Source organism: Gallinula chloropus (genome assembly GCF_964237585.1).
Source record: "Gallinula chloropus genome assembly, chromosome: Z".
NCBI lineage: Eukaryota > Metazoa > Chordata > Aves > Gruiformes > Rallidae > Gallinula > Gallinula chloropus.
In genome coordinates this window covers 67,109,083-67,181,171 of record NC_140089.1, presented here as the reverse complement: position 1 = coordinate 67,181,171, position 72,089 = coordinate 67,109,083, and positions in this window count along the sequence as shown.

Sequence of the window (72,089 nt, the reverse complement as noted above, 5' to 3'; positions counted from 1 at the left end):
TGTTGTTTTATTAAGTTTCTGTTACTTTCAACTTTGTGAGACTGTCTCAGTGAAAGTCCTTTGTGGGCTCTCACAGGCAGACAACAGATGACTCTGGTGTATGGTTATGTGTATAATCCTTTAGACATAAACTGTTGACCAAGTCTGGGACTAAGACTGGACCCAGCCACACCTAGGCTCCTCTCTGAGAAGGAGTTCAGAAAGTAAGGGCATCCTTTCTGAACCTTGTGAGTCAGGGGAGAGCCTCCCTCAGCCTCACATCAGACACTTACACTTTACATGACAGGCCCTCAGCCTGTTGCTTGGAGATGTGCTGGGTACACTACAGCAGAAAGCAGAAAGGCATGGAGCTGTTGGAGAGAGTCTGGACGTGGGCCACAAAGATGATTTGACAGGTGGAATATCTCTGCTATGAAGACAGACTCAGAGAGTTGGGCTTGTTCTGCCTGAAGAAGAGAAGGTTCTGCGGAGATCTTATAGGAGTGTTCAAGTATCTGAAGGGGCCTGCAAGAAAGCTGGAGAAGGACTGTTTACAAGGGCATGGAGTGGTAGGGCAAGGGACAGTGGTTTCAAGCTGAAGGAGGAGAGATTTAGATTAGACATTAGGAAGAAATAATTCACTGTGAGGGTGGTGAGGCACTGGAAAAAGTCACCCAGAGAGGTTGTGGCTGTTCCATCCCTGGAAATGTTCCAGGTTGAAGGGTGCTTTAGGCAATCTGGTCTAATGGAGGGTGTCCCTGCCCATGGCAGGGGGGGTGGAACTAGGTGATCATTAAGCTCCCTTCTAAGCCAAACCATTCTACAATTCTATAATTCTATAAGGTCAGCATATTACAAAATTGTAAGATCCCAATCCTTTCTACCATGAATGCCAAGTTTTTAATACAGCTCTGAATTATTTTTTCCCCCCTCTACTTACCTAATTACTTACCTAATTTTCAATATAAACTCTTGGGATCAGATATTACCTGCAGTACTGTGACAGTACAATAAGGTATGATGGATTGTTTCGCACACTGTGAAAATAAAACCCCAGAGATGTTATATAAAATGATATTAAGTCTGTGGAAATGGTGGAAGCTGCATTTCACCATGTTAGTGAGAACTATCACAGACTCATTGTAATCCACAAGCCAAGTTGTGATACAGGAAAATCTGTGCATGTTAATGTAAATGAGAGCTCTGTCTCAAATGATAAACTGACTTGACACTGAGAAGTGATTTTGATGCCTGTTTGCAAAGTGTACACCCTTTTTGTAAGAAAAGCCTTTAACCTCTGTAATGGTCCACCATCACCTAGTGTAACTTCCTTTTTCTTAAACCGAGATGTAAAAAGATCTGGCACAGTGTTTCCTTGTGCTGTGCCTGGAATCTGCAGAGGATCAGAGTAGCTTGACTATATACAGAATTAAAATGAAGCTGTGTCAAAGACAGAAGCTCCCCACTTCATGTGAAACCAGGCTGAGCAGGTGACTTCAGTGCCAGTCACTGGCATGATTTATAAATCACCCAGGAGCTGCATGTATTTTATGCTACTTACCTTATTTTACACTTTTCCCCTGTCTTGGATGGAAGTTAATCTGCCCACTATTGCCATTGTTCCAAAAAATAAAATAAAAGCTCTTTTCCAGCCATTTTCAGATGGAGTTAATAATGTGGATCAGATGGCCATGATTGCCAAGACACTTTATCAAGAAACTAAATATGTCAAAGTAGTCTGGCTGACCAAGGCCTGATGATTTGCACTGCTTGTCATCTTGGGTCTCTGTCTCATCATTTTTACTCGCTGCTTGTTGTGAGCCCATAATGCTTTGTGGATCAGTTGGGTAAGCAGTGAAGTTAAACCATGTGGACCTGCCAGTGTGACCTGCAGTGGGGTAAATCAAGTGCCTCATGATCTGAAATTGTCATACTTGTCACTCTTTCATATTGCTGTTTCATTGTTAGATCAATCAGCACTAGGTTGGAATCAGTTGAAGAATACTGAAATACATTACAACCCAGGGAGAGTTTCTAATGTGTTGACTTTGGCCTCAGAGGCATAGTCTCAGGGGTCTTTCTGGTAATCACAAGGAGGACTCTGAGTAAAGTTGGCAGGAAATCAATTCTGAAGTAAGCAGAAGAGGAGCAAAAGAAATCACAGAGTAATTGCTTGAGGACCAAAAGGTAAATAAATGTGGAATCAGCTATAAAGCAACTGGTGCAATAGCAGGGAAAAAAGGAAGGCAAGATAGCTCATGAAAATACTATTACTTTCTAATCTCTTTCTAATACTTTACTCTACACTGCAATGAGTATTAACAGAAGGAGCCAAGAATTTTATTTTTCACTGCTTCACATATTTCTTTCTCAGCCATAGGTTCTTCCTCTCCATCTCTTTCTTTCATTCTCTCATGTCTTGTTCTCTGTCTCATTTCATTTCCTTTGTGTCAAGCTTTGACATGCACTAAACATAAGCAACTTCCATTGGTCTCGTTGGATTTGTCTAGTATTCAGCAAGGAGCTGATCAGAAGTACAGTGTCATTACTAATCGGTTCAGCATGGGGCTGGCTCCTACCAAGCACTCAGCAGTTTTCAGACCCTGTGATCCATTGTTGCAGTTGTGCTAACACTGTGGACAGACATACCTATTTCCATGTCTTATTCAAACATTATCAACGATACTTTTTCATAGCTTTCTGTTTGTCGTTCTCACACGTGGTACTCACACGTGGACTTGCTGGTTCATTCATTGGTTGATATAAACATCTAAGAGTCTCCTAAAGCATTAACTGAGGAAGGTTTCATAGAAGTCGTGGCTGTTAACGTACAGTCTATGTAAGAGCATGCTGGTCTGGGGAAATGGTATGAGATATAAAAACCTATGAAGAGAGTGTAAGGAAGATGCATTTAATGATTATAAGGCAGACTTGTGGCGTCTGATAGGGATGGGGTATGAATACCCTAAATATGTATAACAGGGAAATGCATCTCCGTGTTTTCTAAAGTGACATGAATTTAGAACCAAGCTTCTTCATAGCCATTAATGTGTTAACACTTTGTTGAAGCAAATATGTTAGAGTATGTCTTGCAAACTAGACTGTGATCATGCTTTCTGAGAGAACATTTGCACTGGAGGTTCTGGAGAGCAGATACATCACCTCTGAGGTTTTTGGGATCACAGTGCTGCCAATGTATGTTTGCTATCAGAAGACGGCAGCAGAAACTATGAGAATAGATATGTGCCTCATCTATATATAAATACATAAGGATTTTCTGAGAGCCAAAAAAAGCCCAGAAAAGTGCTGCTGAAAATACAGAAGATATTTGAAATTTGATTCCAAGCATTGTTTTCACAGTAGTTTTCCCTTGAGATAATGAGGAATATTGGAAAATAGCATTAAATGCCTGTATTCTTTTGTTTCCAATATTATGTAAATATAATATATAACCCTGACTGAGTAATTAAGGTCATATTGTTGCTATGGGGGTGGCTTGTAAATGCAGTCCTGGTTTCTTTTCACAGATCTGCTGTAATTGAAGCTAATGCTTGTAGTTATCCCACTCCCCTTGGCATCCCACTCAAAAAACACTTTCTTCAACATTAACCCCTAGCACTGCCATGATCAGCTGGCATGTGGATCACCCTGTGGCAACCAGGGAAAGTCAAATAGAGGGGAAAAAAAAAGAAAAGACTGGAGAAGCCTATCTTCTAGGAAGCAGAGGATCAGGAGGAAAGTTTGTGGAGTGTTGAAAATGATAAGCTTATGGTATGACAAGATGTGTGCGCAGACCTGCGCTATAGTAGCATTTCCAGTAGCTGTGATGTTATGCATAAAGGCTCACTCTTGTTGTCTCTATGCATTCAAAAAACATTTGCAGCTCCTGATGGGATGTCTGGGAGAGAAGTGAAATCCAGCCAGACCAGCCTGGCAAATGCAGTCTCCAAGCTCAGGACTGCAGTCTGGTGAGCCAGCCCACAGGCGGGGGAAATTGCAGAGCTCAGCTTGAAAACAGCAGGTTTGACACACAGCAAGATGGAGAGGCACTGGAATGGTTTAGTGGGACACCTTGCCAGTCCTCCTGACAAACCAATTTTGCCAGTGTCTCTTATTCTTCCATTTCCTATCTATATCCATTTCAATGTCTAAATGTATCTAGTCCATTTATTTCCCAGAAGGATATAGCCATTCTGACAAAGCAATTCCTATCCCAATTTCTGCCAGGTCTCGCTTTATTTTCTTTCACAAAATAAAAATTGAGTTTTAGCTGGAAAATGTCTTTCAGGGTATTGCTAGTTAGAGTACAAAATTTGGCAAAATGGAAAAAAGTCTGGAGCTTATTGGTTTAGTGAGGGTTGTTAGGAAAAACAGAAACTCAGATAAGACAATTTTGTACAATAACCTCTCATTTTAAACTTCACTTTGAATTGCAAACAGTAACCTATATGCACTACTTCCAATTCAAATACTTTATCCCATGCATCAAGGAACTTGAAGGGCCCAGATGTTTCTGTAACAAATGAGTTGTGTGGAAACGACCTTATCTGATTTCCTCAGGGAAAATTGATAGAAAGAACACTGAATATTTGTTATGAAAGTGTTGAAAATAAATTGCAAGAGATTTTTGGGTAGTTTTAAGTAAGAAGCAATCCAACATCAAAGGCATGAAATAGTTTGCCTAATGCATATATGCAAATAGTAACTTTGAATATAGATATACTCCCATTAACTTTTTACTACGAAGTAGAAATATTTTACAAATGCATAGAGTATTTTAAAAACATTAAATGTATAAAATTTTAGAGAAGCCTACAAATAATTTTAGTTGAATAATAGTCTTGATATCTGATAACATTTAGCACATTCCATTCAAGAATCTCAACACCTCTATGAGCATAGATTTAAGAGCTCCATTTTATTTGCTGACCTAAATTGCCATATTAACTATTCGAGCCTCAGAGAGACCATGACCAAATGTTGTTCTCACCTGCCTGGGATGATGTTATTGTCTGTGTTCAAGACTATTTAAGACTGTACTAGAAAAAACCCAACTCATTTGGACTGGCGTGATCAGTTTGCCCACAGGAATCCCTTTGCAGTGTTTCATCACCAACTCCTGATCACTATAAGAGGAGAATTTGATCTTTATTTTGCTCAGGGTCACATACAAACTCCGTGGAAGACCTTGGCATGAAGGTGTCAGCAGGTTTTAGTTCTCCATTAGCATACTCAGTTGCAGTACAGCTGATGTTGCAGTGGCATTAAAAGCCTGAGATATATTGTAAGCTCAGAGTGAGTGGCAGGCTTGGGATATCTCTAACAGTGACATGTACATTCGAAAAATAATTCAATCCTAAAATTAATAAGTCCTCAGTGATATTTAATGTGAGGCCTCTAGGCACCTAAAATGATGGGAACATAAATTTGTTTTACATCCTGGAATCCTCTCTCCGTGTTTGTAGAAAAGATGTGAAAGTTGCTAATGAAAACTAAAATATTTAACTGAAAATACGCTGTCAAGACAAACATCAGAGTTTTAAAGGATTTGTGCAAGATGCATTACCAAAAATGAACATCATAACGGAAAGAAACTGGTGTTGATCAAGTTGACCTGCCACTATAACTGACATGTAAGTCACCCCTGCCACCAAAGGACCATTGTCTTTTATTATTCAGGATCTACATCAGGGCAAATAACAATAAATCTTATTTTAGGGTAGTAGGCGATGCTTCAGTCCAATCTTTTTACCTCCCACTATCAGGATGTAAAAGAGACAAGGAGGTAAGGAAGCATTGATTAGAGGTTCATTAATCAAATGGGAGAAGTACATACTGTACTCACAACATTGCTAAGTACAGATAAAGGCAAGATTTTTAGCCTCCTGACCTACTATACAGATAGGTATTCCATAGCATTTATTCTGTTCTTATCAGTCCTTTCTGTTCATGCTGTATTTGAGCTGTTTTGGTTGCTTCTGAGAATGGATATTTCATTTTGCTTTATAACATCCCAAATGAACAAGGGGTGTAGATAACAGACAGTGACAGGAAAAAACTGAATGCAAGCAGGCTGTGAAAAGACAGTCAGCAGAATCTTTCTCTCCTTAGCACCTGGGGCACCTCTTCCCACCCACTTCCCCGGCCTTGGTGTCTGCACAGCTCCATACATCTTCTCACTCCTGTAACCGGTGGCAAAAAGCGGCTGTTATCAGGTTTTCTTTCTCCTAAATGTGATTCCTAGAGGCGTTGTGACCATCGCCGATTGGCTCTGCCTTGGTCAGCAACCACTCCAGCCTTGAGATGGCTGGTGTTTGCTCTGTTGGGCCTGCAGAGAGCTTCTAGCTGCTTCTTCAGAAGCCACCCCTGCATCCCCGTCCACCAGCAGAACCCAGCCATGCAAAACTACAACACATCACCTCACCATATCCATGAAGCTGTAAGACAGCCCACGGGGTTGGTACTGAATGAGCAGAATGTCTTTGTGTCTTTAACATATGCTAAATTAAAAATCACTTATGGCAGAGAGGAAGTCTGCTCCCTAGCCACTACGGTGTCCTGCAGTCTTAGCTCAGTTTAAATGTGGACTGCATCTCACTAGCTTCCTCCACCAACTACAGAAATATTCCAGTGATTCAAACTTCCTGGCTTTTCCTTTCTTCACCAGTCTTCCAAGCATTTCCTTTCTTCACCAATCACCAAGCATAAGCTTCTTACTAATCCTGGGCAAGGAGAGAAAAGGAGGTGGAGGGCAGGCGGAGGGGAAAACCTGACTCAGTATCTCTCTCCCTGACTCCCACACCCCACTGGAGAGATAATGGAATGAAGGCACTGGAAAGAGCAGGATGATGTTTTCTTGTGGAGAAGTGAAATTTATCTCAACATCTGGGGAGCACAGAGGCTCATGAACACATCAGGATTGCTAATTCTTCTGTGGCCAGCCCTGATACGGACTTGAACTTTGCTGATTGTCCCCAGCCTTCCCAAAGCCACTGCAGCTACTCAAGCATTTTGCAATTCCTCAGACCTCCTCCCCAGCTCTATTGCAGAGCTGCTTTGCAAAACTCCATCTTGCCTTCGGTGCTGGGGCTGCCTCTGACAACCTGTGGTGTATGGAGGCTTGAAGCAATGTGAGAGAGAATGCAATAGGTGTAAAAAAACACCTGAAAGGCAGCCAGAATATCTGTTTTCATAAAAGCTAAGGAAGCACATTTGAAATTATTTTTTTTAGATTTAGTGGGCTATGCTTTAAACGCTTGTTGTAACATCAGAAGTGAAATGTTGAAAGTGAGCATGTACTTGATAACCTCCTGCTGTTCTCTCAGAAGTTATATTGAAAAGACACGCACCAAATTTTACTGTATAAGTTGCACTTTATGGGAGCAGTTATTCTTGTTTTCTTGAAGTGTAAATGAAAGAAAGATCAGATGTGTAGTTACCTGAAGAAGTTGAAAATAGTAGAGATATTGTGAATGTACCAAAAAAAATAAGTACTTTATAAAACAGGGGCAGGTGGACAAACGTCCTTTATTTGTTTTTATCAGATAGATGGAATAAATGCCTTTTTTTTCCCCTCAAAACAGATATTTTTGAGCAGTATGTATCAACAAGCTTCACTGTAAGGGATGAAAGTTCATGATCTTCAATATTTTCCATTGTGTGATATGAGGGACGTCAAAATCGCCACACTGTTATGGGAGCGGTCTATAAACTGGGAATGAACAGAATACAAAATGACTAGGAGATTGGATATGGAATGGCTTTATCCACTTGGAATAAAGCCACAGATTCCCAGCATCTTTATTGGCGAGAAAGAGTCTTTTATCAGTGCTGGAAACAAAACCTTCCTATTAAACATGAGGATATCACAAAAGAAATTTGGGGATTAGAAGAAAGTAATGGAGAAAAAAATAAGTAGTCAAGAAATTGTGCTTACAAGAGTTTCAGTATAGTTATTGGTTTGTTTTGTTGTAAATTCCTGGCCATTTCAGCTGAAAATCTCCATCTGCCATTGATGTGAAGGAGGGGCTGCAGTGGTTGAGGGTCAGCCAATCTCCCAAACTAGAGTTCACATGTTGCTCACTTGGGAAGCAATGGCCAGAGACTCTATGCACATTAGTGGAGAATCTGTCCTGCTAAATTTAAACTCCACAAGGAACTTGCTGTTTATGCTGTTAGGTCTATGCTCACTATGACTCTAGTGAGAAAAGTTACAGATGTAGTTGATGCTTTGCATTTCGTGCTCCCTATCCATGTTGTCTGTGTCCAGTAATTGAGGGGGGGCTGCAGTGGTTGAGGGTCAGCCAATCTCCCAAACTAGAGTTCACATGTTGCTCACTTGGGAAGCAATGGCCAGAGACTCTATGCACATTAGTGGAGAATCTGTCCTGCTAAATTTAAACTCCACAAGGAACTTGCTGTTTATGCTGTTAGGTCTATGCTCACTATGACTCTAGTGAGAAAAGTTACAGATGTAGTTGATGCTTTGCATTTCGTGCTCCCTATCCATGTTGTCTGTGTCCAGTAATTGATACTTTCATGCAAATGGGATGAGGTTCTTCCATCCACGTCTCTCTGAGATGACAATAAGGATGCATTTCCCTATCTGAACAGCTGCTGTAGGTCCACCTGTTACTGTAGTAATGGACACTACAATGTTTTCCAAATCTATAGGGAGGTTATCTGAGCAATCTAAGAGAAACACAATTTTAAAGTTAGCTGGCAGAGGTCAAGATAAGACCTGGAGAGCTGACAAGGGGCTAGCTGGAATCAATTCATTCTTTTTCTGGATGAGAGTTTAGCAAAAGAGATACAGATGGGGGAACAGCCCTGGGATGCTATGCACAGGTTGGATGGCTGTTCAAGCTCAGGGAAGGGCTGATGAGTCTAAGCACAGAAGACTACGTTTGCCAGGTCACCCCAAAGCACTTCCTAGATTCCTGCTTCTCCCAGCTGCATCCTGACTTCAAGCTGGAGTGACACACGCATGTCTGCTTTTCCTCTCTCCCTAGTTCCCATGGGAAAGAAACACAGTTATGTGGGTAACCAAACCCCAACAGATCCCAAAAGGCCACAGATTTGACTAGTGCAGAGACCAGAGCTGTGGTGTGTCTTGGGTACGGCTAAGCCACAAAGGGTAGTGGGAGAATGACCAGCTGGGCCCAGGGAAAGTGGGGTGGGTGCTTAACCAACAGACAAGAACCCTAAAATCAATGTAGCACTAGCCATGAAAAGTGAGCAGATATTAATGTATAACTTTGTAGCAGTTTGTGCAAAGTCATTCAGTACATTTATTTTTACTATATTTTAATTTTGAATATTTGTCTACCCAATCCCTGCTTTAATCTTGTTACAGAGGCGAGTGGTGTTGTCCTAGTACTTGCTCTAGCAAACTGCTTTCGAATATAGTCCTTTTACCAATTGACAGACTAGCTGCAAGGCTGCCCAACTTCTTGTAGGGGTTAAGAGGGGCAGGGATGCATAACTAACAGCTTGGGAGCAAACCCTATGGATAGCATGATCCAGTTAGGAACTGGTTCAGCATTATGCTTGTACTGCCACTTCCCTAGTATTATTGTGAAAAAAACATGATATTGCCTTGAATTTTGTTAAGCCTGTATTTCTTTGGGAGACCTAGAAATTTTAGACATTTTTAGGCCAACTAAGTTTATAACGAAAAATTGCTGCGTATTTTGTTTTCTTTGTCAGTTTTGCAAATTCTCATCTCAAAAAATGAATTTGAGACTAGTTTAGTATGAAAAGACATCCATCAGACACCAGTACTATTTTAACCGCCGCTGTTGTCATGTGACAAATGCAAAACCTGCAGTTTTCTCTAGCACTGGTTTCTCATCATCACTTAATTAGCAGATGATATTTAGGGAGTTGTCTGTCACGTTTCTGCTGCTCAACCTGCCATTGGTAATTTAGCAAAAAAGCTGAAAATGAAGGATAAAAAACTGACATAAACTTAGTATTTCTTAACATATTCTAATTTCATTTGCTAAAAAAAGTAAATTCTGTCATACCATTGCCATAGTGTCTTCCTTTCCTGGACTGATGACAGTGGAAAATTCCTTTGCTGCACAAATACTAGCAGGAGGAAGACTTTCTGCCTGTTGCAGAGCTATCAGCATCCCAAGGGGGGAATTGCCAACATCAGTAACTTCCCAGTCTTGTCTCTTTCTGATCTTCCATGGCACACACCAGTATAACTCACACCACGCCACTACCACACCTCACCTGGTCAGGGAATTGGGTTCAGCCTCAGGCTTGCAAAGCCATTGGGAGGATGTGCAAATCTATCCATGTCCCTCTGACACACCAATGAACACAAATACCAATTTTGCTCTTTTTAACAATCAATGCTTATTTTAATTGAATATTAAAATAAATAATATTTTATAAACAATAAATTATAATAATAAACATTAAAATGCTGACCACCACTGTAAAATTTAGAGCAAAGCTGCCTGAGAGCAGTCTGAGTTAACATCGATGTCCTAATGCACAAAAGTTCCCCTTATATCCTCCAAAACCTTTTCAGAGATTTGCAAGCACTGGGCTACTTCTGGGCTGCTAGAAAACAACTGGAGCTACATTGTTTTGTACTTTGTTAGGAAAAAAAAAACAACTATTGTCATCTATTCTAGAGAAGACTCTTGGGTTTTGGTGAATTTTTAAAGCAACCAGTGAAGGATGATACTACTGCTAATCATGTAATGTACGGAGGGAAAAGGTATGGACTTGAAAACATTGTGAATTCAGGAAGCTGAAAGGTTTTGCTTGGCTCTATTTATTTCAGATGTTCATTAGACAAGGGGAAGAGTCCAGCACATCCACATTTTTCCACTTTTAGTGGGCTGTTACTCAGAGCTGGGCACTGAATGAGGCACTGCTTAATCTCGGAGGGGGGTAACACAGAAACCACATCGCCACACTCTTTCAGGGACCATCTGAAGGTCAGCAAAAATATATTCTATGAATAAGGACCCTTGTTTTGGTTTGATCAGAAATGCTGTGACCATGCATAACATGTGAGCATGCATAACATGCAAGCTAATAACCGTTGTGAAAGGCAGAGTAAATTGATTTGGGATTAAAGTAGTGCTCACACAGTTATTGAGCTTGCAATTGACTTCAAGTGCGGACGTGAGCTGCAAAAGACAACAGAACTTGTACCCGTTACCTGCACTGCATGTATATCTGTCTCCATGCCCCTGAGTCTGCTTCCATCAGCCTTGAAACTTTGGTGCCTCTGAAAAATGGCTCCTTCAAACTTTGACAAGTAAACAAAAATGTGACATTTTAAATGAAGTTGTACTCTGGTAACATTCTTCCAGTTTCTCCGAAATGTGATACACAGCCTTGTGGAGAGAAGCAGCTGCATCTCTGTAAAGAGACATGAATAATGTATTTTTTGTTTTGTTTACAGAAGCACCTTTTCCAGTTTTCCCTACACACAAGGTGAGGAAATTTGTACTGACTCCAAGAACTGCTATAGAACTTAGCCAGCTGAAAAAACATGGAGTACTAGTAATAGCCAACAAATTGGATGGACTTTAAGGAGTATCAAAGCATAGTTAACTGTAGAAGATGCACATTCACACACTCTTCAAAGTCTTCATCTTCTTCTCATGTGTCTGCACTTTTTTCTGCTGGCATAGGCTGAAAAAATGTGATTTCAGTTTCATGACTGTAGATTGGACTGCAAAAGCCAGAATTTTTGAACACTTCTTGAAATTAAATGAGGTCTCAGAGCTTATGGTTGGGGATTTTGCCTAAAAGAAACAGCCCCTCTTTAAAAGAGGAATCCCAAAGAAATTACATCAAAGCACCCATCCAGCGGGCTTGGGTGAGTGACCCAGGCACTCTTCAGTGGAGGACCAGCGATTGCAGTGGTAACACATTGGGGGTCCTGGATGGGTTTGGTTTGCTTTTGCAAGTAAAGTGTCAGTCAGTACATATACTTGTCACTCACATTGAGCATGGGCTATTTGTGTACACACATGCACGCAAATATGCGCCTGCATATATATATATATACACACACATATACATACATATAATGGTATCTGTGTTTGTTTTTCATGCCTTTGTAACTCCCTTTTCTCACAGATTTTCAAACTTCCTGCAGATAGGTGATTTGATGCTAATGTAAAATGTAGATGGAATTGCATGCGAGTTAGACCTGCAATCACAGTGGTACACCAGTTAACACTAAGGTTAATTTCTTCTTCTTGTGGAATTGAAATCGTTAAATGTAAATTCTCCACTGGGTCTCTAGAAATACTTTTGTGTCTGTTATTTGTCTCTGTCTGCAAACTTTTCGATCTTAACTATTTTATGACAAAGTATTGAAGTAGTGGATATTAAACTGGAAATGCTTTAGGTTTAACCACCATCTCCATCCTGATTTATAATAGTGTTGCCTGCCTTCTGCCATATCTTTTACTTTTCAAGCAGCAGATATTTAAATTGGCATATATCCTAACACTGGTAAAACAAATGAAGCTATATTCAATTACACACAGGGGTTTTCCAATAAGCTTTTCTGACTATAAACACCACCAGATGCACTAGAAGGAGGTGTAAAATGTTAAGTATAAATAGTTGTATAATATCTTGCTTTTTAGGAAAGTTTCTTTCCAAATTGAAGCAGTTTTCCAACTCACAGATTATTTTTATTTTTATTTTGTTGGCTGTAGATGCATATATAATTATCCATTCAGGAACTTACTTCTTTTTCTAATCCTACTATGTGTTGGCCTTGATAATACCTGATGGCAGCGGGGTGAGCAGATTCATGCTTTAATCTGGTTTTGAATCTGAATTCAGGAGTATGTCCATATGCCATGCTGCATTCAAACCCACTATACCTACACTTGTAAACTCACAGGGTTAAGCTTATGGCACATACCTACATCTCATTCCTATTTACTTTCCTAGGACATGACCATGCGCTCAGCTGCTTTTTTAAATCAGAAAGATAGTTATGCAGTTATGACTGGCTGAAATTCATGTTCCTACTGGCCACCAGAGCTTCAGGTAGATCAAATCACTCTGAATTTTGGAGAAGCAGTCGTATATAATTTTCTTTTCTCCATATCTCAGCTTAGGTACTATAATATTAGCAAGATTTGCACTTCATTAGCGCTGCTAAGTTGAAGATTTCACCTCCTACTGTAGCTATTTCATTTTACATTCACAGGCTGCCTGCCAGTGATCAAGCTGTGACTTCAGTGACCCATTAGAGTATTGATTTATGTGTTCGCATGACTCTCTGATTATCTTGTTTTGATTTTTATATCTGTTCTAAATTATTTCTGAGGCTATTTCAACTGCCAGCTGACCCAGGAACTGAAAAGTCACTTTGTTCTGCTTTCTTTTCTCTCCTGCTGGCGCAGCTGGCTCAGACACAAAGGGACTGCAGAGGAGCCAGGCAGGACTGAAGCACGTGTATGGGGTGGGTTATTGAGTAAATACCTGAATAGGTACAACTGTGCAAGAGTCATGAATAGGTTGAAATGCAAGGATCAAAGGAGATAATCAAAATAGAAGGGATAAAAGGAGCAGGAAAGGAGCTAATTTTCTTTAAGACTGTGAGATGAGGCAGGTTCATACCGGTCTAAAAAGCAGGGGGTTTGGTCTGGAATTATAATGTGAAACCAGATGGAAACCAGTGTAAGGGTATTTGAAGATCATGGTGATGCTATCCTGCTGCCTGAAGGAACAGAGTAATCACTCCGCAGCAGCATGGACCCCCTGAATGTGTGCTAAAAGCTGTGATTAAAAGGTGGAATGTATCAATGAAGACAAGCTGCTTGGTAGCTGCAATGTAGTAGTGCAGTAAGAAAAAAAGGAGTTGTAAAAAGACAAGGTTAATCTGGTTAAAAATGCTAGTGGCTTCAGCAAAAGTTGTGGTCAGGATCTCATGTCTTTTCCTTTTCCTTTCTGATTTACCGTAATGTATGTCAGAAACATGCAATGTGCCCTGAAATTGGCTACTGCAAAGAGAAACTGTTTTCTTGTTCCAGTTTTTAAATTTTGAGTATTCCCTCAGATCTCAGGTCTTCACAGAATTACATTCCTGATCTGTGCAGTATCCATAGGTATTTTTCACTTTGAAGTGAGAGACAGAATCTATGAATTGTTCAAGGAAATGAATAACACAATCATAGAATGTGTTAGGTTGGAAGGGACCTTTGAAGGTCATCCAGCCCAAGCCCCCCCCTGCAGTAAGCAAGGACATCTTTACTTGATGAGGTTGCTCAGAGCCCCATCAAGCCTGACCTTGAATATCTCCAGGGATGGGACCTCCACCACCTCTCTGGGCAACCTGTTCCAGTGATCCATGTAAGGATCATCTGGCTCAGAGTTCCACAAACTGGTTTCGACAATGTCTAGGTCATCAGGAGACTCATGGGAGGTTGTAAAGGCGACATCAGGTGACTCAGCCTTGAATTGCTTTGAGGCCTCATCTCAGCAGAGACAGCCCATGGGGAGCTGTGTAGATAACTCAGACATGAGTTGTCCTGCAAATAGAGACTAAATGGTGAACCGAAACCTGTGTTGAGCCTTGGAATTACAGACTCACAGAATCACAAGGTTGGAAAAGACCTTTAAGATCATCAAATACAACTATTCCCGTCCTATGCTAAACCATATCCCTAAGTACCTCATCTACCCTTTTTTTAAACACATCCAGGGAAGGTGACTCAGCTACCTCCCTGGGCAGCCTGTTCCAGGCCCTGACAGCACTTTCAGTAAAAATTTTTTTTTCTAACATCTAATCTGAACCTGAAATTCCTTCATCTGAACCTGAAATTCCTTCCTGAATTCCTTCAACAAATATGCCCTGAGTCCCAATCAAGCCACTATTCAGCTGTCTGGCAGTGAGATAAAGGCCAGCAAGAGGGTCTACAATGCAAAGATATGCAACAGATAGGGCATAAGATAAGGGGGATCACTGCTAATGACAAAAATGGAAGGTGGCATTGTCCACTAGGACACAGTCCTGCCCACTGACACATAGATGAGGCAAAAAAAAAAAAAAAAAGAAATAAAACCCCTTGGATTCAGTCTGAGATGGGGGTGTGGCTTTTCCAACTCTGCAAGGAGACTCTTCCCCCTTAGCCAGGATGCTGGCTAAGGTAATGTACTGAGAACCCTTACCAGATAGATGGGTAAGCGGGTATTTGCTATGCTTTAAGCTTGTAGTCTCAGGTAATTAACTAACACACATGTAGTATTTAGTGCACTTGTGATGGTGTGTTCTGTGAACCTGCTGTGGTTGTAATATTGAAACTTGTGAATTGCCTTGGGGTGGTAACTGTGAGTGATGTGACTCGGTTGTGGGCAGTAATACTGAATTCCGTTACAGTTATGTTGGCAGTAATGTATTTTGTGGATCTCTTGTGGTTGTGATAAGTGTACTTGTACTTCTAAAACAGCAATATCACATTTCTCCATTGTATCCCTGAAACCTGCAGTAGTGACTTATTGAATGCATGTGGTTCAAAAATAAATTATTCTTATTTTTAAAACCCTGCATTCGAGTGGCTTTCCATCACAATCCACCACCCTCATATTGAAGAACATTTTCCTAATATCCAACCTGAATCTCCCCTTTTCTAGTTTAAAACCACTACCCCTCAACCTACTGCTACATGCCCACAGTTTTTCCTCAGCTTTCTAATAGGCATCTTTCAGGTATTAGAAAGCCACTAAAGGTCCCACTGGAACCTTCTCTTCTCCAATCTGAACAAGGCCAACTCTCTCAGCCTAACTTCACAGGAGAGGTGCTTTAGCCCTTTGATCATTTTTGTGTCTCTCTGGACCCATTCCAGCAGGTCCATGTCCTTCTTGTGCTGAGAGCTCCAAAGCTGGACACAGTATTCCAGGTGAGGTCTCACCAGAGCAGAGTAGAGGGGCAGACTCCCCTCTCTTGATCTGCTGGCCACACTTCTTTTGATGTAGCCCAGGATTCAGTTGGCCATTTGGGCAGCAGATGCACATTGGTGGCTCATGTCTATCTTTTCATCCATGAGTACTCCCAAGTCCTTTCCCTCAGGGCTGCTTTCAAGCACATCAACTCCTAACCTGTAGAGACGACAGGGGTTGTCCCCGATGCAGGACCCTGCACTTGACTTTGTTGAACCTCATGAGGCTCACCTGGGCCCACTTCTCCAGCTTGTCAAGGTCCGTCTGGATGGTATCCTGTCCCTCTGGGACTTTAACTTCACGACCCAGCTTGGTATCATCAGCAAACTTGCTGAGGGTGCACTCAATCCCTCTGTCAATATCATTAATAAAGGTATTAAACAGCACCGGCCCCAGCACAGACCCTTGTCATCAGCTTCCATCTGGACTTGGAGCCATTGACCACCACCCTATGGATGTGACCACCCAGCCAATTCCTTATCCATTGAACACCTATCACATCCTTATCTCTCCAAGCTAGAAAGAAGGATGTAGTGGTGGACTGTGTCGAAGACCTTGCAGAAATCCAGATAGGTGACATCCATATCTCTTTCCTTGTCCATTGATGCAGTTACTCCATTGTAGAAAGCCACTAGGTTGGTCAGGCAGGACTTGCCATTGGTAAAACCGTGCTGGCTGTATCAAATCATGTCCCTGTCCTGCATGTGCCTCAGCATAGCTTCTAGAAGGATCTGTTCCATGATCTTCCCAGGCACAGAGGTGAGGCTGACAGGTCAGTAGTTCTCAGCATTCCCCTTTCTACCCTTTTTAAAAACGGGTGCAATGTTTCCCTTCTTTGAGTCACTGGGGACTTCACCTGACTGCCATGACTTTTCAGATATCATGGAGAGTGGTTTGGCAACTGCATCAGCCAATTCATGAATACATAAGAGATCTAGATTGGTTTAGGATGAAAACTAAGGCTGGGGATCAGCATTCATTTCTGAAATGGTTTCATTCTCCTTTCTGTGCATCTTTTTATAAGGCCATGCTAAGTTGTATTACCACCCAATATTCAGAAAATGATGGTGGCCAGTGAACGTGTGAATTTCCTTTCTTATTGTGCTTTATAACAGTTCTGGGACTGGCTGCATGCTGAAAAGAGAGAGACAACAATGGGGGGGAACGTAATTTCAAATACCTTGCCCACAGGATTTAATTAATTTCAAGAATAAGCAGATTTGTTTTTAAACATTTTACCAGTAATTCAATAGTGTTTTTAAACATTTTACCAGTAATTCAAGAGTTTATTGTATTTATTAGATAATTGCTAATTATGGATGAGCATCAACCAAAGTAAAATTCCTATAGAAAGAAAGGGGCATCATTTTCTCATCCATCTTTTCAAGTAAGCACCATGACAGAACTCCTGGGAGACACAGACACCGGGAATGTACCCAATCCAAAACCACAAAGTCTAACTGCTGCTGTGACTTGTCTAAAAAATCATTTTCAGAAATCCTGAACAATATGGAGCAACGGCCCAAACATACTGTTATTATTCTGAAATTTTGCAATGCTCTTCTTACTGATGTGACATATTCAAGTTTTATTGTTTCCCTACACAGTCAAAATGACAATGTAATAATGTAAGTTCTCAGAAACCCTAAAGGTTACAATGTAATTTTTCTTCTAGTTTTCTAAATTGGAAGAACAATTTACTTTTTGTTTATAATTCAGGAAAGCATTCCCATCCCCTTGGCTTAATATGCATTTGCGAACAAGGTCAGTTTTGTGTTCTCCCCCAGATTGTCAGTTATGTGGAATAGTCACCAAAATACTTATTTTCAAATCTCTTTTTTATAAATCATCCTATGGCATAGCTATTGTTTCTGACATACGCAAAGATCCTGTCATGAGACAGGACACATCTCATGGGCTGCTGAGTCAGGCCAGTCATACTATTTGAGTGTTATTATGATAGGAAAGGAAGCATCATTACTGATCTCCAAGGGGTAGAGAGCACGCTGAGTATCCACTGAGTCTGAGGCAATTTATTTCTGCAAAGAAGAGCGTCTGTTTTTTAAGGTGATGACCCATCACCTTGAGACAGCAAAAAGTATATTTAATGCTTTGAACATTAGTGTGCAAAACTCCATTACCGAAAACTGGCTTTATCATGGATTATTTACTCATTAATGACCTGAGGGAGGCCAAATGCATTCTTATGAATTGTAATTATAGGAATTTAACTGAGTGACTCCAGAATTTTTAGCCATACCAAGCACAGAAGTACGTCCCCTAAGGATATGCCATCTGCATTTCTCTTGGGACTTTCTATGTTTTGACCTGCACTGTACAATGTGTGTAGTGCCTCCCTATCCTTATCAGGGTGTGTTGGCTGTTGCATTGAGCTGAAATGTAAATCTGCATTTATAGCAAAAAATTATTTGTGTTTCAAAGGGAACTGGGGATTGCTTCTTTCCTGGTACCTGATAGGGTGGAAGGAAGAAGTAGTGATTTCTCATAGTCTCCCAGCCTGCACACTCTCAAAGCCTAAGCCACGTCATACTTATGCCTTGATTAATTCATTGCTATGGCTTTACAATGATCTCTATAGAGAGGGAAGTGGCTGAATGATGTGCTAGGAGTCACTGAGGGACTTCATCTTGCACCCAGAAAATCCAATGAATAGAGCTTTTGTTCAATTTACTGTTATAAGATCAAGTACGCAGAAATCAGCAGTGAAGAGAAGACATCTGCAGCACTTGTTTCCTTGCTCTGTGTTAAGGTCTCAGGTGAGTCCAGGCTCTCTGAAATCGTAGAGTAGTCATCAACTGGGCAAATGGATGTTAAACATAGTATTTCTCAAAGTTTGGCAGGAGGAAACAGATGCCACTTACAAGAACAATCCTTAGTATGATTAATATGAGTATCTTTAATATGATTAATAAGCCTTACATCTCTACTATGCACTTTTACTTTTAAGTTCTGAATAATTTACCATCTACTGCTTGCAACAGCATAGCAAATCTCTGTTGATTTTTACCTCATTCTTATTCCACATTTACATTTATGTTACATACTACCTGTAACAAAACACAAAAAGATGGAATTTTCATCCTGGGACTTCCTCTAAAATTTGTCAGCTTTTTAGATATTTCTAGATTTTTTTTAAAAGGAAATTTGGTATGTAACTCAAATGGTGTTCATTTATGTGAAAGGATAGCTGAAAAAGGTGCTAAAAAGGCAGGGGGTGCAGGAGAGTAGACCACCAATTCACCCATATATGTTTGGTTGATTCAGGATTAATTGTTGAGAGAGTAATCTCACTTCAGTGTGTTGTCTGTGCTTTAACTGTCTTTAATAAGACAAATAAAATGAGTTGTTTCCAGTGAAATCCTGGACATTACTCAGATGTTTCACCACTTTAAAAAAATAATCTGCATAGAAATAATAATCCCTACTGAAACACAGTAGTATCTTTGTGCTGTAGTGGTGATTGATGATGCGGTGGTGATGATGCAGTAATGATGACGTAAAGATTAACCTGTGCCACTGATACACACAGCCAAAGACATTTTCTGCCTTTCTTCATCCAACTGCTTTTCCTTGTGCTGCTGCAAAATGCAGTATAGAGGGAAAGACTGATACCTTGTGCATATTCCTAGCCGCCCTGATGGAGAGCAGCCTCTTCCTCTGTTTTCATCCCTGTCATTTCCCAAATCTTCTTATCTGCCACTGTTTTTATCCTCTATGTTGGAAACCCTCTGGATGCCTGTTAGAGCTCTGGGCTCATGAGATGTGATTGACCAAAGTGTCAGACATGTGACATGTACAGCAAATGAATATTATTAGGCATAAACTAAAAAAAAAATTCTGCCCAGACATGCTATATATGTGCTATGCACACCCCCACAATATAAGTGTTCCTATGGATTACATAACATGGGAAGTTCCGCTATGTAGTAGTTACTACCTGTTTTCCCCTTAGTAATTAATATGTTTATTTTCTACTATATTGCTTAAAGATCTTACATTGCTTGCTACTTTAGGCTACAGGCATCTCACATAACTTTATTAGAACCACCTAAGGTTTATGTGTCATGTTTGTCATATTTGCCTTAAAGGATTTTTCCTTGGGTAAGGAAAAACTGGATGGATGGTTGCACTTAAATAGTCATGGGTTCGATGTCCAAGTGGAGACTAGTGATGAGTGGTGCTCCTCAGTGGTTGACATTGGAACCAGCGCTGTTTTGGTTTTGGTTTTGTCCACATCTTTGTCAGTGACATGGACAGCGGACTGAGTGTACACTCAGCAAGATGACCCACGACAACAGCCTGAAGAAGGTTTGGGGAGCCTTAATAACAGCCTTCCAGTACCTGAAGGGACCTACAGAAAAGCTAAAGAGGGACTGTTTAAAAGTGAATAGAGTGATAGGACAGGAGGTAATGGTCTTAAAGTGAAGGTGAGAGATTTAGATTAGATATTAGGAAAAAATTCTTTACTGTGAAGTTGATGACACACTGGCACAGGTTGCTGAGAGAAGCTGTGGCTGCCCGCTCCCTGGTAGTGTCCAGGGCCAGGTTGGATGGGGTTTTGAGCAGCCTGGTCTAGTGCAGAGTATCTCTACCATGGTGGAACTAGGTGATCCTTGAATCACAGAATCACAGAATCCTAGGGGTTGGAAGGGACCTCAAGAGATCATCGGGTCCAACCCCCCTGCCAAAGGTTCCTTCGAAAAACAAATCATTCTCTGATTCTGTGATTTCTGTCTTAAGGGGTCTTAAGGTGTATTTATGTTGAGAGTAGAGAATAAACGGATGGGTTGTAAATGCTGTTGTGTACTGTTGTTTTGAATATTTTTCAACGTGATCCAAAAATATTGATAGAAATCTGTGGAAATAATTTTCTGTTCTTCCTAAAAGTCCCAGCTTTCATCTTATATCTCCAACGGTATCATGACAGCCATCATCATTGTCATCATCATCATGATGAAGTAAATAAAAAGTAAATTTCATCCATTACAATTACAAAGAAAAGTCTCCATCCTGTAAAGGATGTAGCAATTTCTCATTGCATTTGCAGTAACTGAGAAAGGAAAGAAGCAAGATTTTTTAGCTGTTTCCATATGTTTTACTCAGGAGTACTTTGACCTTTGACACTACATTCGCTAGTTTTTCTGTTGAAAATGTTTAAGAAATTAAGAGGATATAACATTCTGTGAATGTTGTCAACACTGGTAAACTTTTAATATCAGGCAATCTGATTGAGGGAGGATATTATTAGTTATATTGGGTATAGTGTAAATCTTAAACTTCTTTAGAATTCCATTAAAGAAAGAATTGTCTATTTTCACGCAATAATCTAGGTTGAAAGGAATTCAGCTTCTTACTCTGGGTAGGGGTAACTTTAATAGTCAGGTTGCTCAAGGCTTTGTCCATTCATGGTGAAAAACCCTGAGGATGGAGATTCTGAAAGCTCCCCTCTCACCTTTGAAGTCTTTGTGTTTCATGTGAACTTTTCCCATTATTTAGATTATCTCAAACTCCCTTTTCTTGTTTTCTATTGAATCAACCCTTTTGAAAGACAGTGATGCTTGAATTTTTCTGTCTTTATGGCCTTCTCCTCATGGTATGTGAATAGCAGTGAATGGCAGCTGGACACCCCAGCCTGGCAGAGGGCTTGAGTCACCTACAGTTTTGAACAAGAACTTTCACATTCCTGTGGCATAGACGGCATCCAGAACGCTGATGGACAAGCTACTGCAGAGAGCTATCATTTCTGTATCTAACTGTGTATAACCATATTGAAAAAGCAGCTTTGATTGCTTTAACCAGAAGTATTTCAGGATTTCAGGTATGTATCAGAAGGCTTTCCAAATTGTCTTATTTAAAATGAGTTTAAGATTAAATTTCACCTCAGTTTTTGTTCCAAAACAACCTTTCCCAGAAAAACTTTAAGGTTTGTGCAGTGTCAGAGCTGTATATATTCCAGAGCAGGACATTAATGACTTCTGAGAAGATGCTTGCATTGATTGATTCTTTCAGTAAGCTGTATTCCTCAATCAAATGCTTGATTCACCGCACTTTATAGGAGCGTTTGGTTCTCCAGACTCATTCTTGTAGTGGTAGAACTGAGCTACACAGTGAAAGTGGTTCATGACAGGTAAAAGACATGACTTTTATCTTACTTTTTAGGGTTGCAACACAAAGAAGAGACATACGGAGACACATGCTTTTTCTGATTCCCTTTTAAAAACCATACACGGTTCCAACATCTAACAGCTGTGTGTCCTGCATATATATTCTTTGCATTATATTTGAAATTTTAGGTTAAATGTTGTCTATATAGTCACTTGTAAAATATGAATGTAATTTGTATTCAATGAAGACAGCAAGGATGACAAAGGAATAAGTAAAACCAGGATAGTATTTAAAATTAGTTATCTCTGAAGGTTAGGAGGGATGAATAAAAATAAGAAATGAGAAATTGAAATGTCCAGGCCCTCAGCTGATGTACATTGTCATTAATACCACAAGAAGCTGTGCCACTTGACATCACCTGAGATCCACTGTTACAGTGAGTGTGAAATAAGAGGCATAAGTAATTACATTTGAAAAAGTAATTTGTAAGCTAAATTATTGAGATAGGCAAAGCTCTGCGGCTTAAAAAGATCACTGATGCTATTTTTATTTTTTATAACATTTCTTCTTAGTTTGGGATTTGGCTGGATTGTTGCACTCAAAGAGTTGTGTCCAATGGCTAAGTGTCCATGTAGATGTCTGTAATGAGTGGTGTTCCTCAGGGGTCAGTACTGGGACCAGAACTGTTCAACATTTTTGTCGGTGACATGGACAGTGGGATCGAGTGCACCCTCACCACATTTGCTGATGACACCAAGCTGTGTGGTGAGGTGGACACACTGGAGAGAAGAGATGCCATCCAGAGGAACCTTGACAGGATGGAGAGATGGGCCCATGTGAAATGCATGAAGTTCAACAAGGCCAAGGGCAAAGTCCTGCACATGGGTCAGCGCAGTCCCAAGCACAACTACAGGCTGGGTGGAGAATGGACTGAGAGTAGCCCTGAGGAGAAGGTCTTGGGGGTGCTGATCGATGACAAGGTCAACATGAGCCAGCAGTATGTGATAGCAGCTCAGAAGGCCAACCGTGTCCTGAGCCACATCAAGAACAGTGTGGTCAGCAGGTTGAGGGAGGTGATTCTGCCCCTCTGCTCTGCTCTTGTGCACCTGGAGTAATTTATCCAGCTCTGAGGTCCCCAGTATAGGAAAGGCATAGAGCTGTTGGAGCAAGTCCAGAGGAGGGCCACAAAGATGGTGAGAGGGATGGAGCCTACATGTCCTATGAAGACAGGCTGAGAGTGTTGGTCTTGTTCAACCTGGAGAAGAGAAGGCTCCAGGAAGACCTAATGGCAGCCTATGAATATTTTAAGGGATCCTACAGGAAACTGGGAGAGGGACTGTTCATCAGGGAATATAGTGACAAGACAAGAGGGCATGTCTCCAAGATGAAAGATGACAGGTTTAGATTAGAGGTTAGGAAGAAATTCTTTACTCCATGGGTGGCAAGACCCTGTGAAGAGAAGCTGTGGCTGCCCCCTCCCTGTCAGTGTCCAAGACCAGGTTGAATGAGGCTTTGGGCAACCTGATCTAGTGAACATGTCCGTACCCATAGCAGGGGGGGGGATTGGAACTAGATGATCCTTGAGGTCCTTTCCAACCCAAAGCATTCTATGACGCTATGATTCTGTGATTTACAGACATGACACAGAAAAATAAATGTAACCATTAAAAAAGAACTAGAAGGAAGCTGAAGAATTTAAACTCGTGAGTCTGACCTCAGCTTCCAGGAATTTTAATAAAACATTATGTAAACCAACAAGTCTGCTAACTTTCTGTGACTGATCTGCTGGATTGTGCTGGACGGTAACTTCAGAGAACACCGAATGAAGGGGAAAATCACGGTAAATGATAGGTTTTCAGAAGTTTGGAGATCCTATTTTGGAGAAAAACTCTATTATATTGTTGATGCCAGCTAACAAGCATTCCCCTAAGTCTCATTCCCTGTTGTCTTTCTTTTTCTCTTGTCTCTTTCCTTTTCTCCATCACTACTGGAAATTGCTGCTTCCCAAATTACAATATTTCTCATAAGATAAGTTTTGGAATGTTCTTAAATAAGAGTTATATCGTGACTTACTAGACTCATCTGCCTGCTCATCTATTTTTCAAAATGTTCTTCTTGTAGCTTAATACTAAGAAAGAGAAATCCCTTTGCAACAACAATATACTGGAAATCTAATCTTAAAAATATGCTGTTGCATCATCAGATAAACCACTAAGTGAACACGCATGTTGTCAGAACTATAAATTTTTCATGGCAGTAAATAAGGAGGAATGGAATATGTTATTTTTTTAATTATTCATATATTGGTTTTGTTATCTATTTTATCAACAATACCAATGGCACACATTCTTTCCTTGATGATTTATATATTGGTTTTGCTATTTTATCAACATTAACAATAACATTAGTTTTTCACATTTTAAAACAAGACAGGATTCAATTTACAGTATGACACCATGTAGTTTTATTAGATCTTTTTCATTAAAGGCTGAGATCTTAGATAATTAATAGAAAACTGACACTAGGATTACATTAATTATTTATTCAGGAGAAATTCTGTTTGGACAATCAGTTTAGACAGTTTTTTATCTTATGATTACACTCAGCCAATATCTACTGCATAAATAGAACATTAAGCTGCCAAACCAGATCTATGTGTTTCAGAAAACTCTTTCTATGAGAGTCAAGTTCTAGTGCTTGTATCAGGGAAAGACATAGGATAACTGTCTCTGACTAAAAGTCCCTAGAAATTTTAAGGAGTTCTTGGAAGTACTGTTTGTGTCAGCTCTAGGAAAAGAAAAGCAGGGTAGGGGGTTTGGAAAAGACTGACTACATAAAATACCAGCACAAGCCAGTACGAGTCTGTGGTTTGCAGTGTCAGTGTGATCTGCTGTTTAACTTACTGCAGATTCCCACTCCTGAGCAGTATCTGACGGTGTCTTTCAGTGCAGTGTGCTCTTCCTGAGGCCAACATTTCAGTTTTAGCACAACCATGCCAATTTGCAGCGGATGGTAATCCACCTTGGTGTCTGTAGTGGCTTAAACTGCTTCTGTCCTTTGCTTTGGTAGCTAGTGATTAATCAGAAAGATAGAGTAATGAGAATGCTGATTCTACATGCTCTGTTCCTCAGATGTCTGTCTTGTAGTCATTTGATATAATGTGCTCCTGGGGCTGTCCAGGAGAAATCTGGAGATAGAGAACCTTCTCCGGTTGAAGAAGCAGGGTCTGGTGCTGCAGTAGGCCATGAATAAATAAACACTGTAAGAGAAGCTCTTACATAAATTTGTTGAATGTCTCTGATGAATTTTAGGTACAAGCTAAATGTTTAAAACCTTCAGAGATGCTGATTTTTGTTTAAAGCTCCACAGCTCAGTATGTTATTGATTTCATACTTTTCTGTACAGTTACATTAGTATCTCCTGACTCAACTACTAAAGCCGCATAGGTAAAAAAAATGGAGTTGCAGTGATTGATTTTAGATAAATGGGAGATCTTTGCTGAGCTGGCCACCTTGTTTGAAAAACTACTCCCTAGACCTGACACACACATACAAGCAGATTTTATCAATACTTTGCAAGTTCATCTTGGCATCTTGTGTTTGAGCTGTGCACTTGGTCATCTGCTTACTGTGTGAAATTGTCCAAATTCCTCATATAGTGTGCACTCAGTCCCTGGGATATATCACAGCTGGGACTCCTCAGGAAGTACACATACAGGAAATCAAGAACACATTGCAGGGATCAGCTCTCCACCATGCAGCCACCCTGGCCCATTTACCCTACCTCTGCTTCAGACTCAAACTAGTTCAGGGATGGGTCCCCTTTGCACCAAGACTGCGCTGCCAGGTGCTGGTACACTGGTGGGATACCATCAGCTCTGACAGAGGAACCATTTTCTGGGGCACACTTGTACAGCTTTGTGATTTCAGCTAATGGTCTGGACCCTGCAACTTGCAACACCAAAGTGGAGCTTCAAAACCTGCTTAGAGCCAAGCTGTGCATCCTTGCAGGTGTCCAAGCACTGCAGTCTCAACAGAGAAAATGTTTCAAGACATACGTGAGAATTGTGTGGCCCCTGCACTTCACTGAATGCCATCAGCCAGTGCTGGCATCTCCTTGCTGGTGCTGAAATTGACCTGAGAGCAGGGCATGGAGGACGAATGCTTGCAGCTGTTTATATCGTTCAAATGATGCTGGGTAAGTGTGCTCAGAAATACCCATCTATCTGCATTTGCAACTTGAATGTTGTAAAATGTATTTTTTTCAAACCCATTTCTCTGAAGTTTCTTCTATTCATACAGTGAGACATACCTACAAATGTTGGCTGGTTTTGTTGTTTTTTTTTTTTAATGTGCCTAAGAGGAAATAGAATTTAGGACTATACTGATGCTTAAATTTGGTGTAAAATGCATTTATAGTAAAGCACAGGCAAGTCAGTATAGAGAATTTTACTGTTATTGCATATAAGTATTATCTTTTAATATACTCTGATGTGTGGTAAGAAAATCTCAGAAGTTGAGTCATGATTATGCATAAGGTAGTTTTTAAAGCAAATTTGTAACTTTTAAATTAATCTTAACTTCTAAATTACCTTTTATTCAAATTATCTGGCTGCTTCTGTTTTTCCTGCATGACTCACCTTATAAGGTTGATATAGAAAGTATTGGTGATAAAACCTTGCTGTCCATAATAATTTGATGAAAGTGTTGTGATTAGGAGTTTGGGTAGTTGATATTCCAGATTCTTTACTGAACCCCTCCCCCCAAACTCTTGTACATGCTTTCCCCCCCCCCCCCCCCCCCCTTTTTTTTTCATTTCTTGGTCATCCTTTAAGTACATATAGACCAATTTGAACAAATGAACAAAATGCTAAAAACATTGGAAGGCTTCCTCATTTCAATGAGGCGTTTGGAAAGCAATGGGTGGAATACTAATACAGCTATGTCTGTGCTGTTCCTCTGTGTATCTGAAGATACAGAAGAACTCAATAAAATATTAATTTGAAAATCCCCATGACAAAATGGGTCATTCTTACTAATGCTGCAGGAACGCCAGTTTACTGGAGGTCAGATGAGTTCAATTAACTTTCCTAATTAAGTGTGTCAAGCCTGGTACAGAAGGAAAAAAAGCTGTATGTTAAAGTTGTTTTGACATCCACCCTTATATTGCAGCTTCATATTGATTATCGGCGGCTCAACAATGCCCTGAAAATCCATTTTGAAATGAGTTCCAGAAGCTTCCCATTAGATTTTAGGAAAATACATACATAGGTCTACAGTGTTTTGGAAATGTCTGCTTATTGGTGGCTTAGAAGTGATTTCAGAGAGATTCAGTATTCTCACTTCAAGCCAAATTCAGTGGAGAAAAAGGAGTTCTCCCATGAGGTACCCTTCATCTGACGCAAAAATTTGAAATGTGAAGCTCAAGGGCAGGCTTGGATTGCAGTGACCATAAAATTATGGTGCAGTTCAAAATCCTTAGGACTCTGAGAAGGGTGCACAGCAAACTCACTGCCTTGGGCTTCAGGAGAGCAAGGCATCCCGGGAAAAAGGAAGTCAGGCAAAAATGCCAGAGGGCTTGCGTGGATGAACAAGGAGCTCCTGGGCAAACTCAAACACAAAAGGAAGCCTATAGAGAGTTGAAGCAAAATCACGTAGCCTGGGAGTAATACAGAGAAATTTTCTGGCACCCAGGAATCAGGCTGGGAAAACTAAAGCCCTGATAGAATTAAACCCGTCCAGGGACATCAAAGGCAACAAGAAGGGCTTCTATAGGCACATAAGAAAGAAAAGGAAGACAAGGGAAAATGTGGGCACTCTCTGGAAGGAAATGGGACACCTGGTTACCATGGATATGGAGAAGGCTGGGGTACTCAATGAATCCTGTGCCTCAGTCTTCATCAGCAAGGGCTCTAGTCACACTGCCCAGGTTACAGAAGGCAAAGGCAGGGACTAGGAGAATGAAGAATCACCCACGGTAGGAGAAGAAAAATCAGGTTTGAGAACATCTAAGGAAACTGAAGTGCACAATTCCATGAGACTTGATAAGACATACGTGTGGGTCCTGATGGAACTGGCAAATGAAGTTGCTAAGCCACTATTCATCATATGTGAGAAGTTGTGACAGTCTCACTGATTGAAAAAAAAATAATGCCCATTTTAAAGAGGGAAAAAAGAGAGACCTGGGAAACTGTAGGCTGGTCACACCTCTGTATCTGGCAAGATCATGGAGCAGAACCTTCGGGAAACTATTCTGAGCGACATGGAAAATAAGGAGGTGATTTGTGTCAGCAAACATAGCTTCACAAAGAGCAAATCATGCCTGAACAAATTTGGTGGCATTCTATGACAGGGTTACACTCCGAATTAAGGGAAGAGCAATGGACTTCATCTACTTGGACTTGTGCAAACTGGCGCTGTCCAATTAGAGACAACATTCTTGTCTCTAATTTGAAGAGACACAGATTTGATGGATGGGCCACATGGTGGATAAGGAATTGGCTGGATGACTGCTCTCAAAAAGATACAGGCAATGGCTCAATGTCAATATTGACATGAGTGATGATTGGCATTCTTCAGGAGTTGGTAGTAGGACCAGAACTGTTTAATGTCTTTGTCACAGACATAGACAGGGAGATTGAGTACCCCCTCAGCAAGTATTCCAATGACACCAAGCTGTGTGGTGTGGTCAGCATGCTGGAGGGAAGGGATGCCATCCAGAGGAACCTTGACAAGCTCAATAGGCAGCCCCACGTGAACTGCATGAAGCTCAACAAGGCCAAATACAAGGTCGTGCATGTGGGTAAGCACAATCATAAGCACAATTACAGGCTGGGTGGAGAATGGATTGAGAGCAGCCCTAAGGAGGAGGACTTGGTGGTATAGATCAATGAACAGCTCAACATGAGCCAGCAATGTACACTTCCAGCCCAGAAAGCTAAACATGTCCTGTGCTGCATCCAAATCGTGGTCAGCAGGTTGAAGGAGGTAGTTGTCCTCTACTCTGCACTTGTGTAATCCCATATGGAGTCCTGTGTGCAGATCTGGATCCCCAAAATAGGAAGGACATGAAGCTGTTGGAGAGAGTCCGGAGGTTGGCCACAAAGATAATGAGAGGGGTGGAGCATCTCTGCTGTGAATGGGCTGGTTCAGCCTGAAGAAGAGAAGGTTCTGAGATGATCTTACAGGAGCATTCAAGTACCTGAAGGGGCCTACAGGAAGGCTGGAGAGGGACTGTTTACAAGGGCATGGAGTGATAGGACAAGGAGTAATGGCTTTAAGCTAAAGTAGGGGAGGTTTAAATTAGATATTAGGAAGAAATAATTTTCTGTGAGGGTGGTGAGGCACTGGAAAAAGTCACCCACAGAGGTTATGGCTACCTCATCTCTGGAAATGTTCAAGATTGGATGGGGCTTTGGGCACCCTGGTCTAGTAGAGGGTGTCCTTGCCCATGGTGGTGGGGTGGTTGGAACTACATGATCTTTAAGGTCCCTTCTAACCTATACCATTTAATAAATTTCTGAACCCTTCCTCTATTCTCTTTCTGAAAAATTGAACTTTGATCTCTTCACACCAATATTTTCTGTGATGTAAAATGAATCAATGCAATGCTGGTGTAGGTGTTCCGGGTGGCAGAAGAGAGGAGAAAGCAGGTTTAAAAGAATTGGGGTGAGGCCAGACTCCTGCCATAGGGGCTTTTTGATAAGACCTTGTAGATAACAATCTTGGTGTAATTTCTCCTTACTTCATTGAAGCATGCTGGCCTGCCACACTAATAAGCTCTGTGCTTTACTGCCTCTAAGGGGAACGTGCTTAGTGACTCTGAAGCAGTAACTTGGTCATCAAGTCATACAGAGCAGCAAACACCGTATTTATCACCCCTTGCTTAAACTCAAGCATGCAAGTTCTTTCACTAATGTGACTGTACTTCTCAAAAGGTGTATATTAATAACATGTTAATAAGCATGTTAATAACTATTTGTGACTCCAGGCATTTCAGATTTTTATTTTGTCAGGGACAGCAGAATTTTTCTTGATGTGTGCTGGCACATTTTGCTGACACTTCAAAACAGAAGAGTTTTTTGTTTGTTTTGACAAGAATTCAATAGATAGTTCACATTAGGTACAAGCTAATCCTTTTCTAATCATCAACCTCACACGTCCTTTCCCTATTTATTAAGTGTTTCAATACCACTGTTGACAAACAAAGAACCATGGCAATTTTGAGCAACTATTAATAAAGCTTCTGTGCCTGGATCTTGAGAGATAAAAAACATCATCACAGAAACAATTAAGCAGACAAAGTAGTTATACTGTTGCTCATGGATCTCCAGAGCAATTGATTAAGAACTGCCAGGGAAGTTAGAACTTCCAGTTCTTAGAGCAGTAACATGTTATGTAATTCATAAGGCATTTTATGTTAAAATCAGAATTCATAAAAGAGGGCATGTTATTGCAATCAAATTTAATTTTGCAGTAGTCCTATATTTTACGGCATTTTAATGTACATTGCAGGTTCTTTGTGAACCTAAAGGTACTCCACATACTAGCTACATGAACTATTTGATAGTGTAAATGGCTGGAAAATTTTGCTTTGTTACAGCCTGTATAATAGAAAAGCTTGTCTCTTTTTGAAAGGCCAATGGCTGTCTCTTTTTCAGGCTTGAATTATCAAGCAATTTCTTTTCCTTGATAATGTGATTTGTAAATATTTCTCTTTTGAGTATGGTTTGCGAATTTGCTGTGTTGCAACAGTATTATTAGTAAAATATACGTGTAATATTTAGTGCATTTCAAAATTTAAAGTCAAATTCACCTATTAAATTTCAAAAGAGAGATGTTTGATGATGTGTCAAAATTCAGACTTTTCTAAAGAAGTCTTGATTTTGAACTGCCTTTGATTAAAATCAGGTATTTTGGCGTAACTTTCTGCTGTCATTCTTTGTATGTCTATAATATTATTTCTGTCTTATCTTTTATAAGAGCATATAGTTAATACTTTACAACAGACACAATATTATTAGCATGAATAAGTTTCTATACGTTCATTTTTATTACTTCAATAAGGCAGGTTTCAGAATTGCTTGCAGTAACTTTATTAGGAATTTTGCCTCACCCTACCAATTAGTGTTTCCTGGAGGACGTGAACTCCCTTTAATCACAACAAGAAGATAAAAATACCTCTTTTAGGGGTAAGAAGCAGAAAGTAACTGAGCTGACCAAGAAAATGCCCTGCTGTGCTCTCTATGTTCTCCTGGATCTGTGGCTGCCTCTGCTGCCAAGATGGTACAAATGCTATTGGTGGCCATGGGGAAAAGCGTTCATAAAGGCCAGGTTGGATGGTGCCCTGGGCAACCTTCTATGGATCCAGGCCTGGAGGTTGGTGGCCCTGCCTGTGGCAGAGGGGTTGGAACTCTGTGATCCTTGGGGTCTCTTCCAACCGAGACCATTCTATGATTCTATGATACTATACCCTGCTTACTGCTTCTGCTTCTGCCAGACATGCAATAAATTGAATGTCACCAAACGTAGTAAGTGGCAGAAGCATTTTCCAACGACTGCTTCAAGTAGCATTGCAGGGAGGGTCAGGCCTCTAAATCTGGGGAACTCTTTTTATAAAGGTATTTTTGGATGGATCTGGTGGGACTTTTTAAAAAAATATTTCAACTTTCTTGGTAAAATGATATGCATATCAGATACAATAAACTCAATCTCAGGTCAGAATAAGCTGTGGCTGTATTTCACTGTCAGCTGATGAGCTTCTCAGTTTTTGGAGACCTCAACCTGAAATACTTGGGTATGTTTAAAACTTGAAGCATGTGTAATCATTAAATACTTCTGCAAACATAATGATGGAGCCTCTTAAGTCCTAACAAGAAAGACAAATTTCCTGAATAGTCTTACTTTTAACTATTATGATCAAAAAATCTGTATTTTCTTTTGTACTCTTGCTCATTAAGTGTGCGCTCTCAGCAAGACTGCTCCCTTGGGTGATCTGCAGTATTTGGTGTCAAGATATGTTAACAGAGAATTTCAATTTGCAGAATAGCTAATTATTGGCATACATATTTTTCCCCCCTTAGGAAAGAGAGAAGATCTTCTGTAAAGAAAGAAAAAAGGCAGGTTTGAATTAAAAACTATTAAAAGCTACTGGTTCCTAAAGAGGTCTGTTAAGTGTTTTCTATCGTAGTGACCAAATTGACTATTGATTCAAACTGAGTATTTGTTACAAGCTAGGGAATACAATTGAGCATTTATATTATGGTGAAATTTAGTGTCATTTTAACAGGTAGTTTATCAGTTCTACTCTCATGTATAATGAAAGAGAGAATTCTTTGATCTATTAAATTGTGTTTTCTGTATTCCATAGTTCATATTCCTTAATGTGTTTGCAAATAATTTTGCTTACGCTTTTATGCATATATGTCAAAAAACATAAGAAAAATCTGACTATTACATTTTAACTTAAAGACGACTGAAAGATGATTCTTCTGAAGAGAAAACTCAAATTAAACTCAAGATACACCCATTTTTCTGTATTAATCTTTCTTTAAGTGCCATGTGTATTACGAGAAGGGTCTTTATTTTAGAAGGAAAATAGTATACAGCCTCAAGAAACACAGTGGTGTGAAAGAGCAGTAGCTCTCTGCCAGAAAGTCTGTCTGATGTCAGAGGAATAGGGTATTTACCAGCTAAGAGAATTCACTAACCCCTTTGTTAGGGGTTAAATATTGGGACCTTTTGGCTATGCCGCAGTCCTCTCTTATATCATGCACAAACTCCATAGTGAAATGGAGTCTATGAAAGTTGGACAAGATTAACCAAATGTCTGGGACAGTTGTGGAATAGCCATGATTTGAGGTCCTTTAAAAAAGCATAGGATAACAATTTTTAGAAATTAGACAAAAGATTTCCTGAAGATCCTTGAGCTCTTTACCTATGTTTAATTACTCAGATACAGTTAATGTATCAAATTATTTTTTAATGACTCCCTGCAGATAGTGATGTGTCATACTTTGCTGAGTTGGGGATGGAGGGGAACTTAGAATAGTTTTGACAGTGAGACAGTGAGATCATCCTATAGCTAGATATGTAAACATGGGCTTCAGTGTCAAAATGTAGGTGTTTGCAAATGAGTGGTAGTTTTAAGCTCTTGTTTTTAACTGACCTGCATTTTCCTGTTGACTCTGACAGTTCTGCAGCAGAGCTGTGGCTTAAATATTTTCTGAGAAAAAGTGTTTTCAGAAGGAGTTTACATTTTATACAGAAAAAGAATGTGCTTATTTATTTAGTCATGATTTTCAGATGTATTTATAGTAGCATCTTTGGATTGCTCTGTATTCCTTAAATGACTGAAGAAGGCTAATGAAAATAACAATATCTTCCTGGGCTGGCTGAACACAACACTATAATTTTGCTAGTGCCATCACAAGGGAGGCAGCACAGGAACAGAGGCAGGCAAGTCTGCCTTTTTTTTTACATCTAAGTCCTTATAGGCCAACATATGCTGCTGACTATAAGCTGCCAGCTCTGGAGCCAATGACCTTGTCCTAGTAAAACAGTTTTAGAACTGACCAATGACAGCCTGTCCCTTCATGGTTATCAGCTTTCTGTTGTGTTTTGGGGTTGCAGAATGAATAGAGTGCACTTGCATTGCTCCCCTGAACACTGGAGCCCAGCTGAGGGGCAAGGTAGTGGTGCAGCAGCACCAGTGCCAGCCTGTAGGGAGGGTGGAAAGAGGATCTGCTGGGGCTGAGATCCTCTTTCTCACCATAAAGCCACAAAATATTTTATAGCTTCTTAGGGAAGAGCTCAGAAAGTTTGTCACGTACATATCTTAGCCGTGAAACTACACGAGCCACAGAGTTCAGGTTTGCTTTTTCAGTGATAAAAGTTTCTACATCTGGTCTGGTGTACACAGAAAAAAAATTGAAACCTGGTGCAAAATTCACCTGCAGGTCCCTAGCAGGTGACAGGAGGGAGGGAGACCTAAGGTTATTCCATCCGATTTCCATCCAAGGCTTGGAGGTTATGTTTCTGGGACTATGCCACTGATAACTGATGTACAGTACTTAAAGGAGAAAAAGAACTGCTTTCAGATTTCAAAAGAACAAGCTTTCAGCTTGCTTTAGTAGTGCTGCATTTGAATATGCAGGCAAACCCATGGCAAATTACTCTCGTGCATGCTTTTTGCTTCTTCATGGGATTGTTCATTAGACTACTATAACATATATAAATATGAGAATACTGCAACCTCTTCAGTTGAATTTTTGAGGCTGTACACCAATTAATGCAAGCAGATTATGCTCAGAACCTCACTGCTGAATTTTTCTTGTAGAAAACACGATTTCACTGACATTAAGTTCAACCCATGGTGTGCAAATCCTTACGGAAGTAAAATACACAGTAAAACTCACTTTTTAATACAGAGCTACATGTTTCGCCCAAGAGTTGTTAGCACTAGAGAGGTCTGTATAATTACTCACTAGGTAGGAAATAGCAATTTTTATTATCCACAATTAGTCACTTCAATATTCCATGACAACTTGACATAGTTTGAGCACAGCATCTGGCATTCCTCATCAAATGGAGGGAAGATGTTTTTGACATACACAAATAAAAATTACTCTAACACTCTCATTAGTGAAAAATGGGGCACATACTGACTACTCTGCCCCAGTCTGTCCTCCCAGCACAGAAGTGTGTAACAAGGAGGAGAAAATTCATATGCAGCTCATTGGAAGACTTGAGAAAAGCATCCTTGCTCTGATTTCTTGAAGCTCAGTCAAACCCCATTCAGAGATGAATAGGAAGCATCGCACAGGGAAATCTCAACCTAAAGTCTATTTAAAACAAAAGCCTGAATTTTTCCCTGGATTTACATAGCCATTCACGAGGTGCAGCTGCTTCTACGCTGCAGTCTGTTGCTGATTTGTGCAGTCTTATATTGACTTTAAATTATTCTAGTGCTTTAGAAGAATGCCCGAATACCACTATGCAGACTACAAGAGTATACAGCATCTTTTCTTAATTAAAATAAATAGATGTGGGCATAGTTGTTGTGCAGGCATCACCAGTTCAGGAGAGTATCGTGGTCTTTTTCTGCCTTGAAGGATCCCTTAGGTCTACTGGCTGTAGAAGCTTAAGTATGAAGATTTCTACCAGTTGTTTTAAGCACTCTACCTTCAATACTCCCTTTAGTCTCACTGCCTACTGTCCTGCACTGGCACAATTTTCAGGACAGATGGAGGCAGCTGAAGGACAGGGAAAGAAAATGCCTCTTTCTGTACAGAGAGATAGTGTGCAATAAAAAATTAATGTATACTAAAGAGTCTTGGTAAGTTTCCAGAGTAGAAAAGTGGGAATGTAGCCAGCCACAGATGACTGGCATCTGTGTCTTCCGCTGCTCCAGGTGCTGAGGTATGCTAGCAATCCAAATTTATCTCCCTAAAGACTTAATTCAACTGAAGAAGACAAGATCTCTATTGCAGTCACTGAATGTCACTGTAGACACATTTTAAAAAAGGAAAAAACAAAAAGGATGTTGTGGAAAGCAGGGAATGACTTGCTGCATGAGAGGAGAGGGCTGCACTCTTACGGAGATCACACAACTGGGTCTGTAGGAGTACTTGCTTTAGCTTTGGCTTTTCGATCAAAGAAGTTCAAGAAAATCTGCACCTTCAGCATAAAGAAAAGCATGAAGAAATGGAAAAATTTGAGAGAAGCAATAGGAAGACCCATTAGTGAGGTCAGTGCAGATTTACTGGATGGAGGAGAAAACACTAGAAGTACTGGAAGAGTCTAATATCCAGGGCTGGTATTATCAGTGTTGCAACCTGCTGCCTTTGGAAAGTGGGAGTTGGTTCATACAAACACAGAACAGAAAATATTCAAACGAGTTTCTTAGGCTTTTAAAAATTTGTGTCTGCTTTACTTGTAGAATCACAGGAACAAGTTATCAGGCCTATTTCTTCCCTCCACCTCCTGATAAATAGATGGAGATGAACCTGGTGCTGGGAACCTGGCCAGAGTCAGATCCCACCACGAGCTGTGTTGGAAGAAAGCTGGAACTGAAGCAGGACATGCTTCTTGTTTCTGATCTTAATGACAGCCATCTGGATGCAGTAAAGTGTTGATGACATGTACAGATTATGTCCATTTAGTTACACAAGTGCACTTTTAAGGAACTCTGTTATACATTTGTAAAAATGTATAGAGTGGGACTTGGGTATGTTAAAGTTGAAAACTTGTGTTGGCTTTGACAGAACTGTTTTTTTAAACTTTTAAAGCACAATGAAAAAATCATTTTGAGGGAACTGAAATGTGAAGATAATTAAATCTTTTTGAGGAAGAGAAGAAAGAACCATTTTTTCAAATATAATTTTCATGAGACCGCATTTTATGGTAGTAGTACATTATCCCTGCTCCCAGATACCAGCTGGGAAGATAGCTGACAAATCTTGAAGTGCATTTGAGCCTCTGCCTCTTGTTCATTCAACAGAAATTTTGATATATGAGTTGGGAGATTCTAACAGTGTCTTCCTTGTCTCATGATAGCCAATTGCCTGCAGTCTGAAAAGTAATTTTCTAAGTGTCTGAATAGCTTAAGCTACTTTCAGGGATATCCATGAGCAGACCCTCAAGTAACTTACATGTCTTTGGATACCCTGGGCATACCAACCCCATCTGCAAATGAGAAAAGACTATGCATTTTCACTGGACTTCTTATGCTAACTGGGCAGTGGCCTTCTTCAGTGGCTCTCTTCTGTGCTACCCGCCGCTGCCCCACACCCCCCCACACCATCCCACGCCCTCCCAACTCCCGCCCCCACTTTTGCCTGACTTTTTCCTGCAAATCTGGATTAAGGGATAACCATTGGTGGTGGTCATGATGTCTGCATCCACCTGAGTGATTTCAGAAAGACAGATAAGAGCACAATAGCCAGGGGCTATCAATGCTAATGTGCCCACATGGACAGAGAGCTGGTTTGTGTCCACTGGCACCTGCGGTTGGTATGTAAATATGACTATGAACCAATCGTCTTACTCCATAAATGGTGAGCAGGCCAAGAGCCCTTTGAGTTCTCCCAAAATGACAGCAGGCTGCACATCAGGATTTCCCCTTGAAAGGGACACCTCTCAAGGTTACTCCTTGAGGTTGAGAGAATCCTTGCTGCAACAAATCCTTGGTAAGTGAGTTGGGAATAAGTGCACTAAAACTCTGTGCTCTTAGCTAAGAAGTATAAAGGATTGATCATGCATATATAGTCCTTTAGACATAAACCATTGACTAAGTCTGGGACTAAGACTGGATCCAGCAGCACCTGGGCTCCTCTCTTTAGAAAGGAGGGTCCCTTCTGAACCTTGTGACTCTGAAACGTGGTATTTCTCTTAAAAGTCATAGTCCAATGTAACCGTTAAGGGGTAGTCTTCATTGCAGTGCTGGGTTCATAGGGGTTCATTTCTCCCAAAGCACACCAAGCTGTAGGTGCAGCATGTTTCTATACAAGCATTGCACACATATTCAACAAATTTCTGGGAAATCTAATACATATTCATATCTATTCGGAGAATTAGGGGTCCTACCTTATTTATTCCTTCTATGGTATTTCTGCTTCTCAACTAATGTGAGTAGAGGGGCCCTCTTCCTTATCTTTGTTTTCCTCAGGGGTCACAGCTTCATTCCACCATAGATGGCCCAACTTCCTCATGGGCATTCAATTACAGCAAGCATTCCTCTTCCATATATGTGCAAAGTGTCCTCCTCAAAGCTCTGCTTTATCTACAAAGTTTCTTCCTCAAGACCTTTCTTTTGCTAAACTAAGCGACTTTATTCATAGTTTTCTTATTAGTATGTTAACAATCAACCAAGGATGTATCCTTTGTATCCTTTCAACTCAAGGAGAGGATCTCCCTGACAGCTTCATCTCACCCTGTTCTGTATGCACTAAATAAATTAAGATTACCTTACCATCAAACCTCAATCACTGTCGCATTTATCATCGAACACCCTTGCACCCTTTGTTTTATATTGTGGAAAATACTGGGAAATGTTGCTTTTGCAAACTGAAAAGGGTTGTTGTAAGTGGAGGACTCAGACTGCCTCATCATAAATCCTTTGTAGAGGAATTTAGGAAGATAAGGAAGTTTTGCTATTACTTGTGTTGAAAGAATTATGGCACAATCTATCTTTTAATTAGAATACATAGCTCTGCTAAAAGAGAAAGATGAAACATATACTGGACAACGAGATAAGTGGTTACAACGTGACTAAGGTCATGGGTTTTAATGTAAGGAAATTCTGCTCAACAAACAGGCTTCGACGATGCTGAAGTTATCAGGCGATTTATGGGGGAAGTGGGGTTATAATGGGACTTAGTCTTGAATTGCTTTAAGGTCCCATCTCAGCAGAAACAGACCACGGGAAGGTGCTGCTGCATAATTCAAACTGAAACCTGTATTGAGCTTTGACTTTCTTCAACCCTAGGCCCATGTCCCATTTAAACCCCACTACTCAGCTGCCTGGACAGTGAAGATAAAGGCAAGCATCTGCAGGTTCCCATTTAACTTCAAAGGGCCCAGACAAAAGGGATATGTGCAACAGCTGAGTGCTTTGTAAGATAACTCAGGACCCTGACAGACATGAAGGTGCCTAGGTTAAGCCTGTATATTTTGGAAAAAAAAACAATGTATGGATAAAACAGGGAGGGATTTTGGACGGGAATATGGCATAAAAATACTACAAACTCTGACCAAAAGTGTGCCTACTTTGTTGGGTCACCCACTCTTGCAAGAATGTATAATAAATTACTGCTTCACTAATGTGTCTACTGCAAGTCCTTTCTTAGGACCTTTGGCATTTCTAACAATATCAATAAACATGATGTTGCCTCTCTTTTAAGAGTGAAGTACATCCCCCTTCTCTCCATTTGAGACAAATTGGTGCAGTCAGCAGGATGGTAGACTATCTCTGAGTATTTACGGAGGCAGGGAGTAAATCCAAGCCCCAACTTCTCAAATGAATGGACTCATGATAATTGGCATAACTGAGAAGCCGTTGAAGAACACCTAAAAGTAACTAGAGGCCATACACTTGACAGAAGAGTAAAGGAATCATGTGTAAAATGCTGGGTACCTGTTTACAAGCTGTCTATCAAGAAAGGGAAATGAGAGACAAAACGCAGCAGGGTTTAGAAAAGAAAATAGAAAGTAAAAAAGCAACTGAACTGTTACCGTCCTTAAAAATAGAACAGCTACAGAAACAGTTGAAGAAGAAAAAGAGAAAAGGCAAAACTTGGGAGAAAAAGTTGAGATGATGCTTATACAGTCTCCCCACCTCCCTGATACAGTACAGGTCAGGAAACTAATAGTAGATCCTAAAGTCTGGGATGGAGATATCTGGGGTGGTTGTACTAATAATGAGTCAGAAGAGGAGGACCTTTTGTTCCTTACAAATCCTCTTGAATATGAAATCAGACCTGTTGTTGAAAAAGAAGAAACTGTGGGACCTTGGGGTGGTCATCCACAATGCACTACATGAACCATCTGTTGGGATTCACTACAACTGACAAATCTGCAAGAGAAGTGTACCAGGTGAAACTGTGAATATCTGTAAGGAGTATGTCTAAGTGGTGTTAACCAAATAATGTCGAGGGAGGATGAAGCAAATGGATTTTGGGGGCAAGGAGTCTTTTTGAATTTGGGACCCAACCCAACAAATATACCCCATTCTATCACTAGCCAAGTAGTGCATTAGGCTGGTAGAATAGACATCATGGAGCAAGGTGAACCCTCGATAGTTCCTATTAAATCTCTAAGTGAGCTCTCTACAGCAGTCACAAAAGCTCCTTGCATAGAAGCCATGCATGAGAGAGGACTCCAGGGTGTTCCACTTGTTAGAAATGACAAAAGGTCCTAAAAACAGGACTTAAGGTAGACAAGTAGTGAAGCAGTAATTTATTGTACGTTCTTGCAAGACCGGGTGACCCAACAAAGTAGGCACACTTTTGGTCAGTGCCTGCAGCCTTTTTATACCATACATCTATACATATTCATCACCTGTCCCGCTTCGTATTAAGATGAGTTCCAAGAGGTGGTTTCCATAAACTCCTCCCAATTGCGCCTGCGCATTGTCCTGTGGTAGTGGTCGTTGAGGGTCTCAGCGATGAAGGCTCCGAGTCTTCCTCAGGTTGAACCTTTCACCTCCTTCCTCTGTTTAACTATGGATTTTACAGGCTCAGCCAAGGCGCCCCATCCACAGCAGTACACAATATAATACACATGGCATGTCTGGGACATTCCCACTTCCATTGGTGAAGTAAATTAAAATGTATGAGTCCTTTTGTCTGGGACAACTGCTTACTGGCAAGTAGTTGTCTTTATCTTAACTTTCCCGGCAACTGACAGGGCCCTGGGCTGCAGAAAGTCAAAGCTCCAATACAGGTTTCAGATTACACGTGTTAATTTTGTAGCCTCTGAAAAGGTTTGTTCTCTCCTGATCAAAATGATTAGATTTATCGAGACCCCAGAGACCCCACATCGTTTTGCCCGTTTTTCCTGTTTGCCTTGATGTACAATCAACATGGTTGAAGCCTGTTCGTTGAGCCTGATTTCCTTAAGTTCCAGCCCATGTCCTCAGTCACGATTTAACCCCTTATCTCATTGTCCAGGACCATCTGTATCTTTTAGCAGAGCTATGTACTCAAATCGAACCCTTATTTGAGAACAGTATTCCCCCTTATTTTATGTGCTATCCTAAATTCCCTACACAGTATTCCTGATGAGGCAGCCTAAGTCCTTTAAGTCAGTAAAGAATACAATAACATTTTTCAGTTTGCAAAAGCAACATTTCTTAGCACTTTCCACACACTGTCTGCTACAGTAAATCTAAAACCACTAATCAGAGGAGCCCCAGCAATTTTTAAACCTTATCTAGTTGCAAAACATGATTAGAATTAATACACAGCATTGTTAACTGCAGCTGTGAAATGGGCTGAAATGATGACATAACATCTGAAAAACAAAAGCCCTGGGGAGATAAGACCTGTAAAAAAGGAAATAGAAACTGGACTAAAGGGCAACAAATTAAAAAAAAACCTGTATACAAAATCCACAAAAGGAATGAATGAGTTATGGAGGAGTGCATTAGCCCTAGGCATTCTGAGAGCTATGATGCAAGGTCAGCTACTATCAATATCTTGAGTCTGATTGAAGCATTCCAGAGACCAGGAAACAATGAAAGAAAGCAGCAAATTTCAATTCCTCCTCTGCCATCCCCTAGAAAGGGAAAAAACCCTTTCATCCTTCTTAGAAAGGAATTGCAGGACATAGATACAAAACCTAGTAATGTTCCTCCAGTAGGAAATTGGGTATACCTGTCTGGAAAGTTGAGGATTATGAATAGATAAGTGATGATGAGCTATATATTTTAATTCCAGTTGGTTCTCGACAACAACTGGTAATGTTTTTGGTAGATAATGGAGCATGAATTTCAATACCAGCACAAGAAGTTATCAAGAAGCTGGGTGTGCAGCCTGGATGGCGGAAAGTTAAAATTACTGGTGTGAATGGAGGGAGTAATGTGTTCCAAGCTGCTAAAGTCAATTTGTGGCTCCTGGGGGGAGCACATATCGATTACTTGTTTTGCAATTAACAATCATCATGAAAACATTTTAGGTTTTGATGTTTTAAGCAGGCTAACCTAGCACCTGCCGAATGGCAAGTGTTTGGTCTCAAACATCAATTCCTAGCCCAGGAAGGTTAGAGCACATATACTTCACACAGCCCCTGCGCTCCCTGATTCAAGAATCACAAGTGCACCACAATATCCAATTTCTGTGACAGCACGACATGGAATTTCTAAAGTTACAGCTGATTTGAAGAAAGACATGTTATCTCCAGGACCTGCTCCCCATATAACTCTCCAGTCTGGCCAGGAGAGGTGATTAACAGTTGATTACTGTCACCTGAATGCCAATACAGCCCCACTAACAGCTGCTGTACCAAACATTGCACACTTATCAGCTGCCTTACAGGCAGCTGCACATCCCTGGATGGCAGCCTTAGATGTAAAGAACATGTTCTTTGTGGTTCCCTTGAAGGAAGAGGACAAAAATAAATTTACGTTTAGTTGGGAGGGAATACAATGCACCTCTATAGGTTCCCAGAAGGGTATAAACATTCACCCACAATTTCTCATTCTGTGGTTGGTGAGCTTTTGCAGTCTCAGTTCCCCAAGATGTGAAACTGTCAATATATAGATGAAACCCTAGCTGGAGGAACTTCTGCTGAAAAGGTAGGGGAAGTGGCACCAGCAGTGTGGCCAGCACTGACTAAAGGAGAACTTGAGGTTCCACAAAAAATGTCAAGGACCAAGTAAAGAAGTAAAATTCTTGGGTATTTTATGAGTGGCAGGAAGTGCAGTAATTCCTCCAGATACCTTCAGAAAAATTGATGAGCAACAAATGCCTCAATCAAAGGAGGAATTACAAAAATTAATTGGAACTTCAGGTTATTGGAGAAAACATATCCCTGGATTCTCTGTAATTTCCTGTCCGTTATACTCTTAAGGGAAGGTAAACCCTGGGAGTCGAAATTAGAATGTGAAGAGGCAGTAAAGGCTTTAACTGAAGAATTAAAACCATATCAATCACTAGGACCAGTCCATCCACACCACCTAATCCCAGCTAGATGGGGTTTTGCTGAACATGCTTCTTGCTGTGGTCTGTTCCAATCTGGCCCCGGGGCACCGCAGAGCCCTTCATTGCTCAGCTGCATTTAAAGAAACACAGCAGAGGTACTCTGAATGGGGAAACGGACTCTTTTTTACAGTCTGAGCAGTTAAACAAGTTGAGAAAATACATCAGGGACAAATTGTGAAGACCAGAGGACCATGTAATTTACTAGAAGCAATCTTAAAGGGGACTGCCCCTGTGGAGGGAATTGTACAAAAACCCACCATCAAAAAACCGGTATGCTTACCTCACAGGAGCTGCAGAAAATACGCAGTTAATGAAGGACACAGTAAGGTTTCCAAACCATGCCCATGAATACAGATCCTTTAGCATTACAACAACCTTTTGAAGCTTCACCCATTCTGGATGCACCTCCCCTCGCTGAGAATTCACCAACAGAAAATACCTGTTTCACAGATGCTTCAGCAAAAAGAGTAAACAGTAAATGGCAATATAAGGCTGTTGCATTGGATGTTACCACAAGTGGCAGAGGAAGGTGAAGGCAGTGCACAAGTAGAAAAAACAAGAGCAACTGTTTTGGCAGCACAAAATGGAACAAAAGTCATATATATATGCACTCTTACGCTGTCTGGGCTGGTGACATACAGTGTCTCTGTCAATGGGAAACCTTGAATTGGGAAGTAAATAGATCTCCAGTGTAGAGAGACAAAGACTGGCAATTATTAGTAGATATAACCAGGAAGACACCTTTTAAGACTGAGACAGGTAAAAGCTCGTGATAAGAATAATCAACCAGCCACAAAATGGAATCAAAAGGTAGACAAGCTAACTAAAATTCAGACAATCACTTTAAATCCCGAGTGGTATCAATTAGGAGAATGGTTGCATCAAAACTTAGGCCACACAGGTAAAGAAGCTCTTTACTTTGCTCAGCAGAGTAAACATTGGCCTGTAAATAGAAAACCTGTGAAACTATGCTTACTTGTGGCCCTCATGCTTGGGAAGCTACTGATAGCAGTGGTGCAAAGCACAGGATTAGTGCATGATGGATTTTTCCTTCTTTCTAAAGGGGTAACCTGTTCAGACTTTCCCCACCAAAAAAATTCTCTGTTTTCTCTTTCAGCACTCTACGGGATGGCAAATAGACATGCTGTGCCCATGTTGCTAGTCCAAATCCTGACAATGCTTCTCCTCCTAACCTGTAGTAAAGGAACCCTAGAATGGCCATGGTCTCAAGCCCGTGTTACACATACCAGCAATACAATGCAAAATTCCAACAATAAACAATTGGCACCCCTTAACTGTAGTAATGCATGGGAATGAGATGTTTTCAGAAAATGAATGGAGCAGGGATCTTAAGGGCATTGACCGACTACCCCGACTCAGGGGAATGACAGGCCAGGAAATAAAGGTAGGATGCCGAATGACCAATGCATCCACCTTTGAGAAGGCATCTCAAATCAGTGTGTATGATGTCACACCAAATGAATTACTAAAGAATACAAAACTTTGTGCAACTGAAAGATTGGACTGTTGGTACAATTTTACCTTAGTAGGACCTGTTTTTGTAGTTTGTATCTGGGATCACCATAACATGAGGTGACCCATCTTATCATTTAAATTTATAGTAAACATTACTAGGGTAAGTACATGTACTCCAACATCTGCTCCAATTAAGGATAAGAAAACTCTGCCCCTGCAAATCTCTCATGTTTCCTCAGTGGGAAAAAATTAATAATACGGACCACCAATTGATTGTGGATGCACTTGGTATAACCCAAAATAGTGTATCTCCAGCACTTAGTTGTATCCAAGCTCAACTGTGGATACAATCTACAGTAGCAGCAATTATAAGAGAAGGTGAAGAGGGCACCTTTCCCACAGAAATTCAAAAGGTAATTTGGGGATAATACAACTAAATTTGAAAAGGAATTCCAATCCTGGTGGTGCTTAGTAAATTTTACTTATAACCCCATGAACAATAAGGCCAGCTTTTGTCTTAATAATACATAATTCTTTGGTATATTATACAATATAACCAATCATTGTGTTGGAATAAATCACAACGGAGCTATACTCTATCCTTTGGAACATAGAGTACAGGCCCAACAAAATGGAAGCAAATGGCAAACTGAAGATGTTAGTGCATATATTGTATGGAAACAGCAAGGATTTATTTGTGAGAGTAACACAAGCAAAGGTCAAGACATTTATCTTGACACTGAACAAGATGTATGTTAATTTGAAATACATCCCGATGAAACCCCAGAAACTGTACTTTTATATATTGGAAAAGGATGTGTTTGTATGAGAACCCCTTGTGACTTTATTGTCATAGGTAACATTACTGTAGATACAAGTACTCACTCAAATATTTGTGTTTGTAACTTTACTAAAATGATGGGATGTGACTAATTATTTAGCTCCTGTTATATCTTATCAATATTTACAAACTAATTATAAATTGTCATGATATATCGCCTATCTCTATTGGAATGGATCTTACTTTCGTGAAGAAATTACTACAACATGATGACCTGTGTCAACTTCTTGAACGTGCCCAAAACAACAGACACAAAACTCTTAATTACCATTCATCATGATACAGGAGAGATGCACGATGTCATGGAAAGAGTGAAGAAAGATGGAGAACATTGCTGGTGGGAAACATTTCTTGGATGGTCACCAACAGCAACAGGACTGTATAATAGTATGCTTCACCCAGTTGTGATTTTTACTAACTCTAATTTTGATATGTCTGCTGCTTATAATCACATTTTATATAAAGGTATGGTACATGATGAAACAACTAACACAAAACAAAACATACAAGTAATACAGAGCAAATAGCAATACTTCACTACTTGCCATGGATCAGGAAGTGCATAAATTGCCAATAATCTATTTATAGCACAGAGCCAAGAGATGAGTGTACCACCACTCTGTGAGGGTAAGATGAATTGACTATAGTCATGGGGTAGAGTGTGACAGCATGCTTCCCCCACCCTGCCTCCACCTTTGCCTGACTTTTTCCTGTAAATCTGGATTAAGCGATAACCACTGATGTCTGCATCCACTCTCACAAAACGTCAGCGGGCTGCACATTAGGATCTCCCCCTGAAAGGGACACCTCTCAAGGTTACTCCTTGAGGTTGATAGAATCCTTGCCGCAACAAATCTTCGGTAAGTGAGTTGGGAGTAAGTGCACTAAAACTTTGTGCTCTTAGCTAAGAAGTATAAAGGATTGATTGTGCATATATAATCCTGTAGACATAAACCACTGACCAAGTCTGGGACTAAGACTGGATCCAGTTGCACCTAGGTTCCTCTCTGAAAAGGAGTTTAGAAAGCAAGGGGGTCCCTTCTGAACCTCGTGACTCAATGGGTCTCCCTGACAGGTTCATCTGACCCTGTTCTCTACACACTAAATAATCAAGATTACCTTACCATCAATCCTCATTCACTGTCACATGTATTATTAAACACTGTTACACCCTTTGTTTTATATCAATAAACATATTATTGCATCTCTCTTAAGAGTGAAGTGCATCCCTCTTCTCTCCATCCATGACATCTTCCCTTACCTACCCTGAATGATGGGTTTTTATAAAGAATAACGAGTCACAATCATTATAGCAGGTTTCTTTTCCTGAAGAAAGTTTATGACCAGGCTATAGTCTGTAGTTTCTGTATTGTTACAAATATTATTATTCTCTGTAGAATCAGCTTGATATATTGTTCTCTTTTTTTTTTTTTCCCAGACTCTAGATTTGTCTAACTAAGGGTGTTATATGTTTGGTTTTCAAATGCCTTGATCTTACTAATTTTTTTTATAAATAAGCTCCATTATGATACCTCCTAACATAAGAAAATATTTATTTTCTTTTTTTTAAATTCATTTATTTCCTTATATACTTACCACTATTCTGTTTTTTACTTGTCTAGGTAGCCCTCTTCATGTTTCCTGTCCATCACTTGCTAACAGGACAAAATTCCTGCCAGAGCTCCTCTCTGTTTTTCTGCTGCCTTCAGTAAAAGGCAGAGAACCATAATGGTATAAGCTTTTGACACTCAAATTAGAGAAAAAAAACTGAAGAAACCAACGCCCCTCCAAATGCCTCAGGAAAATAAGAGAAGAATAAACATGGCTTAAAACCATGTATACATTCATTTTTTATTGCACAAATAAAAAATTTCTGCACCTACTTTGTAGAAATGCAAAATAAAAGTTACTTACAGTTTCTTGCATCATTAAACTTTCCAAATGATGTTACATAATCTTCTGAGTTCCTTACAAAACCACACTCTTCCCATGCTATTTATGCAGAGAACAACCTTCACAGGTGTCTGAGAAAAAGATGCTGCATGCATCTCTGCTGATAATTAAAGCAAATTATTTAAATCTACTGAGTAGTTTATTTAGGACAACTGTTATTCCAAGATGCAATGATCAAGCTTTTTGTTTTGTGGTGGTTTAGCCCCATGCAACAACTAAGCACCAAGAGCCTCCCTCCCTTCCTCACTCCCTCTGTGCTGGGATGAGGGAGAGAATCAGAAGAATGGAAGTGAGAAAACTTGTGGGTTGAGATAAAAACAGTTTAATTGGTTGCATAAAAAGTAATAAGATAATAATAATAACAATAACACAAAAACCCAAGCACAATTTCTCATCACCTGAAGTCAATGCTGCCTAGCTGCCCATTCCCAGCCTCTCAGCCCACATGCACAAGCAGAGCAAGACAAGGAATTAATTTGTGACATCCCATGGGCAGGCAGGTGTTCAGCCGTCTCCAGGAAAGCAGGGCTTCATCATGTGTAATGGGGACTTGGGAGGGAAGACAAATGCCATCACCCCCCAGCCAGCACTCCAGAAGACTCACAGCTGCAACTTAACGTATCAGCCCACTCACCAGCTATAAATAGAACATGGAATCACATGGTATGGAATATCCCTTTGGCCAATTTAGGTCACCTATCCTGGCTGTGTCCCCTCCCAGATTCCTGGGTGCCCCCCACCTTCTTGTTGGCAGGGCAGTACAAGATGCTAAGAAGTCATTGACTACTTGGCAACAGCACTGCGTTATCAACATGATTCTCATCCTAAACCCAAAACACAGTGCTACACCTGCTATCAGAATATTAACTCTATCATGGCCAACACCAGGACAATTTTAAGACTGCTTGGAAAAGTAAAGATGGTAAACACTTGCACAGAATATCTGACACAAGCCGTCATACATACCACTTGCAAATCTGAAAAAGGTTGGTTGTTTTTGTTTCTGCTCATTGATGTTCACAGCTAGACTTGCTGGCTCTGTCTGTCACTGACAGCCAGTGCTCATGTGTCACAAGTGGGCTCCTGCAAGGGCTTTCAAATAGACTGTGAAAGAAAAAAAATAGTTTTTTGCTTATTTTACTTTTACTGTAAAGCTCATTTTCATAATATTTTAAACTCAGTTCTGTGCATTCTTAACAATAACTGATCTTCTGGGTACTCATTAAAACTGAAATGATTTTAATAATTTAAGGTTTGCTGGTAACTTCCACAGAAAAACCATCATCCCAAATGGCACTAACCAGTGTCAGTGTTGACAGACCCTCCAGAGGCAAGTCATTTAATAGGCTTTGACTCTCAGCTGAATTTCTCTCAGAAATGGCAGACAAGCACAGGCAGATTGAAGGACTTACTTGCTCAGGCTTCCCTTTCCTAGGCTTTGTAGCCTGATGCATTTATGCCAACAAAATGGCTGCAGTGATTAAGTCAGTCTTATTCTGACTTAGGTCTCCAGGCTGCTGATCACTTTGTTATCTTTGATTTGTAACAGCATGATTTATAACAGCACGAAGTTTGACAAGGGCAAGCGCCGGATCCTGCACCTGGGAAGGGGCAACCCTGGCTACACATCCAGACTGGGTGATCAGATTCTGGAGGCCAGCCATGCTGAGAGGGATTTGGGGGTCTTGGTTGACAACAAGTTAAACATGAGCCAGCAGTGTGCCCAGGCAGACAGAATGGTCAACTGTGTCCTGAGGTGCATCAAGCACGGCATGGCCAGCCGGTCCAGGGAGGTGATTGTCCTGCTGTACACTGTGCTGGTGTGGCCTCAGTTCAAGTACTGTGTGCAGTTTTGGGTGCCACAGTACCAGAGGGACACAGAAATATTGGAAAGTGTCTGGAAGAGGGCAACAAGGATGGTGAAGGGTCTGGAGGGGAAGTCTTATGAGGAGAAACTGAAATCCCTTGGATTGTTCAGCCTGGAGAAGAGGGGGCTGAGGGGAGACCTAATCATGGTCTGTGGCTTCCTGATGAGAGGGAGTGAAGGGCCAGGCGCCCATCTCCTCTCTTTGGTGATCAGTGACACATCCAGATGGAACGACATGAAACTGAGGCAGGAGGTTTATACTAGATATTAGGAAGAGGTTCTTCACTGAGAGGGTGCTCAGGCATTGGAACAGGCATCCCAGGGAAGTGGTCACAGCACTAAGCTTGACTGAGGTCAAGAAGCATCTGGACAATGCACTCAGTCCCATGCTGTGACTTGGCTGGTCCTGTGTGGAGCCAGGAGTTGGACTTGATGATCCTTTTAGGTCCCTTTCAACTCAGGATATTCTGTGATTCTAAGATTTACAACAAATACAAGATTCCATAACAAATACACACACAGATGTATTCTTTGCCTTATTGTTTGGTAGTTGTCACCTCTCTCCAGACTTGAAAGAGTGCTTAGAACTACCACTGTGTTAGAGCTGACCTGGTATACCACATTGCATTTCACAATTATTTTAAATTAATTTTACTACTTTGATCAATTTTACATCAACTGTAATGAAACTGAACTTTTCATCATAAATTCTGGCAACTTCTTTTCTCTCATCTTTCTAGTCAATACATTATGTGTTTATATTAATAAAATTGTATAGCTTTCTCATTTTCAGCAGTACTACTTTGTAGAAATCTGTCTTTTGTTTCTTCTTCTACCTTAACCTGGACAGTAATTTTTAACTTTAGTAATGTGTGAGCTCTGCTTCAATTTTCTTTTGAAGCTCTCAGTGTCTCTATTGGGTTGAGGACAGTACTTGGATGATCCTTTATGAATGATATTTCTTTCTTTTACAGATCTTCAAGTTTTAAGAAGATAAATTACATCTGCAGTACATGTTTTGATATTTCTTTTCTGATGAAAATGGTAGACAAAAACATAATTACAATAGGAAAACGACTTGCAAGGCAAATGCTGCTTTTACATCCTTGTGTGTTCCTGGCAGGCTTTCCTGTGCGGAATAATGCACGGGAAGAATGGCCTGCCTGTGAAAGCAGCTCATTGTTGCCTTATATGACTGGAAACGAACACAAGCGTGTATGGGTCTGTTCTGCCATCTTGTCACAAATACATATGGTTTCATTGAAGTGGGTGAGGTAAACAAGATGACTTGAAATTATTTCATGTTGTTTTGTATCTCAAGGGTATATACTTGTAAGAAGGCAAGTATTTCTGCATGTTATCTGAGGATTAGACAAAGAGACCACACAACAGGACAAGCAGTCTGCCTCTTCCCACCAAGGTCAGCACTGGAGTGGAGGAAATGATGTCATGAAAGTATATTCATAATTTAGCAATCATGGTGTAAGACCTTATAGAAGGGAAAAGTGATTTTGTGTAAAACAAGTACCAAAGCAGAACAAGTTTCACTAGCTGCCAATCACAGCCTGATGCCCACCAGCACCAGATGCCCACCAGCACCAAAGGCTTATGTCCACAAAGTGGATCTTGCTGCCAAGTGCCCAGGCTGGGATAATCAAGTTGCCCCACCAGCAGCCAGGAACTGTGTGGCTTGTGCTCAGATGTCAGTCCCAGGATCTGCAGGGGACAGAGGACAAAGGTTTTGTTTGGGTTTTTTTTTCTTAGTTTGTGGATGCTGTGCAGGCTTTGGAAATCCTTTTCTGCACTGTGTTGCAGTGATATTTTCAGTTGTTTCAAGTATATTCTGTTGAGGTACAAGATGATACATCTTGATATGCAAGAGAATACCTCCTGAGGTACATTTAAACTGCTGGTTTGAGAGCCCTGCCCTACCAGCTTTGCAAAGCCTGATACAATCAGAGGTCAGTAAGTGACAAACTTCAATGGCAAAAAATGCTAAGTGACTGTCTGTCCTGAAATTGGTGGAGTTGTCCTTCACTCAATGTGTAGCATCTTTAACAGGATGGTGACGTGAATCTGGTAAGTAATTGGGACTGCCTCCACCTCCTTAAAATAGTTTCTGCCACCTCACCCTTCACTTCACAGATAGACTAACGCCTGTGATCGGCTGCTGCACAAGAGCCAGCCTTTCTGCAGGGTTTGTGATCAACAAATTCCTTTATCAGTAGCCTGCCTGAAGTGCAAACAACACGTTTCCAACCTGACAGGCAGAAATCAACTAGCCTTTCTTTTCTGACACTCTACTCCTTTTCTCCGTCTTTGAGAAATGAAACCCATTCAGCTGCCAGATTTAATTACAGTACTAAGTTGTCTAAGGTATTGGGTGTGGGTGTGAACTTCCTGCGCTGAACAGCCATAGCACCTCCATAACCAAGAGTTACCACAGCGCGTAATGCTGCCCTGACAGTGTGGGTGCGAAGTCCTATTAGGTAGAACTGAACTTACTTCGGTAGGGTAGATGAAAATGTAAGTATACATAACCGTGGGGGTTTTTTTAGTTCAAGAACTAACAGCTGTGACCTTTTCTATTCAGCTCTCTGAGCCCTGTGGTGCCCAACTTTCCCTGAGCTTTGTTTGTTTCCCTGAGTACTGTTTTGCTTGGCCATGACTTGGAAAAAATCTTTGCTTAATGGATGACTGCTGCTGACAACAGCATATGAAGCAACTTTATGTGCTAAGCTTTTAAAAGTCAAAAGTATTTTTGCTGGGGCTGTGGGATAAAGAAAAGAATTTTTTCCCTAAATAAGGCTGTTGAGTTTTAGAAACTTTCTTATGTTTGAAAAGATTCATTGCAGTGATCAGAAGATGGAAGCAGGCGATGTATAGAGAAGAGTTAACACACGAAGACAGACAAATAGCCTGTTTCCTTAAGCAGCATATCACATTTCCTTGGTTCACCAGTGAACGATGAATTCTTCAGGGAATTCTCTTTTAACGTAAATAGAGCATATAAAATATATATCAGCACCATTGACATAAAAGAAAGTCTAAAAGATACAAAAGGGAAAATATGTTTCTTATTTGTCTTGTTATTTTATTGATGTCTTAGGGATGTATATGTTTAGAGTGTAGTACATATTGTATTTCTTTTCTTTCTACATAGCAATCGTCATTGCATTCTAATAATTGTTTGATATTTCTGTCAAAAAGCTGAAATTCTTGGGTCTGTGATGCTTTATCATTCTAGCTGTTTTCCCTATTTAAAAAATAGTAATTACTAAATGGGAAAAAATCACCTCACTGTGTTTGGTGGTTTTATTACCTCTAGACTTTCTTACCGTCAAAACATGAATCAAACCAAACCATTGTCTAAATTGCTTTCCAAAATATGATTAAGTAATCACTAGTAAAAGTTTTAATCCAATTATTTTCTATAAATATGCCACCTCTGATTCAGCTGATGAGTATCTCATGATAAAAAGTCACTTACCCATTTCTGTAAACTTTGTTTGAACAACTACCTTCACTTCAAACACATTGCTCTTTTGACAGTACAATAATAACAAATAAACCAGAAGAGTTAAGGACACCTGCAACAGGAGGCGTAAGTCTTTTATGAAATTTGTAGCTCCAACTCCCTGTATATTGTGCACTGTAAATAGACTAGCAACACATTTTCAGGGCTGAATTTTGCCGCATTTAATTTGTTATCAAGTCCCTTGATGTTTTCATGAATAGATTACCTACTTGTCTAAGCTTTAATTATTTTCTTAATTTTAAAGAATAATTCTATGAAATCCAAGACCAAGTTAATTAGCTCATAGTGAATGAGATGTCTTAACCTCTGCAGAATACACACGCATATAATTAAAGATGAGTTACTCTAAATGTGAGGGCAGGTCAAATTGGAGGGGCTTATTTACCATTTAAATCCTTCTTTTGCTTATATATTACTGATACAAAGTCTGAATTTTGTGTTTGTAAGTGAGAGAAACTGATGTATTGTTTAAACCAGTGCCATTCACCATAAATTAGTGTCTCTTTCAGCTTCTTCACACCAGAGGGAATAACTCTGAGCAACACCCTCTTCATTTTACTCCCAACATAACCAGTGTCTATTTGTTGAGAAATACCAGTGTAAGCATGTTATAACATATTTTTTTAAACATTAAATGGAAAATAAAATTGAACATCTTCTAATGCTTTCATGAAATAGGCAAGCTGGCTATAGTTCTAGATATCAAATATTGACATCAAAGTTATCTACATTTGAAATATTATCTACATTTGCAATCTAGATATCAAATATTGACATAAATCTTATCTACATTTGAAAACTTCAGCATGATTGACTGGGTTAGTAAATGCATTTTTCTTGGAGTTTGTTGGATTTTTTACGGTTTTTCTTTTTTGGGTTTCATTTATTCTCTGATGAGTGTTTGTATGCTTAAAAAAAATCCAGCTCTTTTAAATTTTTCTTAGTTTGTAACAAACTCTAGGCTCATGATACTGTTCTACACAGGCAAACTGGTTTCTGTTAAGTCTCCTTAAAAGAATGTTTTCATCTTATTGCTCCATCCATGTTATTAACACCTTGGCCACCACAATGTTGCAATTCTTGACAGTATCCCTTATGCTCTTAATGTTAATTGAGTGTTAGTCTCAGATAAACTATTTATTTGTTTGGTTGGTTTTATTCATGATCACAGAGGAGGCCTAAATTTCATCCCAGAGTAGTACAAGGGATGTTCTTTATCCCAGGGTTTTTAATATACAAACAGAATCTTCTCCATTTCAGTTACTTGTAAGACATAGTCAAGTATGTTTCTACTCAAAAGTGTACTTACAAGGCTCAAATAAACAGTCAGCTTAAAATAATTTAGGGCAGTGACACAGGATATGAGTCATATTTCCACTGAACACAATGCATCCACCCTGAAATACACCAGAGGACAGTCTGACCACTGTTTTTATGAGAAAGTCTTCTGAATGAATAAGGGTTGCCCCAGATAGCAAGTGATATTTTATCTTTATATTATTCTTCCTTTTCTGAGTAAGAAAGAATCATCTTTCTTTCCTAGCTCTCTTTATGTTCCATTGATGTGGTTACTTTAAAATGGATACTTTAAAGTGAACATTATTTGGTCTTCGTGGTGTGCTGAACTAGTTCATGGAGTTCAGTAGTCACAAATTCTGTTAGAAACATGACAGATACTGAAAGAGATTAATTTTGTCTATTTTTTTATCACCCAAATGTCATTAACTTTTCATACAAACACATTCAAAGGAATTTCTGCAAATAATTACATTTTTTCATTCTGCAATTTCTTTGTGATACAAAGGAAGACATAATGTTGTACAGTGTCACTTTCACTGCCCCAGAATGAATACAATAATTAATTTTCTTCAGGTGGAACAATAGAAAAATTATCTCATTTCCCCATGATTATTTCCTTTCAACAGCTATCAGTAATTCTTGCTGTTACTGAGGGAAGCTGAAGATGTAACACTGATCTCATTGATGAACATTATTGTAGAAGAGCAGGCAACAATTTTAGACACTAGAATTGAAGAGTAATTGCATCTGAATAAGTGAAAAATTGTAAGGTTGCTATCAGTTAGGAAGGTAAGGTAAAAAGATGCAGATTAACCACCCTAGCCTCATGTTTGCGTATAACATCTGACTCATTTGAAAAGTTAAAGTGCCTAACATGCGTTTTATTACTCTTAGAGAGGAAGACTAGAAACATTGTAAAGATGATTTAAGTCAACTCACACAATTGTTTAAGGGTACAATGGCTGTCTTTCCACTGCCCCTCAATTCATGTGTTGTCCTCTCCACTCTTTCTCAAGCTCTGGCTACAAAATCTGCCCCTCTGGGTAAATGTAAAATCCCCCCTATGAGTAAATTCAACACAGGAAAACCTCAGAAAACTACCCAATTTTCCAGCTGGCTTATTCAACAATTCAGGGTTGAGTGGGTGCCAGAGCTGGCACAAGATCCATTACAAGAGTATATGGCCAGAGGAAAGCAACAAAATGAAAACTGAGGAGATGTTCCTTTCTTACTTTGGCAGCTTGAACCATTAATTTACATTACTGCCAGTCCCTGAACAAAACCTTCAGAGAATTTCTAGATTTTCTGGGAAAATTGTGTGGGGAAAAGAGGACTAGAAGTTCCTCCAGTGAATGGTGAGGAGTCATGAAAGCTGAATACCAAGCTATGGAGGAGGGAAAAGGTGTTGACGTGGTTAAATCTTGACCTCTTCATTGACCTCTAACCCGAGAAACTTCTACAGTGAGAAGTAATTGAGATTATGCTGGATGAATAAAAATATGAAAATGATATTGCAGAAGCAAAATCAGAAAGGCTGAGACAGAGAGCAAAATAACACATGCAAGGAATGTCATGTGTAGAAAAAAGCATCTGTAAGGGTGCTGTCAATAGAAAGAAGAGTTCTACTGTTTTTGACAGATAACACTGAGGAGGCTAAAATGTCCAATTACTGTTTCCATCTGCCCTCTGTAAAAAAGTTAGCTGCAGCATAGCAGGCACTGATAATCAGTAAAAGAGGGAAGAGCTCACCATCTCGTAATGAAATGTTTACACATTGGTTGGTCGTGGTGGACTACTGAGATGCTTAAAGAACTAATCAATGAAGTCCCAGGCCTGTTTATACTCATCTTTGAGAGTTTACAGAGTGCTGGGAGCATAATGCATTTCTAGAAAAGGCAAGAACTTCAAGAGGAAAAAGGGAGGACATGGGAATTAGTAAACAGCAGGCTTGATAAAATAACTTTAGCTCCTGAAAAAATAACAAAATAAATCAGTTGTTTGCAGGCAGTTAAAATTTCATAGGAAGATGAGCAAAAGCCAACACAGCTTTCTTTGGAATAAGCCTAATTTCTTACTTTGACAAAGTAAAAATCTTTTTACGTCAGAGAGAAAATAGTAAAAGTTAGTTATTTTAATTGCAATGTCTTCAGGGCTTCTCTTATTATGATTCTCCTTCTCTACAGGTCTTTAAGACAGTATTGAAGTGCTTGTTGCCAGAGATGTTGAAGTATAGTTGATCCTGTCCTCAGGTCAGAGGTTAGTGAGAGAGATTAGGGCTGGTGAAATCCAGACTTGTCTTCATCACAAGTAAGTTAAAAAACAGATTCAACAACACTTTCACTCTTCACAACAAAATAGGAAATAATACAAATACCTAGGCCTTAAATGAAGATCTCAACTACATTTGATGTGCTTGCAGGATAGTTATGCCATGCAAATACAGAGCACTATGACCAGTATTTCCTATTCACTGAAATGTATTTAAACTGTTATATTAGGACCTGCTTATAAAGGACCTATGTATTACTATGGGATTTGCTTTGCTTTACTGCACAAGACTAAGGCTGAATCACCTTCAGTCCAAACAACAGGAACTTGATGAGTACCAAGAACTCTTTCCTTTTTTTCAAAATAGACATCTAAGAAATAGAAATTTGAAAAGTCCCTTTGTGTACGCACTGTGTCAAGTCTCCTGAACGCTTAGGGATTGAGGTAGTAAAGGTAAAACACAGGTTTTGATAACACAGAATCCTCCCAGACAGGACTGTAGCCTGAATCTTTTGACAGGGCTCCTTTGACAAGACAGGGAAGACAAAATGTGTTGTAGCAGTGGTAGGCTGATAGGCTGACCAGCCTTGAGCCTGGAATCTGCCACTGCCAAACCAGAGGGGCAGAGGTAAACCAGTATTTAGATAAACATCCCTTACATTAGATTTATTTTGTGAGTGATGTGGGTCCTGGAAAAAAATGCATCTTTGTTTCAAAGGCATCCTTTTTAATCACTGCTCTGTGCTCTCCATTGGCTGCTCAGGAAGCAGAAAAGGTTTGAAATGATGGAGGAAGTAACTTCAGTCTCCTAGTGGGAAGGGATTGTATCAAGAGATGTCTTTTCTCTAAGAAGTGAAGACACATGTCTGCTGTGTGGAATGGGCACACTCAAGCTGAGTGTTCCATTATTAGAAATGTATGTCCCAAAGTGCACCTTGCACATTTACCACTACCCTGGACACGCTGCAGCATGCTGCAGCCTTCTGCTCACATGCACAATTTTTCATAGAAGAAACACCTAGATAGATGAACCGGACAATGGGGTGCTGAACGTGTCTCCTTCTGTTGTGAAATACACAGGCCAGGGACACTGGAGACACTCCCTGCCCCTATGGACCAGAAAAGTCTTGAAGAGGAAGTTTGGCAAAGCTTTGTGATGGCCACTCAGAGTGTCTCTTTCTGAAGCTCCTGAGAGCTCTCTGTCCTGCAGTCCTGATGTACTACAGGTACAGTGAAGCATCTCTGTCGTCTTTTTTCTTTATGGAGATGATGCCTTTTAATCTTAGTTTGTTCCAAAAGTTATAGCAGATAAAGCCTTTGATAATCAAAACTCTAAAACCTGGCTGAACCTCAAATGTCCCAGTGAATGTTGAGTCTCTCAAGAGTTAGCTATAACTCAGTCACTGGCTGGCTCTTTTCTTTATGATGAAATAATGTCTTTCTGTAAAGTGACTAAATCTTACTATGATGTCATGGTTTAGCCCCAACAGGCAACTGGGCATCACACAGCCACTTACTCAGTCCCCCTTCACTGGCAGGATACAGGAGAATGTTGGAAAAGAGAAGTGAGAAAATTTGAGTGTTGAGATACAGATAGTTCAATAGGTAAAGCAGAAGCCACACACACAGGCAAAGCAAGACCATTCCCCACTTCCCATGGGCAGGCAGGTATTCACCCATCTCCAGAAAAGCAAGGCTCTATCATGCATAATGGTAACTTAGGAAGACAAATTACATCACTCGAAAACTCTCCCCCTTCCTTCTTTTTTCCCTCACCCCTTTGTGTTATGGAACATCCCTTTGGTCAGCTATGTCCCCTCCCAACTCCTTGTGCATCTCCAGCCCACTCACCGGTTGGTGGAGGAGGAGAAAAGGCCTTGGATCTGTGTAAGCACTGCTCAGCAGTAAGGGAAACATCCCTCTGCTACCAACACTATTTTCAGCACATATCCAAAACATAGCCTCATACTAGCTACCTTGAAGAATATTAATTCTATTTCAGCCAAAACCAGCACCTATCACAATAGCAATAATGATAAAGTTACTACCTATATGAGCATTAGTTAGTATGGCATTGATTGAAAATTCCTGAAGAATCAGGAGAAGCATTTAATAAAGCTTCAAATGATGCTTGCAGACTTTGTGGACTTTAGGCCACCAGTATAAAAAAAAAAAAATAATGCAGCAGTGTGTTATTCAGTGTTCTAATCTGCTTTCCAGACTTTTAAAACTATATTTGCTCTGTTTCTTCAGCCCCTAAACCCCATACAGTAAAGGGATGATTTCATAACACCTCCAGTCAGAGAGATTTGGTGGAAAATTAACTACACCTTGCTGAAAAAAAAAAAAAGGGAAGATATTGCTTGTTACCTCTGTTAAGATTTCCTCTATGTATAAGGCAAACTTGCCCTTAAGTTTGGTTTCATTTCTTCAAGATACTACTGCATGTTCATAGCTTTTATCGTACATGACTACTTTTGGGATGGGCATTTAGTTCTTTAATGCTGCTCAGCATAGAAGTCTCATTTGGAAGCAATGAATTTTTTTACTTGACAGGTTTTAAGCAAGAGCTCATGCTTAATTTTAGAGTAAAAGAAAGAATGCTACAGGCATGTAAATATCAGGAAGCACTACACAAATTTGGTGAAACTCCAGAAGTGGTTTAATCGGGAGTGAAATCTACCTTCATCTCCAGAGTAATGCAAATTACTTGCATACATAGAAGGCAAAAAGAGAACAAGTGATCAAACAAAGGGCAGCTTGCTGCTGAGTTGCCTTTTGCCACTTAGCTCACAGAAACGTGACATATTCAAAGGCGTCAGTTCTTACAATATATGCACCACATCAGTCATCAGCATTTCCAGTTCAAACCTTGGGAACCATTTTCTCCAAATTCAGCCTGTACATTTAGAAATATTCATATTTTTACTTCTCTCTGTATTAAGTGTCCAACCTGAGTGTAACACAGGAAGGAGTATTTAGGACTCCATTCTCCTACATCTGGAGATAGAGAGGCGCTTCCCTTTGTCTCATTTCTTGGGCAGAGGCTGCACAAGGATAGCAGCTTTATCAGATGTGACTACCTCAGACTCCTTAGACTATCCATGTATGAGTGACAGTTACTGTAATAAATGAAAGGTTTTAAAACCTGTTCTTGGTACATGATGAAGACTATTGCTAAGCAGTACACTCAAAAGTTTGTTTGGTGTAAAGGATTCATAAGACTCCTATTAAATAGTGACCATGCAAGCTCTCAGCATGCAGCTGTGGGGACCCATGAGTCCAAGCATTATTCCATATGTCTGTCCTGGGATTTCTGATGGCACTGCAGATGAGGAAGAATCCTTTCAGCAAATTATTATAGTCTTAACATCATATGCAGAATATCATCCAACGTGAGTCTGAATGAAATTACGGAAGAATGAAAGGAGTCAGGACAGTGCAGAGATGTGTAGGATGTGACCCACCCACACTTTCAATGACTATGCCACTGCCAGCAGCATTTGACATGGCAGTAGTGGTATGAATGACGCAGACTATGCATCATAGAATCATGGAATCATCATGGTTGGAAAAGGCTTTCAAGATCATCAAGTCCAAACATCAGCACTATACCACCATAACCTCTAAACCATCTCCTGAAGGGCCACATCTACCCATTTTTTTTAACAGCTCCAGGGACAGTGATTCCACCACCTCCCTGCACAGTGTTTTCCTATGCTTCACCACTCTTTTGGTCAAGACAATTTTCCTAATATCCAATCTGAACCCCCCTGGTGCAACTGGAACCCATTACCTCTTTTCTGGCACTAGTTATTAGGGAGAAGAGGTCAACACCTGCCCACTTTATATATGGTATCCCACAGTCTTCACCTACAGAATCTGATGAGTATGGTCTAGACAAATGGTCCATGTAGTGCGTTGAGATCCGGTTGCAGGCTGCACCCAGAAGGTGGTGATAAAAAGCTCCTTTTCAAACTGGCAACATTTCACAACTGGGGTCCCCTGGGGATTGATACTGGGCTCAATGCTATTAAACAGCTTCATCAGTGATCTGGATAATGGGATCAAGTGTACCCAGATAAAATTTGAGTTTGATACTAAACTGGGTGGGAAAGTAGACACTTGGGATGGGGGAGCCACCTTACAGGAAGACTTAGGATGAAAGTGGGGGCTAACAAGAGTTTCAACAAAGACATTTGTTGGGGTCTAGCTGACTGAACAGCAGCTCCATGGAAAGGGACCTGGAGGTCCCTATGGACAGAGAGCTCAATATCAGCAAAACAGTGTGCTGCTTAGGGAAAGAAAGCCAGCAGGAGCCTGGATTGCATCAATGAGCTCATCACCAATAAAGATCAAGAAATCATCCCTCTCTACTCAGCACATATCAGGCCATACCTGGTTTGATCCCCGGTATACAAGAAAGATGTGGACAGTCTGGAAAGAATCCAAGGAAGGCCCACAAAGATGATTAAAGGACTGGGAAGCCTGACATATGAGGAAAGGCTGAGAGAATTCATTTTTTTAGCCTTGAGAAAAAACTTAGGTAAGACTTCATCATCACACTACCGCATTTAAAGGGTGCCTACAAAGAAGATGGTGTCTCCCTTTTTGCAAGGAGTCATGTGTAATAGATCAGAGGTAATGAGCGCAAGTTACTCCTGGGGACATTCCAACTGGACACAAGAGGAAGGTATTTTACAATTAAAAAAATCACCCATTGGCATTACGTCCCCAGGGAAGTGGTGGATTCCCCCACACTGGACACTTTTAAGATTCATCTGGACAAGGGTGGAAGGCGATCCTAGACTGTGTTTTTGCCAAGAAAGGTTGGACCAGATAATCACTGAGGTCCCTTCCAACTTGGTATTCTATGATTCTGTGGTTCTGTGATTCCAAGTTGACGTACCTCAGACAAGACTTAGGTGAACTCCAGAAAAGCTGAACCCAGGTGAAGTCTGAGCAGTCAAAACGCTCCCTCTAGTGTCCACAGGAAGCAGGCCAGACAAAGAGGGACTTGGGAAAACGGGTTTGGAAAAATGCTCTTTGGCATTAAGAAAGTGAGTAGTCTCACAAAATCTGAAGTTAGCTAAAGAACACTTCATCAGAGATGGAAGCAACAGATAAGGAGGCAGTGAAAACGACACCACTGTGTGTGTAAAGGTAAAACAATAGTCAAGATGCATACTGTATGGTGTGGCCATTTCTAATCATTGGTGCATTGGTGAGGGACACTCAATGACATTATAAAAAAAATTTCCTGTCTGATTCCAGAGGCACTGAAAAGCAGTTGTGCTCTTTTATCTCAGACATCAATGCCTGCATTCTTGCTTATGCTGCACAAAGTCTGCTCAATAAAAATGGAAGGCACTCCTTTTTAATATCTTCTTCCTCACAGAGCCACCATGTACAGACAAGCCATACAAGGTGATTAGAGTGTAAAAGAAGAACTTAATCAAGGTTTATTTAGACATTTTCCTAAAAAAGAAAATGTTTTGTGGGGTTCTTTGGCAACTGGTAGTGAGATAAGCAAAGCATTACGCAATGGCAGGAATGCCAGAACAACAGAATCCAATACGCTTTCCCATTTCTGTTCTCTTCTCTCTAGAGCATGCCACTTCTTTTCAGTTTCAGTGAATAATTAGAAAAGAGAAGACAACTCAAGTGCTGTCTTAGGAGAGCATGAGGAACAGGAATCAGGCTTATTTACCATTATCAAAGCCTGACACTTCATGGCTCTCTGTGTAGTCCAAAAGAATAGTACAACATTTTACCTTCAAACTTATCATCAAAAATAATTGAAGTCAGCAGAGGAAACCAGTATGTTCATTGTAGCATCTTAATTAGTAAGTCTTCCTTTTACTAACTGCAAATCAAGCAGAAAAGCATTGATTTGCATGAATGGCCAAGAGTTTTAAAGGTAAACCTATTACTGGGAAAAATACTGTGAAAATATGGCCACAAGTAAAAGCAGGCCATGAGTTTGAAGCCTGTTTAAGGATTGGCATGTTTTAAAATCTGCCAGTATTTTGGCAGAAAGAGACAGTGCATTATTATAGCATGCACTGGCTCTGCATTGCTGTTGGAAGATGAACAAAATATTTTGCTTTTTGTTTTTATGTAAAATTTAAAACCAGACATTTGACAGTTCATAAATGCATCTTCTATGGTTGAATGTTAATGATGAAAATGTTAGGAAATGGGAATAGGAAAAAAGTAAATTGCAAAAGTAAAAGCGAAACATACACAACTGGAGGAAAGACTTCATTTGTTCAATATCAGCTAGCAAGGTAAAAAAGTGAGAGCACTGTATAGCAATCTAACATGTTGCTTTGGAAAAATCTCAAACGACTCATAAAACTGACTCTGTATTACTTACAGTAAGAGCAGTACTACATATATCCTCATTTTGGCATTTCTAGCTAAAAAAAATGCCGTAGTGCTTGTTTCTGGTTTTCCTATGAGCATATACTACATCCATGGAATAACTCATCCCACATCTACTGGGCTAATGTGAGTACAAAACAGGCAGTGCAGGACTGTCTTTGTATATTTTTTTCTTATCTTTTCTGATTCCCTGACCTTTCTGAATCACTTTTCATCCTCTATGACTTTGCTAGACTTTGAAGATATGGACTGTAGTACAATGACAATCTTCACCTCCCTTTGTAAGCAAAAAGCAAAACTATGATTTCAGCACATGAAAGAACTTGCAACTGAAAGATGAATTGTCTCTATAGTGCAAAGAAATATTTGATGGGAAGGCAAATCCATCCCTTTATTGTTTTCTTCCTTTGGGTATTCCAGGGCTGAGAGAGGGAGAAGAGCAATGCCCTGGTCTTTTGCTTAAATTTGTCCAACTGAAAACACAGATAGAGGGAAATCTTTTTGTTATTGCAGTTTGCTGTCAGTAGAACTCAGCTGTGTTTCCATGTCCACTTTCTCAAGAGGATTTTCTTGTCCCTTCTAGCTTTATAGGCATTAATTATGCGCAGGTTGATTTCATTGCATGGGAAGATGCCATGGGAAAAATTAACATGAGCTAAGGCACATCAAAATTTCAACATATGTTCTTCTGGTAGACAGGCTCCCTTTGGGTTGACACAGCAGTACATGAGTCTTTAACTATTCTTTAACTGAGCAGAAAATAGCACAGTCAAATCTAATAGCTGCAGGCTGAATGCAAAGAAACTCATGCTGGAAATGAAACTAGCACAGTCAAATCTAATAGCTGCAGGCTGAATGCAAAGAAATTCATGCTGGAAATGAAGCTTACATTTGCAAAGGAATACATAACTGAATAGCAAATTCATTGAGGGATGTGACGGATTTTCTATCTGTCAGCCACTTTACACCAAGACCTGGCCACAGTCCAGACCATGTGACTCTGAGGTTCTGACTCTATGCTTGTGATAGCTTTTTACACTAAGACCTTAAAATCTACAGAAACATTTTGTAATCGTTAAAACTATATGTTACCAAAATTACTTAATACTTAATATTCTCCAATGCTTTTGAAAGGGTGCTAATTTTTTTTATCTTTTCTTGTATGGTGAAAGGCATATCAGTTTGATTATGATTTTACCCTAAGTAAAGTTCTTAATAAATATTTGAGAAATTATCTGCATTTTGTCTTGCCATGAAAATACACCAGAGATCATTAAATCCTTTATATTAAAACACAGGTATTATTTAAGCATCACTATCTTTGATTTGTTGTTGTTTATTACCAAAACTAATATATCTATTTACCGTTAAGTTTGCAGTATTGGTAACTGACATCAGTGGATTGTCACACTCCTGTGTTGTGCGCACCTTTCACTTGAGGAGATAGCAAAACACCCTGTCCTATAACAGTAGAAGTGTCCAGGAGGCCTGGCCTGACCAACTGAGGAGAAAAAAGATGATAAAAATTACAACAGCTTCCCTGACAGACCATGCTTTACACTGAACAAATTCTATGAGACTTCCACTGCTTTTGACAGGCATCAAGAAGCCCAGGGATCTGTCTTGTTCAGCTGAAGGTTTCACAAAAACTTCAGCACTAAAGCTATTGGCAGAAGGGCAAAAACACCTGATCCTGCTCCACCACTGCTGCTCATGGGAGTAAAAACCTTTAAACTTAGGAATGGGGACTACCAACATGGAATGATGCTTCAGGGGCAGATGGGTCTGCAGCTGGTGGCACAAAGGAGGAGCTGAAAGCAGTGTGTGGGAGGAAATGCTTTTTCTCCATTAGCAAAGTCAGCAGTCAGCATCTGCAGCAGTTCCTTCAGGTCACTACCTAGTACAGCCGCGTGTACTTGCTAACCTACTCTGACCCTAACATCACGAGATCAGAGATCCTCCTGCATTTTCTAGCCTGAGGTTAAAATACAGCAGCCTGCACATGCATGAGTAACTCACTATCCAAAAACACCAGGTGCCTGTCAGAATGTGAACTGAGACTTGGGCAGCACCAGCTCCAACTCCTTCTGAAGGTGGAAACAAATCATACACTCTTCTGATGACATGATCCTACCTGTAAGATATGCTACGAAATAATTCAGATGCAGCTTCCTAATCTTCAAAGCAGGGAAGAAGTTGCAGCTAATTTAAATCTCCAAATATCTGCAAGATTTTCACTGGGAATTTCTATCAAGCTACTGTCTGGCAAGTTTCCCTTTCAAAACATGTTTTCAATAATATTTTCAGCTCATGAAAAGAAATTGACGGTAGGAATGGTACAGTGTAAACTACAGCTCTGCTGAAATGAGGAAAGCAATTATATCTGGTAAGGAGATAACATGTATTAGAGCTAGGGATATAGAGATAAAAGCAACAAAAGAGCTCTGTTGTGCTTGTACCTCATAATCTAAGCTTAGGGTAACAGTGTAAGTAGAGTTAGATATACTTCAGAGCAAGATAAGTCTAAGATGGTATTGGGGAAAGTTATTGTTATTCAGATAGTGAGATTTTTTTTTTCAAGTAGAAATAACAGGCAGTAAAACAATTGACTAAATTATCAGAAGGAATTGGTATAGCTTTCTGTTTCACACCCATGATGATCTCCCCATATATTTCACTTGCTAGTCAATCTGAAATAAAATGTATAATTTTAATAATTTGCAGTTGATTGTCTTTTATTTTTTTCTTTGCTAGGCAAATCACCTTTAAAACCACCAGTGATTTATGTCTGTCTGAAGAGAAAGAACAGATGACAGGATCTGTCACTGAGTACAAGAGGATATGAGCAGGGATTCACAGAGCACCTGAAGAAATTAAATGGAAAGAAACAGGGTAGTGAGTCATTGTGCTTCCAGAAGCAGCACCTCAGAGAAAGGAGTACACAGCCTTTGTTCCAAAGGCTGATAGATTTTGATTAAATTAATTTCCAGTTAATGTAATGCATAATAATTACAGATTTACTAACAGTGAAATAAAAGTCTTATCTGAGGAATTATGTAAAACATTAAAACCCGCTTCTTTCAGTAAGGGAGATTTTGGTAACCCAGCTGATTTCTTATTGTGCAGTGTCTCTAACACTGTGCTTTACTACAGTATGACATTGTCATGAAAGCTGAGCTTCTGGCTAGACAGGAAAAATTAGGACCTCTGGTAAATGTGCAGAACTTTCTCTCCTCTGACTGCAGATGCAGTGAGACCACATCTGGAATATTGTGTTGAGTTCTGGACCCCCCAGTTCCAGATGGACTTAGAACCCCTTGGAAGAGCCTAGCTCAGGGCCACCAAGATGATTAAGGGAGTGGAACACCTTCCTTATGAGGAAATGCTGAGGGAGCTGGGCCTCTTTAGCTTGGAGGAGACTGAGGGGCGACTTTACTAATGTCTATAAATATGTAAAGGGTGAGAGTCAGGAGGATGGAGCCAGGCTCCTCTTGGTGGTGGTCATCAATAGGACAAGGGGCAATGGGTGTAAGCTGGAGCATAGGAAGTTCCATGTGACTATAAGGAAGAATTTATTCACTGTGAGGGTGGCAGAGCACTGGCACAGGCTGCCCAGGGAGGTGGTGGAGTCTTCTCTGGAGACATTCACAACCTGCCTGGATATGTTCCTGTGGGATTTAGTTCAGGTGATCCAGCTATGGCAGGGGGATTGGACTTGTTGATCTTTTGAGGTCCCTTTCAACTCCTAATGTTCTGTGATCTGTGAACATTTGTTTCTTCATGTGGATCCATTACTCGGCATGACTTGTGACTTGTGTTTATGAACAAGTGTAGGGAAGAATGAGATCTGCTCCTGTAATAGAGAAATCCAGGTTTAGAATCAACTTCCTCTCCTTACTCGGCTGCTTTTAATGTAACAGACAGAGGGTGAAACACAGAGATTAACTAACAAAAGAAAAGGAGATATAGGTGCCTTGTAGGCATTGTCAGTAAAGCGCAGTACCAGGTATAAAACAAGTGCTCTCTCATCTGGCTTTCCTGGATGTTTTAGTTCACACAAGGATCAATTGTTTCATCAGTTTATACATCCTTAGGTTAAATCTTGTGGCTTCTCTGTTCTCAAAATCCAGCATGAAAAATAAACAAATTCCTTTTCTTGTGTCATAGCTTTGTCTCATTACAGGACCAAACATGGACCTCAGGATCTACACAGTTACAAGCTGCAAGGCTTGGCATTGTTTCTCAGTGATGATATTTCTAAGGCGAGCTGGCTTCACTTATCCCTTTAGCACTTTAACTTGGGTGTTCTCATCTCAGTTTGGGTGCAAATAAATTAGTTTAAGTGAGAGTATTTGATACTTTTCTGCCTTTTGAAGGCTGTGCTGGTGTTTGTATTGTGTTTTGTTTTGTTCCTGTAACATCTAGAAGCAGAAGGATGATGCAGCACAAGTGGTTGTGGTAACTTCACTGTCTGTACAAATTCTTCCCTAAAGACAAATCACAGAATAGCTATTCATGGTGCTGTGGTTTCACTGCCAGAATTTTTTGCAGTGAAGAAGCCTGTGAATCCCTCACATATTCAAATCCTATTTTTACATTATCAAGTGAATGTTTTGAAGTATTTCTTGGTGCACAGGTGTGCCTGCAGTACAGGAAGAATAGTTGTGAGAAGAAAAATGCTAATACAAAATTGCTATGCTAGAAATATTCAATTCCCTTCGTGCCTCTCAGACTCAAAACACACTGTTCACGATAATGAAAAAAGTATGCAATGTCTGCCGATTAGTTCCAGTTTGATGGAAAATTGGCATGTAAATGGTGGAATTGTAGCACTAGATGCTGCTAAATTGCAGCACTGTTTTACAAAATTACTTTCTTTTTCATTCTACCTCTTTTTCAGTCTGGAATTGGAATAGTGTAAAGGTTTCTTTTCAGAATAACATGTATTTTTATAATACATGGCAGAGATGCTGTTTTGAGGTTGTGTTTTGAAGAGAACCCGCTCTGAGAAAGAGGCTCTGTCTGCACTGCCCTTAGGAGATCAGTGTACTCCTAGGTCCAGGTTTGTACTCCTCCCACAGGGTATGTACAGCCCATGCTATGCAAACCCAAATAATACTGCTGCAAAGGTTAGTGGAGGGAGGAGGAGAGGGGGTGGGGGGAGAGGGGGTGGGGAGCAATCCACAGGTGTGGCCAGACCAGGCCAGCTTGTAGTTTTAGTCTATTGACACTACAGAAATTGCTCAGCAGGACTTGCTGTAAGGCTCAACAGCCTGAATGTCTCAGTGCTTGTTCCGCTGCTCCTCTCACAGCTCAGCCCAGGGCTGTCTCACACCAGAGCCCAACCTCAGTTCCCACAGTTACCCATGGTAACACAGTAGGAGGGGAGAATGGACTAACACAAAACCTAGGAGGACTACTTTATTATTAATTCTAGATTTGTATATTGATCTTTAATTATCAGATGAAGTTTGTTCATTTTCTTTTCACTTTCTTTTCACATTGCTCAGGGAGGAATCCCCTCTCCCAGGGATGCCTGATAAATGAGATATACTGTGGTAATGACAGATGGAGCTGTAATGGGTTTCACTGTGCTGCTTGTCCTTTAGTGGACAGTGGTTCTCCTGTGTTTGCTGTACACTCCAGTTGTCTGAGATCTTGTGTTCAGAGTTTAGATTGGTATGGATAATGAGGCTTCGTGTATCCCTACTGATCACATCTTCCTGCATTTCCTTTACTGGTGGTATGCACTTCTAAGAACCAATACAAATCAGCAAGGCAAGTGATATCAAGAACTGCCTATTCAAGTTTCTCCAGCCTGTCCATTTCAGCAACAGTAGTTTCTGGTTCCCTGCACCCTATCCCAAATGTTGGGAGAAGAATTGTTAAGATATGTACAAGAAATGCTGCCAACTGCAGACACTCAGCTTTAACTCACTTTGGAGAAGGAGCAGGGGTTTAGGAACCACTTATAAGAAGCGTGTCTCCAGGTGTGCTCCAGAAAGTGCATCACTGTCCTACTGTATGGATGAGAAGGTCCATGCCTGCTTTTCCCTGCTGGTAAAAAGATGTGTTTTCAGTTCTTTGTTCTGCTTGGACTGCATCACCCTCCACAAGTGGTCTCTCCTTAGTACTGCAGCTATCTCTGCCTCCCAGAGATGTCATTCCACTCCACAGCATCCCTGCTACAGAGTCAAGTGTATGATTTTGATTTTATAGTATGACCACCACCATATGTGATGTTATTTTGCATGTTCATCTTATTTTGGTAAAACCTTAACCTTGACAGAGTTTTCTTATCATCTGGCCAAACTGTCAAAGTGATGGATGTGAGCACTTGTAACTCTTTATCCCATACAGTTTCTTTTTGGCATCGTTCTTGCTCCTGACTCAAAGTGGGCACACTCCTGACATTGTCTTGTCTTCAGTTTTGTACAAATGCCATAATACAGTCTCAAAGATGCTCTGGGTAAGAAATCAGTTTTTTACCAGCATCTATCTGAATTGCAATGTCACTTTCCAAAAAAAGAAGCAAAGGAGTTATTGAGACTTTGGCTTCTTGATGTTTAACATGGTTCTTATCAAACATCTGAGAATTCCAGCTACAGCATAAATTCCTTCTTCCTCTGTTAGCTTTACCAACTTCCAGTGATTCTTACTGTACTATAGCAATATCTTATTTCAAAACAAGCATAACATTCTCAGAAATCATTCTGTGCATCTCTCAGCACAGCATGTCCAAAGCTGCCATTGCACATCACTTGGATGTGGATTGTATCCCACCAGCATTACTGAGGTAACAGGTAGGCACACCCTGACTGGCTGCCAATAGGCAGCTCTCTCCCACTTTTTACTTGTGGGACTCTGGTGAGTCAAATTGCATTTCTTAATTGGCACCATGAAGTCCCACAAAAGGGAGGAGAGCTTTCCCCATCATAGTAGATTAAAAAAAACCCTAAACCAAAACAACAAAGAATACACAAACAAAAAAAACAAACAAACAAAAAATCTGAAACCCTCCCATTTAAAGACTAGGGTGCTTGAATAACTGTTAAAGGAAATACTGAAATCTTAAGTGAAGTCTTAGTTTTGAAAGCTTATTTTACACGTTTTTTGCACATAGGGTTTTTTTGCTCTTTGATATACTGAAGGGAGAAACTAAACCCACAAAACAAGAGACTAAGACCTAGATATAAAATTTCCCTTATGCTAGTATATATTTGATAGGATGCAAACTGTATTTCTGATTAGCAAAAAATCCTTATCAGGGTAACATTTATAACAGTTATAAGATTATTTTGACTACATGTTGTGAACTTGTACTGTCAAACAGCTCCTGTGTGAAATGATTAATACTTTGATATATACACTCAGAAAGCAGAACCACATTTAACAATACAAGGATGATTGGAAGGAAATCAGTTCCTTCTTAAAATCTATCAGAAAAGCAGGGATATAGCAAAATTAATTATTTACTTTGGGAGAAAGGATTTTTGCAATGCATAATATTGAAAAGAAAAATATTCATGGTGGAATTTATGGTAATATTGATGTCTCCCCATGCGGAGGGAACACTTAGTGCACTGGGACAGCAAGACATCACAGGAAGAGAATATCTTGGTAAGCTTATAGAATAGCCCTTATAGATTTATACTTAAAGAGATACTATGCCATAGAGTCTGTTGATTTTGCTATCCAATCTTCATGAACAATATCAACCATAGGCAGATGCATTTCAGGAGCACTTGCCCACAGAAATCTGATTGGAGCTATTCATTAGCATACAACCCAAATACAGGAGCACAAAGTTATCACATTTCTGTGGGCAAAATTTTGAAAAAAAACAACCACCCATGACTCAGGTAAATTAAATTATTAGATTGCCAAATGTCCTGAAAGTGGATTCAAGGGAAAGAAAACTGCAGAGAGGTACAGTCTGTGTTTGCTGCTGCACTTCCAGCGGCACAGCTGTAGTTCTGGTTGACTTGGCTCCTCCTTTTATAGGTCACATATCTCAAGGTTTATTATCCATATTATTCATACTATGACAGGTTGAATGAAACAGGTTGTAGAAAGTTAATCCGTTCTAAAATTGCAGAACAGTACTATACAGAATGGGGAATGTGGCTTTAGATAGTGGACAAGTGAAACCTACTTTTTATTAGCTTCACAGGGTAACATGTTGTTGCAGAATATATATATTTTTGTAGTAAGAAAGGAACCCTTTAGTGCCTTAAATGAGGAATGAAACATTGCTGTTGTTTATGCTTATGCAAAGTTTTCCTGAAAGACCTTTGTCATAATCACATCAATTCATTGTGAATTTAAGTACAGTTTATTTTTTGAATCATGGGGTAAGGATGTAGGTTTTCTGACATATACAGACAGATGCTGAAATAAACCCTTGTTTGTGATCCACATCAATATTTTACACAAAAAAAAAAAAAAGAGAGAGAAATAAAAGGAGATCTTGTTCCAGTATTTTAAATATATATTTTAAATATTTCCATAAAGAGATGGGTGTATTTGGCACAAGTCAGTAGGGAATCTTTCCTGAATAAAGAATGAAGTAATTGAAACCAGATAATATTAGAATATCAGAACACTGATATATTCAGTCACAGTTTCCATTTCTGCCTTTGTGGGTACCTTAACTGGTAGTTATGCACCGTGGTTTACTTGGGCAGAGGGAAACTCTCCTGACTTCCCCACTACTTCTGCTTGCATCCCAGAATGGTATGTGCTGGTGGAGAGCTAAATGTTGGTGTCTTGAGAACTGTGTTTTGAGAACAAGAGCCAGTCTGCACATCTTGTGTGTCTTGGTGACAGGAGCGAGGAGCACAAACCCTCCTGCTGTTCCCCGTCACGTGGGTCCTGGCCCCTGCCTGCTGCCTTCCCACCATTGCCAGTCATGGAGCAAGGCACCCACTCCCACAAGGTGCTGGCTCGAGTCCTCTCAGCAATGGAGCTGTAGCCATAAAACAAGTACCCTAGCTCCTTTCTAAACACTGCAGTGGGTTTCTCATTTCACATATCAGGAGAAGCTCTACCAAAAAAAAAAGTTCCTTTTTTACAGTGGCTAGTGGTGCATCTGCTGATATTGGCTTGGTGTTGAAAAAGCTGACAAGGGAGATGAAGCACTCTGCCTGCTCCTTTATTAATACTTACAATTGCTGCATATGGTGTAAAGTTGCTGAGACAGAGAGCTTTGGGAAAATGCAGTGTGCTAACAGCGAGCTCTAGAACAGAAAGTCTGCATCAACTTTAAGGAAGACTATACGCATTGTAAAGAGAATAACTTATTTTAGGATATATTAGCCTAGAACTTATACATGCAGTGGAGTAGGAAGAGCTTGCAGCAGTCAACATACTTCATGCCAGAGGTGAACAGTCTTTCCTTAAATGAAGGGCAAATAAAACTTTTTCTTAGCACCCCTCCTACAATAGTGCAGAAACAGTTAAGCCTCACTTCCACAGCTGTAATATAGTACTTGTGTCTGCTTCATCTAAGGAACAAACCCCTGTCCTCTCTATTCCCTTCTTGAAGGACCCCTGCAGCTCTGTATCCTCAGGGATCAGAGGCTGTGAAATGCTAAAAATCCCTCCTCGGTCCATATGGGACAGAGAGTTTTGTGACTTGCACCCTGAGGAAGCTGCAGAGGTACTCCAGGGCATTGGCTCTTCTTTCCCTCCTTCCTTGCACTGTTCATTCCTC